The sequence below is a fragment of the Triticum dicoccoides genome, chromosome 3B (assembly GCF_002162155.2).
Source record: "Triticum dicoccoides isolate Atlit2015 ecotype Zavitan chromosome 3B, WEW_v2.0, whole genome shotgun sequence".
NCBI classification, from domain to species: domain Eukaryota; kingdom Viridiplantae; phylum Streptophyta; class Magnoliopsida; order Poales; family Poaceae; genus Triticum; species Triticum dicoccoides.
Window position 1 is genome coordinate 153203962 of NC_041385.1, and position 67083 is coordinate 153271044.

Consider the following 67083-nt stretch of genomic DNA (forward strand, 5'->3'; position numbering starts at 1 on the left):
ATCCAGAGAGGCAGCATCGATCGGCTTCAGTTAGCAGCAGTAGCGAAGGAATCGCTCCATCGGGTTCAGTTAACAGCCATCGATCGATCGCTCGGGTTCAGTAACGCGTAGCCTGCAGTGCAATCGCTCAGGTTCAGTTAGAGCCCAGCGCCTCGCTCGGGTTCAGTTAGAGCTAACGCCTCGCACACACGCGCGTTTGTGTACGAGAGAAACGCGCAGCGCTCGGCCCCCGACCACCCACCGTAACCGGGAACTCCCCGAAATTTTCCTCGCCCTCGCTTCTACCATGGTTTTTTCTGTCATGGACGGCCCAAAGAATGTCATGCAGTTGCGTCTCCGGCCCGCCCAGGATGAAAAACCCATTTTCTGTCATGATTTTTTGTCATAGAAGTAGGAGCCCGCCACATCTATGATGATACCGGGTTTTGTCACAATTATCATCATAGAAGTGTCATATGTATGATAGGAAAAAAATTCGTTCAGCCCAAAATGTCACGAATGTGTCTTTTTTTGTAGTGAAGGCTCATTTTGTGGCACAAGGCTACTCCCAAGTCGAGGGTATCGACTACGGTGAAACATTTGCTCCCGTTGCTCGCCTTGAATCTATATGTTTGTTGATTGCTTATGCTTCTCATCATAATTTCAAGTTGCAACAAATGGATGTGAAGGTGCTTTTCTTAATGGTCCCATTAATGAGTTGGTGTATGTCAAACAACCCCCGGGGTTCGAGGATCCCTATTTCCCTAACCATGTGTAAAAGTGGTATGATAATGGTCTTCTACTCTCGGCCCCCAAAGGAAAGAAAAGAAAATAAGACTATTTACATGGGAAAGCTCCCAACAAGTAAAAGAAGAACGAGAAATCTTTTTGGGTTTTCATTTTAATTTCTACTACAAGCATGGAAATTAAACTAACTAATTTTTTTGGCTTTTCTTAAGGTTTATCAAACACACAAGAAGAAAACTAGAAAAATAACTTAAACTAGCATGGATAATACAATGAAAGAGTATGAGCACCGACGACTAGAATAGTGTGTGAACATGAATGTAAAGTCGGTGAGAAATACGTACTCCCCCAAGCTTAGGCTTTTGGCCTAAGTTGGTCTAATGCCAAGGATAGCCTGGCAGATATCCGCAGTTATAACTGGGGTCATACTGAGATGCAGCAGCAAATGCATCCTGAGCCGCGGCATGTTGGCGAGCCGCCTCCGCTCTCCCCTCGTGTTCAGCTGCCTCCTCCCTGGCAACAACATATATTCGTTTTGCCTGGTAATCAAAAAGGAAAGGAGCAGGGAGAGTAACATGGACAGAGCTACGTCTGTCAAAGATTAGTCGATACTGGAGGAATTGTTCGTTCCTCAAAAGAAAATGATGTTTGACCATCGCGTCATAATCTAAATAAGCAAGAGGCAACTCCATATCCCCCTCTCGTGAGGCTATACCAAGATAATTAGCAACACGGGTCTCATAAATCCCTCCAAATAAATCTCCGGATATACCATTATTATGCAACCTACGTGCAACTATTGCCCCCAAGTTGTAATCTTTATTACCTAACACAGCACTCTTGAGGACATAAAGATCAGGGACACACATGTGACATGCTTCATCTTTACCGTTAATGCATCTACCAATGAAAAGAGCAAAATAATGTATAGTAGGAAAATGAATGCTCCCTATGGTAGCTTGTGCTATATCCCTAGATTCTCCCACAGTAATACTAGCAACAAAGTCTTTATATTCAGATCTGTGGGGGTCATTAACATTGCCCCACTGCGGGAGCTTGCAAGCAGTTGTAAAATCTTCTAAGTCCATGGTATAAGATTTATCATAAATATCAAACAGGACACTCTGAGAATTACGTGAAGATTTATATTTAAACCTTCTTACGAATGAATCAGTCAATTGATAGTACTGAGGACACTTATCTTGTAAGAAGTCCTCAAGATCGGCGTTACACACATATGTATCAAATTCATCCTTAATGCCTGCAGTGACCATAAAATCGTCTGATGGCCACTCACAAGCTCGCACTTCTGCATCCCTTGGTGGTTCATCGTCTTGGTCACGCATAGCACGCCTGGGTCCTTTCTTTGTTGAGGAACCACCTTGGTACATTCTCCTAGACATATTTCTTTTTCTCAAAAAAATCTGAAATTTTAGTAACTTCAAAATAAAAGTGAATAAAACTAAACAAGATTGGTAGCAACTACTCCTACAAGTGCCTAGAGCCTATATCATGCTTTAGAATTACTTGGGACCTCATAAATTTAACGTGCAAGCTCAAGAACAGGGTCACCTATGCAGCAAAAATTTGCAATGAATAAAGCACTAGAACAAAAACTAATTGGACCAATGGAGGAGTCACATACCAAGCAACAATCTCCCAAAGCAGTTTTGTGAATGGAGCTTTGAGCAAGGAGATCGAAAATCGCAGCAAAATAAGCTAGAACTCGTGCTTGAGCTGGATGAGGATTTTTTTGGGAAGAAGGTGGAGTGTGTGGGTGCTAGCATAAGTGGAGGGGGGCCACCAGGGGCCCACGAGACAGGGGGCACGCCCAGGGGGTGTGGGCGCACCCTCCACCCTCGTGGCCAGGTGCTTGCCCCGCCTGCAGTGTTTTTAGTGCCTAAAATCCTCAAATATTCCATAAAAAATTATACTAAATTTGCAGGGCATTTGGAGCACTTTTATTTTCGGGATATTTTTATTGCACGGATAATTCAGAAAACAGATAATACTATTTTTTCTTTATTTAATCTAAATAACAGAAAGTAAAAAGAGGGTACAGAAGGTCGTGCCTTCTAGTTTCATCCATCTCATGATCATCAAAATGAATCCACTAACAAGGTTGATCGAGTCTTGTTAACAAACTCATTCCGAATAACACGGAACCGGAGAAATTTCGAATAACACTAAGTTACCTCAACGGGGATATGAACATCCCCAACAATAAGAATATCAATTTTTTTTTCTTGACAGTAGGAAGAGGAAATGCAAAACCTCCAATAATGATAGTTGGAACTTTTCCAATAGAATTGATGCTATGAACTTGAGATTGTTTCCTCGGAAAGTGTACCTTATGCTCATTACCATTAACATGAAAAGTGGCATTGCCTTTGTTGCAATCAATAACAGCCCCTGCAGTATTCAAAAAGGGTCTACCAAGGATAATCGACATACTATCGTCCTCGGGAATATCAAGAATAACAAAGTCCGTTAAGATAGTGAAATTTGCAACCACAGCAGGCACATCCTCACAAATACCTACAGGTATAGCAGTTGACTTATCGGCCATTTGCAAAGATATTTCAGTAGGTGTCAACTTATTCAATTCAAGTCTACGATATAAAGAGAGAGGCATAACACTAACACCGGCTCCAAGATCACATAAAGCAGTTTTAACATAGTTTCTTTTAATGGAGCATGGTATGGTTGGTACTCCGGGGTCTCCAAGTTTCTTTGGTATTCCACCCTTAAACGTATAATTAGCAAGCATGGTGGAAATTTCAGCTTCCGGTATCTTTCTTTTATTTGTAATGATATCCTTCATATATTTAGCATAAGGATTTAATTTAAGCATATCAGTTAAGTGCATATGTAAGAAGATAGGTCTAATCATTTCAGCAAAGCGCTCAAAATCCTCATCCTTTGTCTTGGATGGTTTAGGAGGAAAGGGCATGGATTTCTGAACCCATGGTTCTCTTTCTCTACCGTGCTTCCTAGCAATAAAATCTCTCTTATCATAACGTCGATTCTTTGATTGTGGGTTATCAAGATCAACGGCAGGTTCAACTTCTACTTCATTATTTTTGTTAGGTTGAGCATCAACATGGACATTATCATTAACATTATCACTAGGTTCATGTTCATCACCTGATTATGTTTCAGCATCAGAAACAGAGATATCATTGGGATTCTCAGGTGTGTCTACAACAGGTTCACTACAAGCATGCAAAGTCCTATCGTTTTTCTTTTTCTTCTTTTTGGAAGAACTAGGTGCCTCTAAATTGTTTCTCTGAGAATCTTGCTCGATTCTCTTAGGGTGGCCTTCAGGATACAAAGGTTCCTGATTCATTCTACCAGTTCTAGTAGCCACTCTAACAGCAAAGTCAGGTTTATTATTTAATTCATTGAGCAAATCATTTTGAGCTTTAAGTACTTGCTCAGCTTGAGTAGCAACCATAGCAGCATATTTGCTAATGAGTTTAAGTTCACCTTTAACTCTAGCCATATAATCACTCAAGCGTCCTATCTCGAAAGCATTGTTCTTTAGATCTCTACCAACATAAGCATTAAAGCTTTCTTGTCTAGCCATAAAGTCATCAAATTCATCTAAGCATGGGCTATGAAATTTAGTAGACGGAATTTCAACTTTATCATATCTATAGAGAGAATTTACCTTTACTACCTGTGTTGGGTTATCAAGACAATGTGGTTCTTCGACATGTGGTATATTAAGACCATGTATTTCTTCAATAGGTGGTAAATTCTTAACATCTTCAGCGTTCATACCTTTTTCTTTCATTGATTTCTTTGCCTCTTGCATATCTTCAGGACTAAGAAATAGAACACCTCTCTTCTTCGGAGTGGGTTTAGGAATAGGCTCACAAGTTGGCTCAATTGGTTCAGGAATTGCCTCAGGAATTGGCTCGGGAATTGGCTCAGGAAGAGTCCAATTATTTTCATTAGTCAACATATTATTCAATAGTAATTCAGCTTCGTCGACTGTTCTTTCCCTGAAAACATAACCAGCACAACTATCCAAGTAGTCATTGGAAGCATCGGTTAGTCCATTATAAAAGATATCAAGTATTTCATTTTTCTTAAGAGGATGATCAGGCAAAGCATTAAGTAATCGGAGAAGCCTCCCCCAAGCTTGTGGGAGACTCTCTTCTTTGATTTGCACAAAATTATATATTTCCCGCAAGGCAGCTTGTTTCTTATGAGCAGGGAAATATTTAGCAGAGAAGTAATAGATCATATCCTGGGGACTACGCACACAACCAGGATCAAGAGAATTAAACCAAGTCTTAGCATCACCCTTTAATGAGAATGGAAATATCTTAAGGATATAATAATAGCGAGACTTCTCATCATTAGTAAATAGGGTGGCTATATCATTTAACTTGGTAAGATGTGCCACAACAGTTTCAGATTCAAGGCCATAAAAAGGATCAGATTCAACCAAAGTAATAATCTCACGATCAATAGAGAATTCATAATCCTTATCAGTAACACAGATGGGTGAAGTAGCAAAAGCAGGGTCAGGTTTCATTCTAGCATTAAGAGACTGCGGCTTCCATTTAGCTAATAACTTTTTAAGATCATATCTATCTTTACAAGCAAAGATAGCTCTAGCAGCTTCCTCTTCCATAACATAACCCTCAGGAACAACAGGTAATTCATAATCAGGGGGAGAACTTTCATCATCACTATCATCAATAATAGCATCTTCAATAATTTCATTCTCTCTAACCCTAGCAAGTTGTTCATCAAGAAATTCACCTAATGGCAAAGTAGTATCTCGCACAGAAGTAGTTTCATCATAAGTATCATGCATAGCAGAAGTGGCATCATCAATAACATGCGACATATCAGAATTCATAGCAGTAGTAGGTTTAGGTGTCGCAAGCTTACTAATAACAGTATGAGAATCTAGTGCAGAGCTAGATGGCAGTTCCTTACCTCCCCTCGTAGTTGAGGACAAAATCATAGTTCTTTCGTCTTTCAAGTTCTTCATAGTGATCAACATATATAAATCCCAAGTGACTCAAAGAATAGAGCTATGCTCCCCGGCAACGGCGCCAGAAATTAGTCTTGATAACCCACAAGTGTAGGGTATCGCAACAGCTTTCGAGGGTAAAGTATTCAACCCAAATTTATTGATTCGACTAAAAGGGGAGCCAAAGAATATTATTGAGTATTAGCAGTTGAGTTGTCAATTCAACCACACCTGGATAACTTAGTATCTACAGCAAAGTATTTAGTAGCAAAGTGGTATGATAATAAAGGTAACGATGGCAAAAGTAAAGATAATAGTTTTGTAGTAATTGTAACAGTAGCAACGGAAAAGTAAACAAGCGAAACACAAGATGTGAAAAGCTCGTAGGCATTGGATCAGGGATGGATAATTATGTCGGATGGGATTCCTCATGTAATAGCTATAACATAGGGTGACACAGAACTAGCTCCAATTCATCGATGTAATGTAGGCATGTATTCTGAATATAGTCATACATGCTTACGGAAAAGAACTTGCATGACATCTTTTGTCCTACCCTCCCGTGGCAGCGGGGTCCTAGCGGAAACTAAAGGATATTAAGCCTCCTTTTAATAGAGAACCGGAACAAAGCATTAGCACATAGTGAATACATGAACTCCTCAAACTATGGTCATCACCGAGAAGTATCCCGATTATTCTCACTTCGGGGTTGTCGGATCATAACACATAATAGGTGACTATAGACTTGCAAGATAGGATCAAGAAAACACATATATTCATGAAAACAAAATAGGTTCAGATCTGAAATCATGGCACTCTGGCCCTAGTGACAAGCATTAAGCATAGCAAACTCATAGCAACATCAATCTCAGAACATAGTGGATACTAGGGATCAAACCCTAACAAAACTAACTTGATTACATGGTAAATCGCATCCAACTCATCACCGTCCGGCAAGCCTACGATGGAATTACTCACGCATGGCAGTGAGCATCATGAAATTGGTGATGGAGGATGGTTGATGATGATGACAGTGACAAATCCCCCTCTCCGGAGCCCCGAACGGACTCCAGATCAGCCCTCCCGAGAGATTAGGGCTTGGCGGCGGCTTTGTATCGTAAAACGCGATGAAACTTTCTCTATGGTTTTTTCATTCCGAGAACTTTTGTTTTCTACACATAAAACAACATCATGGCAGTTCTGCTGAAAACAACGTCAGTCCGGGTTAGTTTCATTCAAATCATGCAAGTTAGAGTCCAAAACAAGGGCAGAAGTGTTTGAAAAACTAGATACGTTGGAGACGTATCATGTACCAACTCAACAAGGCACTCTATGGCCTTAAACAAGCCCCACGTGCATGGTATGAGCACCTTACTGAGTTGTTGCAAGATCGTGGGTTCGAAATTGGGAAAATTGACCCCACTCTTTTTACTAAGATGGTCAAAGGAGAGTTGTTTGCCTGCCAACTATATGTTGATGATATTATCTTTGGTTCCCCTAACAAAGCTTTCAATGAGGAATTTGCCACTCTCATGACCTCAAAGTTCAAGATGTCTATGATGGGAGAGTTGAAGTTCTTTCTCGGATTTGAAATCAAGAAAAGAAGAGAAGGAACCTTCATCAACCAAGCCAAATACACTCAAGACATGCTCAAGAGATTCAAGCTAAGTGATGTCAAGCCGGCTTCTACTCCAATGCCCGTCAAATGCCAACTTGACATAGATCCCAATGGTAAAGCGGTGGATCAAAAGGTATATCGCTCCATGATTGGCTCCCTGCTTTACCTTTGTGCATCTAGACCGGATATCAGTGTGGGAATTTGTGCACGGTTTCAAGCCGCACCTAAGGAAAGCCACTTTGTGGCGGTCAAGAGAATCTTTTGATATTTGGCTCATACCCCAAACTTTGTCCTTTGCTACCCAAGAGGAGCCGACTTCGATCTTTTGGGCTATAGAGACTCAGCTTGGGTGGGAGACAAAGTGGATAGGAAGTCCACCTCCGGAGGGTGCCAATTGCTTAGCTGCTCTTTGGTGAGTTGGTCTTCTAAGATGCAAAGTTGTGTGTCTCTCTCGTCCACCGAAGTGGAGTATGTGGCTGCCGGTAGTTGTTGTGCTCAACTTCTATGGATGAGGCAAACTTTGAAGGATTACAGTATCACTTGTGACGAAGTGCCTCTTTGGTGTGACAATGAAAGTGCCATCAAGATCTCTCTCAACCTGGTGCAACACTTCAAGATGAAGCATATTGAGATTCGGTATCACTTCATCCGGGATCACATTAGGAGAGGGGAGATCAAGCTCAAGTATGTCAACACTCATGATAACCTTGCAGATATTTTCATGAAGCCCTTGGATGAAGCGAGATTTCGCGAGTTAAGGCATGAGCTAAATATCATTGATTCGAGCAATGTAGCTTGAACCCTTGCACACCCCCACCATACTCAACATAATATCTTGTTTAGGTGTAGGCATGGACATAGGGGGAGTGTTGTTCTCTCAGTGAACTCTCCCTCCCCCCATTATGCATAAATTGATCAACTCTTTTACATTAGCCATTTTTATGGTACTTGTGCTTCAAAGACGAGTTTTGGTCATGGGCCCAAGGATAATTCTTCGCGCTGCCATACCAAATGACTCATGCATAGGTGGCTCCGGCCACCGCCCTCTCTTCCTGAGAGTTTTGTTTCGTGCTTTGGTCTTCGTTGTCTTTTGCCTTCTCTTTGTGCCGTGTTTGTGTTATCTCTTGTGCTTGCCTCTTGGTGGGTTCGGTGTCTTGAAGGCTGCATTGCATAGGCCGTTTCCCTCTCAATTTTGTGAAACTTGCACTCTCTTGGTGGTACGGTACTACCATGGCAAGCCACAGTACTACCGCGGGAGTTGATTACTCTGTGCGTGCACAGTTGCATCCTAGGCGCACGGTACTACCGCTTCCATCGCGGCAGTAATTTTTTACTGCTGCTGGAAGAGCGGTACTACCGCCCCGCGAGCGGTACTTCCGCCCGGGCGGTACTACCGCAATGACCCGCAGTACTACCGCACCGTCGCGAGCGGGTGGGGGTTAAGACCGGGGCAGGGGGAGTTCCAACTCCCCCATACCAATTCATCTCTTTTTCCCACCCCGTCTCTCTCTCTCTCCTGCCCAAGAACAGCGCCGATGGACCTCGCCGAATCTCCGTCTCCGGCCGCTCTCCTCACATTCCGTCCGGTGGGATCGTTCCCCACCTCGTCCTCTTCCCATGGACCCAGGTATTTCCCCAAGTCCTTCTCCTTTTGTTCCGTTCTTGTGCTTCTAGGTCTTGGGGAGATGCATGTGTAGTTCATGTGATTTTTGGCTAATCTGTGCAAGAGGGAATTGTAGGCGAGTGGTAGTGCAGCAAGCATGCTATTTGGAATGACACAAACAGTTTAGTTTGATCAACGGTAGTACTGATCTAGTTTTGCAGTTGTTCCTAGATCCAGATCCACGCGTTTGAATCCGTGTAGTACTACCACTCGGGAGGAGCGGTGCTACATCATCCTTGCACGTGATCTGCCTCGCGCGGTACTACCGCTCGGGGCGCGGAAGTAAAAAATTACTTCCGCTCTAGGCGTGGTACTACCGTGCCATCCCGGCACGGTACTACCGCGGCTGGAGCGGATGTAATTTTTTACATTCGTACGCCGGTCCGGTACTACCGTAGATGTGCAAATTATGCTATTTTATCCTTCCAAATCTCGTACTTGCTTGTTTCTTTTGGCTTTGGCCTTGGTCTTTGCATTGATCCTTCTCACTTTTCTTGCGTGTTCTTGTGTTTGTGTCATAGGTGGTGGCTTCGGTTCCAATGTTCGTTGCTCGAATCCTAGCCGTGACACCAGTTTGAAGCGCCTGCGCAACCAAGATGAAGCTCCAGAGGGCTCCAATGCCTCCCAACGCAGAACCAAGCACACTGCCACCAAGCTCAAGGAGCCCACCATGGGCATGGATGAGATACCACTGGCTGATTTCATCATTTGAAGGAAGATCAACCCCTATGTGAATCCTCGTGCCAACCTCAGAGGGAATGATCTGTTCTGGACCAAGCAGCAGAACCTGATCTATCTGGATGTGATCAAGGCCAAGCAGAACATCTACATGGACGTGCACTGGATTTACACGAATCACATGAGGCAGGATAAGCCCCGTGACTATTTTGGTGAGGCTTTGGACCTAGTGGAGCAATTTGGCATTGAGCACATGCTTACCTTTCACCTGGACTTTGACCCAGACATTGTGGCTCAGTTCTTTGCTTCGGTCCACTTCCATTCTGATGAGGCAAGGACCATGACATGGATGACCAATGGTCAACAGATGACTTCTAAGTGGAAGGAATTCATGGTTTTGCTTCATGTTCCAGATGCGGGGCTCGGCACGCCCGTTGGTGTTCGCCCTCATGCCAACCTTGAGTCAGCCAACAAGAACAAGCTTCAGACCTACTTTGTTGAGAAGACACTTCCTAGTAAGAAGAAGGTGTGGGTGCTGAACCCCTTCCTTGACATCATGCATCGGGTCTTCCGCAACTCCCTCTTCCCGCACATCGGTGACAAGGACAAGGTGCATGCCTATCTTGTGGATATGATGCTCCTTTGTGAGGAGGCGCGTTAGGCTCAGACGCAACCGCTTGATGTCTCACATATCATGTGATGTGAGCTTCAGTTTGCAGTGTTCAACCGTAAGGTCCCCATCTATGGGCCTTACATGTTTATCTTGATCACCAAGACTTGGGAGAAGCTCTATCCCGATTATGAGTTTGTTGCCCCTGGCTGGATTTGTCATGAGCCCATCAAGCTCCGCATCAAGAGCAATGGGCTAATACCACCACTGAGGCCGAGGCTGCCAAGATGGATGTGGATGAGGATGAGATTGTGGAGGAGGAAGCGGATGAGGATGGATACACTCCTCCCTCTATTGAGCCCTCTTGGGCTAAGAAGCTGAAGAAGAATATGAAGAAGTTGTTCTACATGCAAACCCAGGGGTAGTACAGGGCCCATGTTGCCTCCAAGGAGAGTCGCCAGCGCGATAAGAGGATATTGAGGACCTTTGGCGAGATTGTGACCAGTGGCTCAGAGGAATCCATCACTCTGGAGGCTGCCTGGATAGCCAAGCAGGGGTATCAGTGGACGGAGTCAGAGGAGGAGCCTATTCCCGCTGCCGAGACCGATGAGGAGTCATTTTCAGCCTGAGCTACCCCTGTGTCATATGTGTCCTCTCTGCCTTTTTGGTGTCTCGATTCCAAAGGGGGAGAGAGTGTAGGATTTGCGCGTCTTGTGTCGTGTTTTTAGCTTTGTCGCTTTGCTTCGGTCTGTTGAACCTCATTTGCTTTGGTTTGGTTTGTGCTCGTAGGACCAAGTTATCCATCATATGGTATAAGACATATGCACTCTAGCGTATCTTATTGTCTTCGTTACTTAGTAGTTAATGAGCCTATGCTATCTTGTGCCCTTCTCTTTATGCTCATATTCATCATCTTGCCTACTTGCTTAGTGTTAGTTATATTGTTGCAAGAGATGCCTTGTCTATAAAATATAGGAGGAGTGGTGATCCTAGTATGTGTGTCGTGCAGTCCAAAGCACTTCTCTAGAGTGCACACATCTAGGGGGAGCCCGTCTTTATTTTATAGATGGTGGGTTTGCCGTTGCTTCATTTTATATCCCTATGTGCAAATTATGTATTGTCATCAGTCCACCAAAAAGGGGGAGATTGTAAGGGCATATTTATCCCTTAGTAGTTTTAGTGATTGATGACAATGCTTTTGCGGACTAATTGTGTGCATTGAGCATTTCAGATATATCATGTCTAAACACAAGATGATTTGGTGCCCCTCGAAGACTATTGAAGACGGTGTTTCACTATGTTTCTTTTTGGTGGATTTGAGTCGTAGGAAAGCCGTACTATCAAGAGGGGGTCCGCGTTGGAAAGGTTTGGGTGGAATCTCAAGTACACGTCTGTTCCTTTTTGCACCACCTTTCCTTTGGCTCTTTGGAGCATCCTTCGTCTCTCCGTGTCTCTGCAAAATGAAGGATTCCTATTGTTGCTAAACTGAGACAGGCGGTAGTACTGCTCTCCAGAGTGGTACTACTGCTGGCACTTGCGGTAGTACCGGGATCCTGCATGGTAGTATCGTAGATGCTCACGGTAGTACCGCTCCTTTTGAACGGTAGTACCGTGGCCTCAGGCCAGGTGCAGTTGCTCAAGCGGTAGTAGGGGCGGATGTAATTTTTACATCCGCGCCCTACGTGGTAGTTGATAACCCACAAGTATAGGGGATCAATTGTATCCTCTTTCGATAAGTAAGAGTGTCAAACCCAACGAGGTGCTAAAAGGTAGAACAAATATTCCCTCAAGTTCTATCGACCACCAATGCAACTCTGCGCACGCTTAGCGTTCACTTTACCTAAAACAAGTATGAAACTAGAAGGACTTTTTAGGTGTGATAGGATAGGTTTGCAAGAATAAAAAGAGCATGTAATAAAAACTAGGGGATGTTTAGATGAAGACACAACTAAATTAGTTTTAGTAGAGAGCTTTTTGTCACGAGAAAGTTATTTGTCCCTAGGCAATTGATAACTAGACCGATAATCACTATTGCAATTTTATTTGAGGGAGAGGCATAAGCTAACATACTTTCTCTTCTTGGATCATATGCACTTATGATTGGAACTCTGGCAACCATCCGCAACTACTAAAGATCATTAAGGTAAAACAAACCATAGCATTAAAGCATCAAGTCCCCTTTATCCCATACGCAACAACCCCCTTACTCGGGTTTATGCTTCTGTCACTGAAGCAACCCACTATAAGCGAATCATGAACGTATTGCAACACCCTACACCGGGAATCCCCCATGCTTGCGCGACACAGAGAGCACCATAGGACAGCACTGATACGTCTCCAACGTATCTATAATATTTGATTGTTCCATGCTATTATATTACCCGTTTTGGATGTTTATGGGCTTTATTATACACTTTTATATTATTTTTGGGACTAACCTATTAACCAGAGGCCCAGCCCATATTGTTGTTTTCTTGCCTATTTTAGTGTTTCGAAGAAAAGGAATATCAAACGGAGTCCAAACGGAATGAAACCTTCAGGAGCGTGATTTTTGGAACGAGCGTGATCCAGGAGACGTGGAGCTGAAGTCAGGGAAGCTTCAAGGAGTCCACGAGGCAGGGGGCGCCCACCCCCCTGGGTACGCCCTCCACCCTCGTGGGCCCCTGATGTCTACTACACAACCTTCTTCTTGTAGACGTGGTTGGGCCTGCAAGTGCACAGATTTGTAGGACAGTAGCAAATTTCCCTCAAGTGGATGACCTAAGGTTTATCAATCTGTGGGAGGCATAGGATGAAGGTGGTCTCTCTCAAACAACCCTGCAACCAAATAACAAAGAGTCTCTTGTGTCCCCAACACACCCAATACAATGGTAAATAGAATAGGTGCACTAGTTCGGCGAAGAGATGGTGATACAAGTGCAATATGGATGGTAGATATAGGTTTTTGTAATCTGAAAATATAAAAAAAGCAAGGTAACTAATGGTAAAAGTGAGCGTAAACGGTATTGCAATGGTAGGAAACAAGGCCTAAGGTTCATACTTTCACTAGTGCAAGTTCTCTCAACAATAATAATATAGATAGATCATATAATAATCCCTCAACATGCAACAAAGAGTCACTCCAAAGCCACTAATAGCGGAGAACAAACATAGAGATTATGGTAGGGTACGAAACCACCTCAAAGTTATTCTTTCGGATCAATCTATTCAAGAGTTCGTACTACAATAACACCTTAAGACACAAATCAACCAAAACCCTAATGTCACCTAGATACTCCATTGTCACCTCAAGTATCTGTGGGCATGATTATACAATATGCATCACACAATCTCAGATTCATCCAACCAACACAAAGTACTTCAAAGAGTGCCCCAAAGTTTCTACCGGAGAGTTAAGAACGTGTGCCAACCCCTATGCATAGGTTCATGGGCGGAACCCGCAAGTTGGTCACCAAAACATACATCAAGTGGCACATGATATCCCATTGTCACCACAGATAAGCACGGCAAGACATACATCAAGTGTTCTCATAAAAGACTCAATCCGATAAGATAACTTCAAAGGGGAAACTCAATTCATCACAAGAGAGTAGAGGGGAAGAAACATCATAAGATCCAACTATAATAGTAAAGCTCGGGATACATCAAGATCGTGCCATAGAGGGAACACAAGAGAGAACACGAGAGAGAGAGAGAGAGAGAGAGAGAGAGAGAGAGAGAGATCAAACACATAGCTACTGGTACATACCCTTAGCCCCGAGGGTGAACTACTCCCTCCTCGTCATGGATAGCGCCGGGATGATGAAGATGGCCACCGGTGATGGATTCCCCCTCCGGCAGGGTGCCGGAACGGGCTCCCGAGAGGTTTTTGGTGGCTACAGAGGCTTGCGGCGGCAGAACTCCCGATCTATCTTGATATTTGATGGTTTTAGGGTACGTAGGCTTATATAGGCGAAAGAAGTCGGTCGGGGGGTGCTCGAGGGGTCCAGGAGACAGGGGGCGCGCCCAGTAGGGGGGCGCCCCCTATCTCTTGGGCTCCTCGAGTATCTTCTGACATGAACTCCAAGTCTCTGGGATCCTATTCTTCCCAAAAATAACGCTGCCGAAGGTTTCATTCCGTTTGGACTCCGTTTGATATTCCTTTTCCTCGAAATACTGAAACAGGCAATAAAACAGCAATATGGGCTGGGCCTCCGGTTAGTAGGTTAGTCCCAAAAGTAATATAAAAGTGTATAATAAAGCCCATAATCATTCAAAACAGATAATAATATAGCATGAATGCAATCATAAATTATAGATACGTTGGAGACGTATCAGCATCCCCAAGCTTAATTCCTACTCGTCCTGGAGTAGGTAAATGATACAGAAAGAATTTATGAAGTGTGAATGCTAGAAGGTGCACAAGTTTGATCAATGATAATTTCAATCACCTTTTCTAGCATGATAATATGTCATAACAGTAGTTCATCTCATAAAACTTCTCACGATAAAGTAACAAGCAATTCACATGTCAAAGCATAGACCATAAACATTCTTGAAAACTAGAAAACTTCATTCTTAGTCATCAAAACAATTGCAATTCATCTTATTTTCAGGAATAGCAAACTCCACATACTCAACTATCATATAGTCTTCTACAATTTCTAACACTCACGCAATACTTGTGGTTATGAAGTTTTAATCAGACACATAGAAAGATTGGGGCTTATAATGTTGCCTCCAAACGTATTCACCTTTGGGTGATGTCAACAATAATAGTTCATGCTAACGTACATCCAATTGGATATATATACCGGGATCACCCTAACACAAAGTGCTTGCCAAAGGATAAAATGAAAAAGGGAAAGGTGAAGATCACCTTGACTCTTGCATAAAAGTAAAAGACATAAAGTAAAAGATAGGCCCTTCGCAGAGGGAAGCAGAGGTTGTCATGCGCTTTTAGGGTTGGATACACAAAATCTTAATGCGAAAGAACGTCACTTTATATTGCCCCTTGTATATGGACCTTTATTATGCAGTCCATCGCTTTTATTGCTTCCATAACAAGTTCGTACAAAGCTTATTTTCTCCACACTAATAAGTCATGCATATTTAGAGAGCAACTTTTATTGCTTGCACCGATGACAACTTACTTGAAGGATCTTACTCAATCCATAGGTAGATATGGTGGACTCTTATGGCAAAACTGGGTTTAAGGATATTTGGAAGCACAAGTAGTATCTCTACTTGGTGCTAGGAATTTTTGGCTAGCATGAAGGAGGAAAGGCAAGCTCAACATGTTTGAATGATCCATGACAATATACTTTAACTGAGATGCGAGAAAACATAACCCATTACGTTGTCTTCCTTGTCCAACATCAACTCTTTAGCATGTCGTACATAATGAGTGCTCACAATTATAAAAGATGTCTATGATAATATATTTATATGTGATATCTCTCTTCCTTCAATATTCTTTCATGAATTGTTCAAATGACTAATACAATGCTTGCTAACCCTCAATAAATTTACAACCTCTACTTCTTAGATGTGAAGTCATTTCTACCCATGGGATAAGCAAATGAGACATATATAATTTCAGATTTATGACATTCAACTCATTCAACCATTTACTCAGAGGATATAAGTGAAGCACACGAGTAAATGACAAAATACTCCAAAAAGATATAAGTGAAGATCAATGAGTAGCTAAATAAATATGTAACTATGTGAAGACTCCCTCTCATTAAAAAAATTAGATCTTGGTATCTTATTCAAACAGCAAGCAAAACAAAATAAAATGACAATCCAAGAAAAATACATATCATGTGGCGAATAAAAATATAGCTCCAAGTAAAGTTACCGATGAATGAAGACGAAGGAGGGGATGCCTTTCGGGGCATCCCCAAACTTAGGCTCTTGGTTGTCCTTATTCCATAGTCCATCAAATCTTTACCCAAAACTTGAAAACTTCAACCACATAAAACTCAAAACAAAACTCGTAAGCTCCGTTAGTATAATAAAACCACCACTTAGGTACTATAATGAACTCATTCTAAATTCATATTGGTGTTAAACCTACTGTATTCCAACTTCTCTATGGTTCATACCTTTGTTGACACCAGATTTTGGCATGGTGAAAAACGTAATTAAGAAGGCTTCAAATGGAAAAGTGCTCAAAGTGAGAAAGTTCCATATCGTCAAAAGGAAAAATTTTCATATTTGGGCCGTAGCCATCCGATCTAATCTCTAAGGCCGAAGTTGTGTTTGAAGTACTGAGATTTTGCATTCAGAACACTATTCGGCTGATTATGCCCCAAGATGGACTCATATGGGAAAAGTTTCTACACGGATTGTCTTCGTCTTGTCGAAACGATCGATTTTGATATAAGAAACATCTAAATCAGAGCTTGTATGCAAAAGTTAGAGCCAAAATGGTGTGCTGCATAAGTATGCCCCGGAAGTTCCGGGCAAAACTTCCGGGGAGGTTCCGGGATAAACCGAAAGTTTGCACGCGGCGCGCCCCGAAACTGGAATCTTAACATTATTTGCAGATTTGCGGGGCCAATTTCAACATCAAGATGACCTTGGATGAAAAAGTGATCAACTAAGGAATTTTTCTGCATTGCAAGATCTACAACTTTGCTTTTGGGACCATCGCGATCCGAAGCCATATGAGACCTCCAGGAGCTGTGCAAGAGGGATACTTGATGTAATTTTAGCCCGGAAGTTCCGGGCTGACCGGAAGTTCCGGCCCTCATAGTTCAAGTTAGGTTATGTTTTGATGTTTTGGACGTGATTTGAGTCCTTTTCTTGTACGGGAAGTCCAGCCGCCTCATATATATGTAAGGGGTGACGGCCGATTGAACAACACACAATCAAACAATCAATCTATCATCTTTTACCTTTACCTTTACCTCTCTCCCTTGTTCTTCTTCTTCCTCGTTCTTCTTGTTGCAGGGCGGCAAACCTCGAGGCCCTAGGGGCGATCAGGTCGACCTAGGGCAGCCCATAGCTGTCGCGCGCCCTGACGGGGTCCCTCCCAGGCGTGTGGGGTTTCGGGTCTACAAAAGCGCCCGCTGGATTGTCCTGCGTACCGCGCTTCCGGCGGGTCTCCTTCAACATGAGCTGCGGTGCATCACCCTCGGCGTCGAGGTACACGGTGACGTGTTCGTGTGCGAACACACTTTTTGGCGACTCCGCTGGGGACGAAGCTTTGAACGGTCTCCAGCCCGTTCTTGCTACGAAGAGATCGTCATCTAGGGTTTGCAATCTACAAAGGTAACATGAATACCCAATTCACTTATGTGGATGCAAATAATGCATATGTTGTTGCTAGATCGTTTAATGAGCATAATGTGTTGGCTAGCCCTAGCTTTATCAATCATGCATCTAATTATGTGCAAGAGCCGATGCAACAAAATCTCCATGCTTCTACCTCATATAATTTTAGCAACATGGAACATATGTATACGAACTTCCATGCATCGGCAGCCCCACAAATCCATATTCCGATGAACAACATGATGAGTTTCGTTAATCAAGTTGAAACACTTCACATAGGAACTTCTGATAGTATGCAACAAAGTGCTTCACCTTTTTATTCATCGGCAACTAGCTTGCAATATGTTAATCAAAACATGCCGGTGGATACGGGAATTGGCCATGCCACTACTAGTTATCCGGCCAATTACCCTCAATCATCATATGCTACACCTCATGCTACTAATTGTTTGGCACCATATGCAACTATGGGTATTCATAATTCGGCTTCGCACCTTCATGCTAATAGCCGAATAAGTGAAAATTCTATAGGATCACATGTGTCTTCACCTAGTATCATAACATACAATGTTTCCCCTGCAGAATTACAGAATTTTGGTGACATCTCGTTACCAAAAGAGTATAAAAGTGTTGGGGGGCAATTCTATCCAGATTGGGTCATTAAGAAAAATCTTACCTCTTTTTGGGACGAATGCAATGTTGTTCTACATGAATTAATAAAAGAGGGAAAGCCTATTAAATCTGCTGCAATTCAAGCTAGATTATGTCAAAAAGAGAAAGCATTGGGTGTGGATAGAATTATCAAAAAAGATGGTGATTCAGATAACAATGTTAATTCGGCTATTGAAAAGACCGAATCAGATATTACACATGCCGAATCTATTCTAGAAAAACAGGATGACAAGGTGTTGGGGAGCTATTCGAAAGAGGAACAACCTATCATTCAAGTAACACAACCATCATGCTCTCCCAACGTGTTTGAAAAGGTATGTCTAGCAAGTGATTTACCTATCTTCCGATTTGGTCGCAACTTTATTGTTGATGCTTCTATAAGAGAAATTCTCATAAGTAATTTTAAAAGACCAATGACGAAGGGAAATTTACTTGTTAGCAATAAAACTGTTATAGAACATATCGGTCAATCTATTGTGCCATTTATAAAGACCGATAGTGACCTATTATTGCAGGCAAAGTTTTCCCCATAGCTTTATCAAAATTTCATATCTAATTGGGTAGCTTTGCTTGTTTCTTACTTGGCTTGCACTTGGTCTCAATTGAGACATGTGTATTCTAACTATTTTCGTTTCAGAAATTTAAAGCCAAGGTCAAATTCTTTTGAGAAATCCGATGCTAATTTTATATTGTATCCAAAGACATAGGAGATAGAGTGCAAAACACAATGCATAGCCGAATGGAGAGATTCTAAATCTGAACCATTCGTTTGCTTACCTCCAAAGCCGTTCGCACACCAAGATCGGCTAGAAAACAAAAGGTATACCTTCGATTCAAACATGTGTGATCAAATCTTTGATTTGTTGTTAAAAATAATTATATTAGAATTCTTGATCACCATGCCAAGCCATCTATCCAAGGACGAATGTATTGTAAGTTGCATGATTCGTTCAAGCATAGTATTAAGGATTGCAACATGTTTCGTCAAATAGTTAAGTCGGCCATTGGTAAAGGACGATTGAAATTTGTTGAGACACCAAGAGATGACGAGTCTATTCCAATTGGTCCCGATGGCAAAAGGCTTTTGCATCGGCTGCTTCAAGCCGATCGATTTAAAGAGAAGGTAAAAACTACAAGTGATGGGATCAAGGTTTCAAGTAAATTAGTTGCTCAAGAGCACAATGAAAATATTCTTTAAGGCATGAGTTCTATCGAAGATACAATGAAGGCGCCAAGGACTGGGGGGCAACAAGAAAATCCAAAGATCGATGCAAGTCAAGACAAAGTAGATAAAGGCCGCAATAAGCACAAGTGCGAGAAATCCAAGGTCACTTTTGCACAATTATTAGATAAATATCAAAAGAAGAGTGAAGAGAAGAATGCTTATCGGCCAAATCATGCAAAGAAACCAAGATCACCCCCAAGGCGCAAATATGAGGATTGGTATTGGCAAAGTGATAATTTTAATGCAACATATTCATATCCTTATTTTGGGCCGCCGATGCCAATGCCGTGGATGCCTCCCTATGCTCATATAGATACATATTCATCATGGGACAGGTATGATACAAGGGCACATTCTCCATCTTATTCTAGACCATCTCACCAATACTATGCAGCTCCAAGAAGATCAACATTTGAATAATCACGTGTCAAAGACCGTTTCAATCATAAGGAATCGGTCCAAAGCTCAAGGAAGAATAAAGAGGTGGTAAAGCAAGTTTACCGCATGAAAACAGATGGTCGTAAGTGTGCTACTTCAAATTTGATCTCAAATAACAAAGAGTCAATTAAAGTGTTGACATTGGCTACAAAAGGCAAAGAAGTGAAGCAATCAATTGATAAAAATCAGAGTGCCAAATCTGAAGAAAAGAAGTTGATAGTGAACAAGGTAAAAAAAGAATTGCCACTGCTTCAAACAAAATCACAGTCGGGGGCTTATCATATTAGCAAAAGAAGAAATTATAAAAACTTAGTGCACAAGAACTTGAAGATAGGAACATGGCATGGGTTCCCAAAGGAAGTGCTCAAAATAAGAATTATGTGCAAGCTTCCATTACAATAAGTGCGGCAAATGTGAAGAATGAAAGGAGTAAAAACTATGAAGGACCAAGCCGAAGGTTTCAGCATCTTCGGTCCACACATTATTCATATTCTTCGACTATGCCATTAACGTTTATGCCATGGAATTCATCATCAGGTATGATTGGTAACCCTCATTGGGCTTATTTTAATCCATGGATGCAATATAATTTCTTACATCATGAAAGGGTACTACCAAGTCAATATACATTTGGTTAGCTACAAGTTTGTTGCTGATCCAAAGGGCCGAAATACTTGATTTGATATTTTGTTTGTTTGTTTCGGCTATATGTGCTTAGAACGAAGTTTACAAGCAATGGCCGATATATACTTATCGTCCTAAGAACATGCAAAATGGCCGATGGAGTGTTGACATCGTCCTTAGAACAAGCTATGCGGAAGTTATTTTTCAGCACACAAGCTTTGTCGAAAAACAGGGGGGCATGTGTTGACACCAGATTTTGGCATGGTGAAAAACGTAATTAAGAAGGCTTCAAATGGAAAAGTGTTCAAAGTGATAAAGTTATGTATCGTCAAAAGGAGAAATTTTGATATTTGGGCCGTAGCCATCCGATCTAATCTCTAAGGCCGAAGTTGTGTTTGAAGTACTGAGATTTTGCATTCAGAACACTATTCGGCTGATTATGCCCCCAAGATGGACTCATATGGGAAAAGTTTCTACACGGATTGTCTTCGTCTCGTCGAAACGATTGATTTTGATATAAGAAACGTCTAAATCGGAGCTTGTATGCAAAAGTTAGAGCCAAAATGGTGTGCTACATAAGTCTGCCCCGGAAGTTCCGGGCAAAACTTCCGGGGAGGTTCCGGGATAAACCGAAAGTTTGCACGCGGTGCGCCCCGAAACTGGAATTTTAGCATTATTTGTAGATTTGCAGGGCCGATTTCAACATCAAGATGACCTTGGATGAAAAAGTGATCAGCTAAGGAATTTTTCTGCATTGCAAGATCTACAACTTTGCTTTTGGGACCATCGTGATCCGAAGCCATATGCGACCTCTAGGAGCTGTGCAAAAGGGCTACTTGAAGTAATTTTAGCCCGGAAGTTCTGGGCTGACCGGAACTTCCGGCCCTCGTAGTCTGAGTTAGGTTATGTTTTGATGTTTTGGACGTGATTTGAGTCCTTTTCTTGTACGAAAAGTCCAGCTGCCTCATATATATGTAAGGGGTGACGGCCAATTGAACAACACACAATTGAACAATCAGTTTATCATCTTTTACCTTTACCTTTATCTCTCTCCCTTGTTCTTCTTCTTCTTCCTCGTTCTTCGTTCGTTCTTCTAGTTGCAGGGTGGCGAACCTCGAGGCCCTAGGGGCAATCAGGTCGACCTAGGGCAGCCCATAGCTGCTGCGCGCCCTGACGGGGTCCCTCCCGGGCGTGTGGGGTTTCGGGTCTACAAAACCCCACCGGATTGTCCTGCGTACCGCGCTTCCGGCGGGTCTCCTTGGACGTGAGCTGCGGTGCATCATCCTCGGTGTCGGCGGTACACGGTGACGTGTTCGTGTGCGAACAACCTTCCAATGCTACTCATAGATTCATCAAAATAAGCAAAGAACACAATGAAAACAGAATATGTCAAAAATAGAACAGTCTGTAGTAATCTGTATCAAAAGTATACTTCTGTAACTAAACAAATTCTGAAATAAATTTCTGGCCCTGAGGAATTTGTCTATTAATCATCTGCAAAAAGAATCAACCTAAAAGCACTCTTCAGTAAAAAAATGGCAGCTATTCTCGTGAGCGCTAAAGTTTCTATTTTTTACAGAAAGATCACATAAACTTCACCCAAGTCTTCCCAAAGGTCCTACTTGGTACTTTATTGAAACAAAAGCTATAAAACATGATTACTACAGTAGCATAATCATGTGGGCACACAAAAACAGTAAGGGTAAATATTGGGTTGTCTCCCAACAAGCGCTTTTCTTTAATGCCTTTTTAGCTAGGCATGATGATGACAATGATGCTCACATAAAAGATAAGAATTGAAACATAAATAGAGCATCATGAAGCATATGACTAGTACATTTAAGCCTAACCAACTTCCTGTGCATAGGGATTTTGTGAGAAAACAACTTATGGGAACAATAATCAACTAGCATAGGAAGGTAAAACAAGCATAGCTTCAAAAAAATTAACACATAGAGAGGAAACTTGATATTATTGCAATTCCTACAAGCATGTGTTCCTCCCTCATAATAATTTTCAGTAGCATCATGAATTAATTCAACAATATAACCAGAACCTAAAGCATTCTTTTCATGATCTACAAGCATAGAAAATTTACTACTCTCCACATAAGCAAATTTCTTCTCATCAATAGTAGTGGGAACAAACTCAACAAAATAATTATCATGTTAGGCATGATCCAATTGAAAACTAAAATCATGATGACAAGTTTCATGGTTATCATTATTCCTAATAGCATACAAGTCATCACAATAATCATCATAGATAGCAACTTTGTTCTCATAATCAATTGGAACCTCTTCCGAAACAGTGGAATCATCACTAAATAAAGTTGACACTCTTCCAAATCCATTTTCATATTCATCACAATAAGATTCAACATCCTCCAAAATAGTGGGATCACTACTTCCTAAGGTTGACACTCTTCCAAACCCACTTTCATCAATATAATCATCATAAATAGGAGGCATGCTTTCATCATAATAAATATTCTCATCAAAACTTGGGGGACAAAAAATATCATCTTCATCAAACATAGCTTCCCCAAGCGTGTGGCTTTGCATATCATTAGCATCATAGATATTCAAGGAATTAATACTAACAACAGTGCAATCATGCTCATCATTCAAAGATTTAGTGTCAAACATTCAATAAATTTCTTCTTCTAGCACTTGACCACAATTTTCCTTTTCATCATACTCATGAAAGATATTAAAAAGACGAAGCGTACGAGACAAACTTAACTCCATTTTTTTGTAGTTTTCTTTTATAAACTAAACTAGCGATAAAACAAGAAACAAAAAGATATGATTGCAAGATCTAAATATATACCTTCAAGCACTCACCTCCCCGGCAACGGCGCCAGAAAAGAGCTTGATGTCTACTACACAACCTTCTTCTTGTAGACGTGGTTGGGCCTGCAAGTGCACTGGTTTGTAGGACAGTAGCAAATTCCCCTCAAGTGGATGACCTAAGGTTTATCAATCCGTGGGAGGCGTAGGATGAAGATGGTCTCTCTCAAACAACCCTGCAACCAAATAACAAAGAGTCTCTTGTGTCCCCAACACACCCAATACAATGGTAAATTGTATAGATGCACTAGTTCGGCAAAGAGATGGTGATACAAGTGCAATATGGATAGTAGATATAGGTTTTTGTAATCTGAAAATATAAAAACAGCAAGATAACTAATGGTAAAAGTGAGCGTAAACGGTATTGCAATGGTAGGAAACAAGGCCTAAGGTTCATACTTTCACTAGTGCAAGTTCTCTAAACAATAATAATATAGATAGATCATATAACAATCCCTCAACATGCAACAAAGAGTCACTCCAAAGCCACTAATAGCGGAGAACAAATGTAGAGATTATGGTAGGGTATGAAACAACCTCAAAGTTATTCTTTCGGATCAATCTATTCAAGAGTTCGTACTAGAATAACACCTTAAGACACAAATCAACCAAAACCCTAATGTCACCTAGATACTCCATTGTCACCTCAAGTATCCGTGGGCATGATTATACGATATGCATCACACAATCTCAGATTCATCCAACCAACACAAAGTACTTCAAAGAGTGCCCCAAAGTTTCTACCGGAGAGTCAAGAACGTGTGCCAACCCCTATGCATAGGTTCATGGGCGGAACCCGCAAGTTGGTCACCAAAACATACATCAAGTGGCACATGATATCCCATTGTCACCATAGATAAGAACGGCAAGACATACATCAAGTGTTCTCATAAAAGACTCAATCCGATAAGATAACTTCAAAGGGGAAACTCAATTCATCACAAGAGAGTAGAGGGGGAGAAACATCACAAGATCCAACTATAATAGTAAAGCTCGGGATACATCAAGATCGTGCCATAGAGGGAACACAAGAGAGAACAAGAGAGAGAGAGAGAGAGAGAGAGAGAGAGAGAGAGAGAGATCAAACACATAGCTATGGGTACATACCCTCAGCCCCGAGGGTGAACTACTCCCTCCTCGTCATGGATAGCGCCGGGATGATGAAGATGGCCACCGGTGATGGATTACCCCTCCGGCAGGGTGCCGGAACGGGCTCCCGAGAGGTTTTTGGTGGCTACACAGGCTTGCGGCGGCGGAACTCCCGATCTATCTTGATATTCGATGGTTTTAGGGTATGTAGGCTTATATAGGCGAAAGAAGTCGGTCGGGGGGTGCTCGAGGGGTCCACGAGACAGGGGGGCGCGCCAAGTAGGGGGGCGCGCCCCCTATCTCCTGGGCTTCTCGAGTATCTTCTGACGTGAACTCCAAGTCTCCAGGATCCTATTCTTCCCAAAAATAACGCTGCCGAAGGTTTCATTCCGTTTGGACTCCGTTTGATATTCCTTTTCCTCGAAATACTGAAACAGGCAATAAAACAGCAATATGGGTTGGGCCTCTGGTTAATAGGTTAGTCCCAAAAGTAATATAAAAGTGTATAATAAAGCCCATAATCATTCAAAATAGATAATTATATAGCATGAATGCTTCATAAATTATAGATACGTTGGAGACGTATCAGCCCCTAGTGGCTCCCCTGACCGACTTCTTTCATCTATATATCTCCATATACCCTAAAAACATTGGGGAACACAATAGATCGGGAGTTCCGCCACCGTAAGCCTCTGTAGCCACCAAAAAACTCTCGGGAGCCCGTTCCGGCGCCCAGCCAGAGGGGGGATCCCTCACCGGTGGCCATCTTCATCATCCCGGCGCTCTCCGTGACGAGGGGGGAGTAGTTCACCCTCGGGGCTGAGGGTATGTACCGGTAGCTATGTGTTTGATCTCTCTCTCTCTCTCGTGTTCTCTCTATGGCACGATCTTGATGTATCACGAGCTTTGCTATTATAGTTGGATCTTATGATGTTTCTCCCCCTCTACTCTCTTGCAATGGATTGAGTTTTCCCTTTGAAGTTATCTTATCGGATTGAGTCTTTAAGGATTTGAGAACACTTGATGTATGTCTTGTCGTGCTTATCTGTGGTGACAATGGGATATTCACGTGATCCACTTGATGTATGTTTTGGTGATCAACTTGCGGGTTCAATGAATCTATGCATATGGGTTGGCACACGTTTTCGTCTTGACTCTCCGGTAGAAACTTTGGGGCACTCTTTGAAGTACTTTGTGTTGGTTGAATAGATGAATCTGAGATTGTGTGATGCATATCGTATAATCATGCCCACGGATACTTGAGGTGACATTGGAGTATCTAGGTGACATTAGGGTTTTGCTTGATTTGTGTCTTAAGGTGTTATTCTAGTACGAACTCTATGATAGATTGAACGGAAAGAATAGCTTTGTGTTATTTTACTACGGACTCTTGAATAGATCGAGCAGAAAGAATAACTTTGAGGTGGTTTCGTACCCTACCATAATCTCTTCGTTTGTTCTCCGCTATTAGTGGCTTTGGAGTGACTCTTTGTTGCATGTTGAGGAATAGTTATATGATGGAATTATGTTATTATTGTTGAGAGAACTTGCACTAGTGAAAGTATGAACCTTAGGCCTTGTTTCCTATCATTGCAATATCGTTTGTGCTCACGTTTATCATTAGTTACCTTGCTGTTTTTATATTTTCAGATTACAAAAACCTATATCTACCATCCATATTGCACTTGTATCACCATCTCTTTGCCGAACTAGTGCACCTATACAATTTACCATTGTATTGGGTGTGTTGGGGACACAAGAGTTATTTGGTTGCAGGGTTGTTTGAGAGAGACCATCTTCATCCTACGCCTCCCACGGATTGATAAACCTTAGGTCATCCACTTGAGGGAAATTTGCTACTGTCCTACAAACCTCTGCACTTGGAGGCCCAACAACGTCTACAAGAAGAAGGTTGTGTAGTAGACAGCAAGCACCAATAATAAAACATGCAACTCAAACCAATCACGATCATCAATTAACCCATAGGACAAAACGGATCTACTCAAACATCATAAGATAGCCATACATCATTGGGAAACAATATATAGTGTTGAGCACCTTGTTTAAGTAGAGATTACAGTGGGTAAAAGAGAGGTTATACCACTGCATAGAGGGGGGAGAGTTGGTGATGAGGGCGGTGAAGTTGTTGGTGTAGATCGCGGTGATGATGATGGCCCCGGCGGTGTTCCGGCGCCACCGGAAGCGAGGGGGAGAGCCCCCCCCCCCTTCTTCTTCTTCCTTGACCTTCTCCCTAGATGGGAGAAGGGTTTCCCCTCTAATCCATGGTCTCGATGGCGTGGGAGAGGTGAGAGCCCCTCCGAGATTGGATCTGTCTCTCTGTCTCTCTTTGTTTTTCATTCTCGGGTTCTGCCCTTTCACCGTTTCTTATATATCCGGAGATCCGTAACTCCGATTGGACTGAAACCTTCGCCAAGAATTTTTTTCCGAAAATTAGCTTTCTTGCGGCAAAAGAAGAGCAGCAACCGCCTTACGGGGTGCCCACGAGGGTCAGGGGCGCGCCTGCCCCCCTAGGGTGCGCTGCTACGTCTTGAGCTTGCATTGGTTTTCCTTGAAGAGGAAAGGGTAATGCAGCAATAGTAGCATAAGTATTTCCCTCAGTTTTTGAGAACCAAGGTATCAATCCAGTAGGAGGCTCCTCAAAAGTCCCACGCACCTACACAAACAAACAAGAACTCGCAACCAACGCAATAAAAGGGTTGTCAATCCCTTCACAGCCACTTGCGAAAGTGAGATCTGATAGAGATAATATGATTAGATAAATATATTTTTGGTATTTTATAATATAGATAGGAAAAGTAAAGATGCAAATAAAAGTAGATTGAAAGCTTATATGATAAGAGATAGACCCAGGGGCCATAGATTTCACTATTGGCTTCTCTCAAGATAGCATAAGTATTACGGTGGGTGAACAAATTATTGTCGAGCAACTGATAGAAAAGCAAATAATTATGAGATTATCTAGGCATGATCATGTATATAGGAATCACTTCTGTGACAAGTAGATTGACACATGCCTGCATCTACTACTATTACTCCACACATCGACCGCTATCCAGCATGCATCTAGAGTATTAAGTTCATAAAGAACAGAGTAACGCATTAAGAAAGATGACATGATGTAGAGGGATAAACTCATGCAATATGATATAAACCCCATCTTTTTATCCTCGATGGCAACAATACAATACGTGCCTTGCTGCCCCTGCTGTCACTCGGAAAGGACACCGCAAGATTGAACCCAAAGCTAAGCACTTCTCCCATTGCAAGAAAGATCAATCTAGTAGGCCAAACCAAACTGATAATTCGAAGAGACTTGCAAAGATAACTTAATCACACATAAAAGAATTTAGAGGAGATTCAAATATTTCTCATAGATAAACTTGATCATAAACCCACAATTCATCGGATCTCGACAAACACACCGCAAAAAGAGTTACATCAAATAGATCTCCAAGAAGATCAAGGAGAACATGGTATTGAGATTCAAAGAGAGAGAATAAGCCATCTAGCTAGTAACTATGGACCCGAAGGTCTATGGTAAACTACTCATAACTCATAGGAGAGGCTATGGTGTTGATGTAGAAGCCCTCCGTGGTTGATTCCCCCTCCGGCGGAGCACCGACGAAGGCTCCAAGATGGGATCTCGCGGATACAGAAGGTTACAGTGGTGGAAATAGTTTTTCGTGGTCGCTTCTGATGTTCTCGGGGGTACATGGGTATATATAGGAGGAAGAAGTAGGTCGGTGGACGCCCGAGGGGCCCACGAGACAGGGGGTGCGCCCAGTAGGGGGGGCGCGCCCTCCACCCTCGTGGCTTCCTCGATTGTTTCTTGACTTCCACTCCAAGTCCTCTAGATCATGTTTGTTCCAAAAAGATCGCTCCCGAAGGTTTCATTCCGTTTGGACTCCGTTTGATATTCCTTTTCTTCGAAACACTGAAATAGGCAAAAAAACAGCAATACGGGCTGGGCCTCCGGTTAGTAAGTTAGTCCCAAAATGATATAAAAGTGTAAAGTAAAGTCCATAAACATCCAAAACGGGTAATATAATAGCATGGAACAATCAAAAATTATAGATACGTTGGAGACGTATCAAGCATTCCCCTGCCTCGTGGCCCCCTCGGGCACCGTCTCGCGTTGATTCTTCTTCCCAAATATCATAAATATTCCAAAAATATTCTCTGTCCGTTTTTATCCCGTTTGGACTCCGTTTGATATGGGTTTTCTGCGAAACATAAAATAAGCAACAAACAGGAACTGGCACTGGGCACTGGATCAATATGTTAGTCCCAAAAATAATATAAAAAGTTGCCAAAAGTATATGAAAGTTGTAGAATGTTGGTATGGAACAATCAAAAATTATAGATACGACGGAGACGTATCAGTAGTACCGCGCCTTGGGCGCGGTAGTACCATGAGCTCTGGCCAGGCACAACAGCATGAGTGGAACTAGGGGCGGATGTAATTTTTTACATCCGCACCCTACACGGTAGTACCGCGCCAGACTTGCGGTAGTACCGTGTCGGATTTTTGCATGGACCTAAACTCAGCGGAAGTAGTCACGAATGTAATTTTTTATGTCCGTGCCTTCTCAGCCTTGACTATCCCTGCCTTGCGGTAGTACCACAAGGGGGCGCGGTAGTACCGCGCCAGCGGTTCTACCGCTCCCTATCTTAGCACATCAGGTCTAGTCCTGGCCCTTGTCGTGCCAGCGGTAGTACCATGGTCCGCCGCGGTAGTACCGCTTGTTTGATGCAGTAGTACCGTGTGTAGCAGGCTGAGTTGGTGGATAACGATTGGATTTGTTCTTCCACTATAAAAGGGGGTGTCTTCTTCTCCGAGTTGACTACCTCTTCCACCTCCAAGCTCCATTGATGCTCTAAGCTCCATTTTCGCCCGATCTCTCTCCCTAGCCAATCAAACTTGTTGATTCTCTAGGGATTGGTTGAGAAGGCCTCGATCTACACTTCTACCAAGAGAAATTTGATTCCCCCCACTAATCCCTAGAGGATCTTGTTACTCTTGGGTGTTTGAGCACCCTAGACGGTTGAGGTCACCGCGGAGCCATAGTCCATTGTGGTGAAGCTTCGTGGTGTCGTTGGGGGCCTCCAGTTAAGTTGTGAAGATTGCCCCAACCTTGTTTGTAAAGGTTCGGTCACCGCCTCCAAGGACACCAATAGTGGAATCATGGCATCTCGCATTATGTGAGGGCGTGAGGAGAATACAGTGGCCCTAGTGACTTCTTGGGAAGAATTGTGCCTCCACACCGCTTCAACGGAGACGTACTTCCTCTCAAAGGGAAGGAACTTCGGTAACACATCCTCGTCTCCATCGGTTCCACTCTTTGTTATCTCTTACCTTTACTTGTGCAAGTTATATTGTGTTATATCCTTTGCTTGCTTGTGTGCTTATTATTATTGCATCATATAGGTTGCTCACCTAGTTGCATATCTAGACAACCTACTTTGATGCAAAGTTTAATTTGGTAAAGAAAAGCTAAAAATTGTTAGTTGCCTATTCACCCCCCCCCCTCTAGTCAACTATATCGATCCTTTCAGGAGGGCTAGCCGTTGTGAACCTATGAGACCGAGCCACATCTTTGTTTGTGTTCGATAACAACTAAGCACACAAAATGTAGCAGAAGGACATCACGACAACAACATCACAATGGAGGAGCAACCGAGTCAACGTCGGCACCACCACTCATGTCTAGCATGGAACATGCAATGCCTGTCGGCAACCACCTCATGTATCGCACTGCGACTAGCAACACACCACCACACCGAGTGCCACCACCGTGAGTGGGTCGTTATTCAAGGCGAAAGAGGAAAGTGTCGCCCCCATGTGCTCTTCCTAGGCTTCGGCAGGTGGAGTATCTTGGCGAGGACGAGGGAGAGAGTGGAATGATTGGGGGAGGTACCGCCACTTTTATCTCCCAGCTTATGGAGCAACACAAATTAGTATGTTTCCTAAGTCTAGTTCTTGGTTGGTGTAACCAGCGAAACCTCTCCTTGTTGTCGCTTCCTCATGGGTGACTCAAGGTCCCCTTAAATCCTTGTCATCAATCGCCTCTCCATTGTCCCCCCCATCCCTATCCAACGTCGATCCAACACAGGGTCGTGCACGGGAAACGGGATCCAATGTGATTGAGGGCATTCACTTAGAATGGCAAAAATATCCGACTTCGATTCTATAAGCTTTCCGTTAAAGGATGAGGGGTGCTCTTAGACTTATTCTCTTCAGCTCCGGAACTAGACTTTACTTGGCTCATCCATGAATGAAAACCATGTAAGGTGATCATGCGGCAAATAGATGACCATTACAAGATCTATTAATTAGTGGCCACTTTCTTGTAAACATTAAGAGTTTGAATCTACCAATTCTAGCTAAGGTTGTGAGTCATCGTGGTCAAAAAGGTTGCAACCATAAAGAGTGACGATGTTCTGCAAATATTGGTGTACCATCCGACACATCCAACAAACATGCTAAAGCGAGTAGTACTACACAAAATTCAAAGACAGTTATCCAACTCCTCAATATTTGTTGTCTTGTCTTCTTTCTTTAGTGCTCCACATCGCCCAGGTTCGGTTTAGTATAAGCAATTGTCACTCGCTTATACTTTCATTTACAGTTTACATAATCCAAATTGAAGCATCGAAGAATATATTGGTTTAAGCAAAATCTACGGGAAATACATCAAATCTCTCTCGATTAACAGAAACCAGAGCAAACTGATTAAATGCGACATCAACATGGAATGGTCAATGGTGCACAAGGACAAGGGTGAACACAAAAGATTCATGCATGCGGCGTGTCTAGACCCTCCTGCCGGCCGGGCGACCGGTGGCCGCCTCGGGCTCCAGTGCTCCACTGAGACACTTCACTAGATGGTGCCAGCGGCGACCGGACGTGGCGAACGGCCGGTGTACGAGCCGGCGGCGTAACCGTTGTTGTCCGGCGTGGCGGCGACGCTCTTCTGGGCGCGCAGCTGCTCGTAGAACCTCCTGATGAACTCGTCGGCTTTCCTGTCCACCTGCTGCTCGCCAGGCGTTTCGTTGCCCGGCGCCGAGAACGGCGAGTCGGCGATGCGGAGCTGCCTCGTCCCCGGCTGGTGCCCGGCCCCGGAGGCGGAAGAAGTCCACAGAGCGGGCGACGGCGTCGCGGTAGCCAGCGCCATCACGAGCGCGTCGTCGTCGAAGGGGTGGCCGCCCTCGTTGAGCATCTCGAAAACCTTGGCGATGTCGGCGGCGTCGTAGCTGTAGTAGTATCCGGTGTCCTCGTCGCCACGGTGGTGGCGGCTCCTGGCGGCGGCGGAGAAAGGGGTGTTGCTGCAGCTGAACTCGACCTCCCGGCGGCTGCGCGAGGGCTCGTGCACCGCGAGGGCCGGGTCGAGTGCACGGCACGAGAACGACGACGACCTCGCCGAAGAAAGGCCGCCGAGGCCGCCGAGGGCCTTGCCGGCTTTCTTGCCGCGGCGGAGGAGGAGGCCGAGGTCAATGGCCAGCTTGCGCCCGGACGGCAGCACCCCACGCTGCAGCATGTAGAGCACGGCGCGCACCACGCGCCACAGCCGCCTTGCCACGCTCTTCCGTTGGGTGGTCGCCGTCGGCACGACGTCCTTACCAGCCATTTTAGGTGGAGGGAGAGAGGGAGAGAGGCGGAGGGATCGAGGAGAGGAGAGCGAGAGTGAGGATGCTGAGCAAGGTGGGCTGCTTCCGCTCACTAGCTCGCGCTTGGTGGTTGGAGGAGGGTCGGGGCGCGCACCTATCTAAAAAGGAGGTAGGAGTAGCAGAGTTCCCGTAAAAAAGAAAGAGGTAGGAGCGCCAACCGTCAGATCCTTCCTTGCTTCAAGATTCACGCTGGGGATAATTTGTCTTCATTCGGCATGTGTAAGGCGTGCGGCCAAGGGCGTGCGAAGTTAAAAAAAAACATATTTATAAATTTTTAAAAAATGAAAAAAAAATCATGGAAAAATATATGTATTCCGCAAGAACATGTTAAATTTTGTTTAGAAATGTTGTGAGTTATAGGTTGTACAAAAAGACAAAAAACCGGCCCAATAACAAAATAAAAAGTCCATTTAAATGTGTGTTTGTTATATTATACATGTGTATGTGTGTCCACAAACAAATTCGAAATTTTTCGTGCTGTAGAAATTTGAATTTAAAAACGGAGCTCTCGCGCTTGGTGGTTGGAGGAGGGTCGGGGCGCGCAGCTATCTAAAAAGGAGGTAGGAGTTGCAGAGTTCCCGTAAAAAAGAAAGAGGTAGGAGCGCCAACCGTCAGATCCTTCCTTGCTTCAAGATTCACGCTGGGAGTAATTTGTCTTCATTCGGCCTGTGTAAGGCGTGCGGCCAAGGGCGTGCGAAGTTAAAAAAAACATATTTAAAAGCTTTTAAAAAATGAAAAAAAATCATGGAAAAATATATGTATTCCGCAAGAACATGTTAAATTTTGTTTAGGAATGTTGTGAGTTATAGGTTGTACATAAAGAAAAAAAATCGACCCAATAACAAAATAAAAAGCCCATTTAAATGTGCGTTTGTTATATTATACATGTGTATGTGTGTCCACAAATAAATTTGAAATTTTTGACGCTGTAGAAATTTGAATTTAGAAAAGAAGCTCTCGCGCTTGGTGGTTGGAGGAGGGTTGGGGCGTGCAGCTATCTAAAAAGGAGGTAGGAGTAGCAGAGTTCCCGTAAAAAAGAAAGAGGTAGGAGCGCCAACCGTCAGATCCTTCCTTGCTACAAGATTCATGCTGGGAGTAATTTGTCATCATTCGGCCTGTGTAAGGCGTGCGGCCAAGGGCGTGCGAAGTTTAAAAAAGAACATATTTAAAAGTTTTTAAAAAATGAAAAAAATCATGGAAAAAATATATGTATTCCGCAAGAACATGTTAAATTTTGTTTAGAAATGTTGTGACTTATAGGTTGTACAAAAAGACAAAAAACCGGCCCAATAACAAAATAAAAAGCCCATTTAGCGGTGCGTTTGTTATATTATACATGTGTATGTGTGTCCACAAATAAATTCGAAATTTTTCGCGCTGTAGAAATTTGAATTTAAAAAAGGAGCTCCCTATAGGGATCGATCCCAGGATCTACTATTTGCTGCGTAGCCCTGCTAGCCAATGAGTCACCATCAAGTTCATTTTAAATTACTAGGGCGTGACCTACTTGAAAGAATAAAGCAGTTTTCTCATTGGATTTCAAGGTTTTTCTGTTTTTTCATCAGTTTTTCTTCGTTTCTTTCTCTGTTTTTATTGGGGTTTTTTCTATTTTTAATTTTTCTTTGTTTTTATTTTTTTTCTCGGTTTTCACTAGCCTTTTTCTTTTCTTTTATTTATTTTTTCTTCATTTTTTAGTTTTCTATGTCTCTTTCTCGGTTTCCATTGGCTTTTTTCTTTTCTTTCTGTTTTCTTCATTTTTCCTTTTTCTTCTTGTTTTTCATCAGTTTTCTTTTGTTTTCTCTCGGGTTTTTATTGTTTTTCTATACATATTTTTGGTATATATCTAATACATGTTTAAATTTTCTCAAAACAAGATTAATATTCAGTGAATACATGGTCAACATTTGTGTATACACATTTAAAAAATGAAATAATTGATTACATTTCTAAAATAGTAGATTAATATTTTTTTAATCCATAGTAAACCTTTTTTTATAAACATTAAAAAAATTAAATGATCGATTAACATTTTTCTTATACCAGATTAACTTTTTTAATACATGGTCAACATTTTCTCTATACATATTTAACACCTTTTCACGTGTTTGCTTAACATTATTCTAGTTTAACATTTTTAAATGATTTATTACATTTTTTGGTACCAGATTAGCTTTTTTAATACATGGTAAGCATTTTTTCTACACATATTTAACATTTTTTTACATGCTTGACTAACATTTTTCATATAGAAGTTTAACATTCTTTGAATACATGGTCAACACTGTTTCTATACACATTTAACATTTTTTAAATGCTTTATTAACATTTTTCAAATACATGTTTAACCTTTTTTCAAATGCTTTGATAAATTTTTTTTAAATACAGATTAAAGTTTTTTCACGCATATTGTATATTTTTTCTATACATTTTTGTATACATGAGAAACATTTTTCAAATGCTTGTTTAACATATTTTTGAAAGGTTTTATGTAAAGTGTTTTTCGTAATGTATTTATTTAGAATATTTGGAAATATAAATAAAATTAAATAAATAAATAAAAACAAAACCATGAAAAATTATAACAAACAAAAAAAGAGGTTGTGGCCTCCTGCGCAGCCGGATTGGTCCATCTCCTCTCGTGCTCTGCTTGACGGTAGGGTTCACTAATTATCACTATAAGCGAGGCATAGGGGCACCCGTTTTCGTTGTCTTTTTTTACTGCGATTTTTTACACTTAGAGAGAGGGGGGTGGAGGGCAAGCGGCGAAATCACCAGTTAAATTGTAAAGGTCAACGTACCTTCTCAGATGCTGACAAGTGGCGCCAGTCACTTGTCATAACCTGGGTGTCCAAATCTAGAACCGTCTTCACTGTTGGATTCTCGTATCAAGATCTTCAAAACTAGATTACATGTTAATAGGTTTTGACGAACTTATTATTTTTTTTAAACGTAAAACCTTTAAAACAAAAAAAAACAGAAACAAAAATGGATACCAAAAAAAATGGTTCGCGCAAAATAAAAACAAATACAAAAAAGGAAGAAAAAAGCAGAGCTAGAAAGCAATAGCACGGCTGTGGTTTTTCTTTCTTTTTTTGGAGCATAGGGCGTGCTTTTTTTCGGGAGAAGCACAATTATGCTTCTCGCGAAAGCAAAATAGTGCTTCATTTTTTGCCTTTTTCAAGAAGAACAATTTTGCTTCTTGGAAACACATACTTCTTTTTATGTGCTTCTGAAGCAAATTTGTACTTACATGAGAAGCAAATCTATGCTTCTCATTGAAGTACTGGTTTTCCCCTTTCCCGAGAAGCTCAATTGTGCTTCTCGTGAAAGCACATTTTTTTTCATGCAAAAAAGTTTCAAAAATCTAAGGAAAACAAAGTGAAAACCGTAAAGCCAAAAAATTAAAAAAAAAACATCTGAAACCTGAAAAAGGGTATAGAAAAAATAAAAGATCCAGAGAAAATGCCAACACGTGACATGTGACGGCGGCTAGACGACCACTGGGTGTGCTGTGAGGCCACCAAAAGTAATCCTTGGAGGTTCCCGGGAGAGGGTAACCTCCAGTCAGTTGCTCCCATGAAGCGGTCACAACTCATTGCTCATGACTCTTAGGTGTCCGGGGGCCCTTCCTCCTCAAACCCATTCTCATTTTCATGTTGCTGATTGTCTATGTCTATTTTATTATTATATGAAATCTCTTTTCCAAAAAAACTATTTTTGCTTTCCTTTTCAAATTTTTTGTGATTTGGTTTTTTTTAATAGGGATGTATTTTATTGTGCAAATGTGCCACTCAACTGCATATCTATCTTTGACATACAATTGTATGTACACCACATCGTATATGTAATTGTAAAGGGCACGACATGCTTGCAACTAGGGGGTGTAGGTTGGATCCATGGGCGACTCAACATCCTATATGTAAATTTCACATACAATGTGCCACCCAACTCAGCTTGCTCCGTAGAAGTATGAACTTCTTCATGCCTCCTCTCTTCCCCTCGTGGTTATTGCTTCCAGTGTCATCTTGTGGATATACTCTGTTGTCACTGGTACAAGACGGTCTTGGTGGCGGTCGCCGCAACTTCACGGCTCCAACCATCGACACCCATGACAGCTAGTGCTGGTGTTCTTCTGTTGTTGTCGTCCCCACTCGCCCTAAGCGAGAAAACTCCAATGGAGTTGAGCGGCGCATGAGATCGAGGTAAATTTGCATTTATCCTGCTTAATCTGCTTCAAATCATCCTTGTGATACTGCATGAACATTACTGAGAACAATATATCAAAGCCATATAGAATAAAAGACACAACAAAAGTTGCTTAGAACAAAGTTTACCTTGTGGTACTGCATGAACATTGCTGAGACCAGAAAATTGTTTCAAAATACTATGCGAAACTAGATAAATTGACCATATGAAATAAGAAAAAAAATGTAATATCAATTAGTTAAAATTAAGTATAATACATAGTACCAGGTTTTTTATGATACATGTTGATTTACTTGCCCTCTCAAGCAAACATCTAGTTGACCTTCTTTCAGTGCAACGCATGCATGATTGGTTTAACCACAAGAAGACTTTATCTGTAAATTCAATATCCTCTCTCACTATATCATCCTTCTTGATATTCCACTCATGGATTCTTTTAGCATGCATCGGCTTATATTCTTGAGTTACAAAATGTCTCACCTTTAAACATAGTACATACTCTAATGTAAATAAATTCTAATTGGAACTTCTAAACTATAAAAATGAAAATTACCATTTGTGGATAAGTATCTCTTACGTGACCACTGAACTTTCCATCCAAAATGCATTGTGGAATTGTTGTACGTAAGCAAAGCTCTACATTCTTTGCAACAACTTCTGAATTTTTCATATTTTCATTGTTTTTAAACGAAGCTGCCCCATACATTGTGCTTTCTGTGCAAACATTGTGGTTTAAAACTTTTCACATTTTAAGTCACTTTCAGTGTTGATGACAGGACAATTGTTTTTACAAAAATGCAATTACTAGAATAACTTTCCACTTCAATCAGTATAATTGCACATAAGCTTTGTTCTAATATTATTACTTATGAAGTTTAACAGATAAATGAATTAAAACAGCAAATTAGTTAAGTCTCATTACCATTTTCTTGTCAGTTCAATTCTATAACACTAAGTTTCAGACCGAACAAGTTAGTTCAACACTTTTTACTTAAATAAAGGCAGTGCCACTGTTTTTCTTCGCACTATAGTATTCCAAATCATAATATTACATACTACACAACCTTAATATATCCAATAGCAGACCTCGCCGACAAAAATAAGCTAGTGCAACAACACATAGGTGCCAAGATAAACATGAACTATATGATTCTAGTAGTATTAGAGTTATAATTAGAATCAATGGGAGGAATTGCACAGCAGAATCATTATGATATGATTAATTATAAAGTTCAGCTAGTAAATAAATAAAAACGACCAACAAATTAACTTTCATTAACAGCAACTTGGTTGTTTAGCTTCATAACATCAAGTTTTGGCCATGTAACTTATTTCAACCCCTTCTACGTACATAAAGGTAGTGCCACTATTTTCATTTGCATTGTAAGATTCGTGATCATAGTATTTCATATTACACAGACTCAATATATCGAACAACAAAGTTATTCGGCGATCATCATCCAATACAATATGAAAAAGGAAGCAACATAAACATCAACGATGAGATTCAGCAACTATTCCAGACATTAAAGTACAAGAAGACAAACCTTTTCGGGAAAAACTTTAGGTTTTTTCCAGCAAATATACTGCTCTGTTTGTTGATATTCCCTTCGTCCGAAAATATTTGTCATCAAAATGAACAAAAAGGGATGTATCTAGAACTAAAATACATCTATATACATCCTCTTTTATTCATTTTGATGACAAGTATTTCCGGACGGAGGGAGTATCTTCGAAGGCCTTCGGTCGTTAAAAAAGAGCAGATGAGCCCTTTCCTTTCTTCACCGGAAATGTTGGTCAAAGATGGATGTTCTGGATTGAAACAGAAAGATAGGAACCAAGAACAAAAATGAGCATAATGTATCGTGTTTGCTCATGTATATTATATCTGTATATTCGATTCTGCATTCCAATGTTAATCGATCCCACAGAACAAGTACTCTATCTGACCCCACACAATCAGGTATACCGCCATAGTATGCAAATGTATTACACACAGAAATGAACAGCGAACAGTTTATACATAAATCATTTTCTGAATATCGACCAAGATCGTTGGTACAGGATCCGCGTGGCCTCATCCTTACGTGCTCACGGCGCCGGCAAGCCACCACCGAGGGAAGCTCGGAGTGAGTGACTGATGAGAGTATGCATATATGTCTGTCCATTCTTCAGTAGCGGTCAAAACGAAAGAAAATGGCAAGAAATGACCAGTTTGCTCACTTGGTCGCGCCAAAAATGGCATCTGAGATAGGATAACCATCCCAATTGCACAATACGGCCACACACTCACCGTCACGCATGACGAATCGAAGTGCTACGTAGGAGTATATCTGAACAACCACATGATTCGTCGCACCAGATCCACCAGACCAGACCAACCATTAAAAAACCCCACCATACACACCCGCGAGGCTCAATCATCGCACCGCTCGATCGGCAGGCACAGCAGCAATGGCGGAAGCCACCGGAGGCGGCGGCAGCAGCACGGAGGAGGGGCTGACGCTGCTGGGGTTCTGGACGAGCCCGTTCGCGCTGCGGGCGCGGTTCGCGCTGAACCTCAAGGGCGTCCCCTACGAGTACGTGGAGGAGGACCTGTTCGGCGAGCGGGGCAAGAGCCAGCTCCTGCTCGCCTCCAACCCGGCCCACGGCGGGAAGGTGCCCGTGCTCATCCACGGCGGCCGCCCCGTCGCCGAGTCGCTGGTCATCGTGGAGTACATCGACGAGGCGTTCCTGGAGCGCCTCCCGCGCCTCCTGCCCCCACCCGACGACCCGCACGGCCGCGCCGCCGCCCGGTTCTGGGCGGCCTACGTCGACCAGAAGCTGCTCCCCACGTGGTCCCCGCTCTACGGCGGGAGCACGGCCGATGAGCGGGCGGGGGCGGCGAGGGAGGTCATCGCCGTGCTGGAGGCGTTCGAGGGGGAGCTCGGGGACAGGGACTTCTTCGGCGGGGGCGGCGTGGGGCTGGTGGACGTGGCGCTCGGCGGGTTCATCGGGTGGCTGCGCGCGTCCGAGGCCATGTGCGGCGTGCGGACCATCGACCCGGCCAGGACGCCGCGGCTGGCGGCGTGGGCGGAGCGGTTCGGGGCGCTGGACGGCGTGAGGGAGATCGTGCCGGAGGCGGCGCCGCTGGTGGAGTACAACCTCATGAAGCGGGCTCGCCGCGGCCTGCCGTATCTGCCGCCGCACCAGACGCGGTAAAAAACCGGTAGTAAATTCCAAGGCGTGTAGCTGGATCCATCGCGCGCAGAGGAGGAACTGAACTGAATTTGAATCTGATCCCTTAAGCCGGTGGATTCTTTAGTTATCCTACTGCAGTATAGAGTAATAAGTCTTTGTTCTTGTTTGGAACTCTGAATTTGGGCGATGGATCGAACCACGTATTCCAGAAATGTAGCCAGAGAACTGCCTTCTCCAATGGAGTAGTACCATCTTGTACACGGTGGTGTTGGTTGGTTCGGGGTGTACGTTGTCCAACAGTACAGAGGAAGAAAAAAACAGGAAAATATGGGGCATTCCGAGAATTGAACTCGGGACCTCTCGCACCCTAAGCGAGAATCATACCACTAGACCAAATGCCCTTGTGTGATTTAAATTCAGTCAATACCATATTTGAGCAGTTGAAGTTCTGTATTTGACAAAGTAAATAAGCCTTTCGCCCACACGTTGCATCATAAAACAGGTTCAAAAGCAAATCCAAATGATAATGTCCACACCTATGGCACGAAACAATTCTGTTCACATGTCTTTTTGATGGCAATTTAGTTGTGAAGTATGACAACCTTTTGTTTGGATGATAAGTTTCAGTTTTTTTTTAGATTTGTTTTTTTATAACAACTTTAGTGTAAAAAACGTGTGGGCGGTGTTACTACATGTCACACGTGTGACAATTATCGGCTCCAAAGCAAATGGGCAACATCACAATGAAAGGCCGAATGAATACAACCAAGATCAAGTGACAGGCGGAGGGGAGAGTCGAAGAGCCAAATCCCCCAACCGAAACGGTGAAACCTTGATGACGACTATCCAGCTTTTTACTAAGGACCCGCCACTAGTGCAACAAACTGTCCAATTTATAAATGGCGTCAGTAGGGCATCGGCAATGAATAGTATCCATCCTACTGAATGGTGTTCCAGGCAACTGGATTGAATGCAAGAATGGCCTTAGGCAAGGTGACCCGACTTCTCCCTACTATTTTCTCATCGTAGCCGACCTACTCCAGCAGCTCATCCTCCAGAACTCAGATGTTGCGATCCACCACCCCATCTTCTCTCACTTACTTCCTACCGTACTACAGTACGCCGATGATACGCTCATCATTGCTGCCGCCTCCCCTGTCGCCGCCGCAGCTCTCAAAGTAATCCTAAACAACTTTGCTCAAGCTACAGGCCTGGCCATCAACTTCTCCAAAACCACTCTAGCCACACTCCACACAGATGACACCATGGCCTCTGCCATTGCCCTTGCCATGGGCTGCACCCACACCCCCTGCCCTCAAACTTACATCGGCCTACCTCTTGCCCCCACCAAACCTCCATCCAATGTGTTCGCTCCCTTGTTAGAACACTCTCGTAAATTAATGACTGGTTGGCGTGCCAAACTGCTAGACAAAGGAGACCGTCTCATCCTCATCTCCGCGGTTTTAGATTTCCTCCTTACCTATTTCATGTCGGTCTTTCACATCCCTAAAAAGGTCCTCAAAACCATTGACTCCCTCTGTAGGGCCTTCTCTTGGGCGGGAGAGGATTCTTGTTCAGGAGCTCAATGCCTTATTGCATGGAAAAATGTGTGTACACCCAAAATGTATGGTGGTTTAGGGCTCCCTCCAGAAAATCTCCTTCATATTAACAAACAATGGTTCACACACAGACTTTTGGCTCGACACTTGGTTGACCCCAAGACCTCTAGCTACCACCTTCCCCCACCTCTTCTCACACTCCACCCTAGAGCTAGTAAAAGTAGCTAATATTCTGCATTACGGTATAAATGCTAACATCCGTAATCGTCTCTCCCTTGTGGTAGAACAAGAGCTTGTTTCACTTTTGGCTATTTTGCAGGACTTCGACGGAGGAAGACCAAAGGTTCCTACATCAAGGTTATGACTTCTCCACCAAGCACACGTACTACGCTCTCATGTGTCGGCCTGACAAAGATCCCCTTGCCCCTCTCATATGGTGTTCCAAGGCTCCACGCAAGATCAAAATTTTTGCTTGGCTCCTCTTCAAAGACCGTCTCAACACTAGGGTCAACCTCGCGCACAAGCATATCATCTCCACCGACATATTCCCTCGATGTGCTCTGTTACCCGAGGACTCCATGCACCTCTTCGTCACCTGTCCACTCACCAACCGGATATGGCAGCGCATTGGTATTTTGCCCCAGATCACCGACATCTCTGAGTTATGGGATACACCACTGCCCCATCAGCTTTCCCGTAAAGCATGGTCATTGGTTCTCATGTCACTACTATGGAAGATTTGGGCAGCGCGTAATGATATGATGTTTAGAAGTGTTGATCAATATTCTGTAATAATCCTCAGGTCCCTTATTTCTGACTTGGATCTATGGTCACACCGTCTCATGGAGACAAGTGACAAGGAGGACGTCTTCTCGTGGCATTTCTACCTCTCTGCACGTTGCGTCGTGCATATGTAATTCTGTACTTGCTGCCTCAACAGCCTTTTGAGTAATATATTCAGGTGGGGAGCTTCCCAGTGATTCTAAAAAAAACAAGGACAAGCTTGGTGTGAATGGGCCAAAGTGTCCAAGCAACAACATCAAAGACAACCTAAAGGTGGTGACGAGTGTTGCCTGAGCTAGCCCAAATTATCTTGTAAAGATCCAAAAAGTTCATAGGATACCCCTGTATCCTACAACCTTAGGAAAGCAACACCAAAGAAACTGGGCGGTCACACAAGTGAAAAGTAAGTGATTGTTCTCTTCTAGGACATCACACAACGGACATATGCCATCGCCGGGGTTGTTCTGCTTCAAGACCTACACCCCTGTAGACAGGCGACCACGAACTAATTGGTAGAGGAAAATCTTGATTTTGAGGGGCAACTTAATCGACCAAATGTCAGTTAGCTCTTAAGGACCAGATTCCTCCATAAATAGTTACATATATAGATCTAGCGAAGAAGCATCCAAAGGATTATAGTCACCAGGAAACTAAATCATGATGCATCATTGACATGAATCCCTCCAAGTCCGAGACCAATCTGTGCAAGGCAACAACCTCCACCGGTCCAAAAGGCCGCCGAAACATGATATCACTAATACTCCCTCCGTTCGAAAATATTTGTCCTCGAAATGGATAAAATAGGTGTATCTATAACTAAAATAAGTCTAGATATATCCATTTCTAGGACAAGTATTTCTGGACGGAGGGAGTATCAGCGAGGGTTACTGCCATTGAAACATTTTGATTCCCATAAATGTAAAATAGCTCAGGGGATCTTACCGTTAAGGGAACCGATCACGCCAAAGTAGGGTCAACGATCCGACTAGACCGATACCTTGGTATCGAGGCGAAAAAGGTGCAACAAGGAACTGACACCTAAAGTAGTGTGAGGTGCAGAGCCCGACGGCAGCTAACCGGGGATTGGTTGAATCCACTAATCCTCATTGAACCTCCAGGCATGTCGTTGCTCAGTCCACACATTTCAAAACCCAACGATCAGTCCGCCTGCCCACGTAACATCGTATACTATACATAAGGGTCGAGCGTTCTCCGCTGTGTAATTGGAGTTTGTTGGGATTTCATAATTTTTGTTTGTTATTTGATGTGGCGCGTGGGAAGACGGTGTATTTTTAATAATTGGGTGTTTAGGTGGAGTTTCTTGACGGTGTGATTATGTGTTATTTGATAATCAACTTCAATTGGAGACCTCAATTTATTGTGAGGAATTAAAATTTTAGGGAGCTTAGTATTGTTGACCAGGTCAAAATCGAGTTGAATTAATTGTAATTGCAGACATCAATTAATTGTGAGACCTCAAAAATTAAGGAGCATAGTGTGTAGTATAACAAAACTAATGGGAAAGCTTTGAGAAATTGTTTACCCGGTCAAAATCGGGTGGTCCAATCTTAGTTGGAGACCTCAATTGAACGTAGGCGCTTTAAAGCTAGGGAGCTTAGAGCAACATCAACAAACGCGCTAAACAAGCGCCGCGCTGAAAAATTAGTCCTTTTTGCGCGTGCGCTACCGCTTCGGGTGCTCGAGCGGAGGCGCAAAAACCGCATGCGCGGCATAAATAGTTTAGCGTGCGGGTGAAAACGCCATCGCGCGTCGTTTATTTGCTGCACCCGCTCCCGCGTGCTGGACACTCGAGCGCCCGCTCGCAACTCCACCTACCCCATGCCGCCGCGGCGCCGCTGCCGCTCGCGCCACCCATTTCTTCCGGCGACCATTCCAGCGCTTCCCTGGCCTATCCCCCGCACCGCCGCTGCTCCCTCCGTCTCTCTCTAGTCGCCGTCGCCCCTCGCGTGCGGCAGTCGTTCAACGAACAGCGCCCGGCCGCCCACTGCCGCTCGGGGCCCGCAAGGTGTTCGACAAAATGCCCACAAGGTATTGTTGGGGAACGCGGTAATCTATCTATGTGATGCATAGCAACAAGAGAGGAGAGTGTGTCCACGTACCCTCGTAGACAAAAAGCGGAAGCGTTTAGTTAACGCGGTTGATGTAGTCGAACGTCTTTGCGATCCAACTGATCCAAGCACCGAACGTACGGCACCTCCGCATTCAGCACACGTTCAGCTCGGGGACGTCCCTCGTACTCTTGATCCAGTTGAGGCCGAGGGAGAGTTTCGTTAGCATGACGGTGTGGTGACGGTGATGATGAAGTTACCAGCGCAGGGCTTCGCCTAAGCACTACGACAATATGACCGAGGTGTGTAACTGTAGAGGGGGCACCGCACACGACTAAACAATGTCAACTTGTGTGTCTATGGGGTGCCCCCCTCCCCCGTATATAAAGGAGTGGAGGAGGGCGGAGGGCCGGCCCTCTATGGCGCGCCCTGGAGGAGTTCTCCTCCCACCGGGAGTAGGATTCCCCCCCTCCCCTTCCCTAGTTGGACTAGGAGAGAAGGAAGGGGGAGAGAAGGAGGAAGGAAAGGGGGGTTGGCCCCCACCCAATTCAGATTGGGCTTGGGGGGCGCGCCCTCCACCTGGCCGCCGCCTCATCTCTCCCACTATGCCCCAATAAGGCCCATACACTCCCCGGGGGGTTCCGGTAACCCCCGGTACTCCGGTAAATGCCCGAACTCATCCGGAACCATTCCAATGTCCAAACATAGCCGTCCAATATATCAATCTTCATGTCTCAACCATTTTGAGACTCCTCCTCATGTCAGTGATTACATCCAAAACTCCGAACTATCTTCGGTACATCAAAACACATAAACTCATAATACTAATCGTCATCGAACGTTAAGCGTGCGGACCCTACGGGTTCGAGAACTATGTAGACATGACCGAGACACGTCTCCGGTCAATAACCAATAGTGGAACCTAGATGCTCATATTGGTTCCTACATATTCTATGAAGATCTTTATCGGTCAAACCGCATAACAATATACGTAGTTCCCTTTGTCATCGGTATGTTACTTGCCCGAGATTCAATCGTCGGTATCTCAATACCTAGTGCAATCTCGTTACCGGCAAGTCTCTTTACTCATTCTGTAATACTACATCCCGCAACTAACTCATTCGTTACAATGCTCGCAAGGCTTATAGTGATGAGTATTACCGAGAGGGCCCAGAGATACCTCTCCGAAACACGGAGTGACAAATCCTAATCTCGATCTATGCCAACCCAACAAACACCTTCAGAGACACCTGTAGAGCACCTTTATAATCTCCCAATTACGTTGTGACGTTTGGTAGCACACAAAGTGTTCCTCCGGTATTCGGAAGTTGCATAATCTCATAGTCTGAGGAACTTGTATAAGTCATGAAGAAAGCAGTAGCAATGAAACCAATACGATCATAATGCTAAGCTAACGGATGGGTCATGTCCATCGCATCATTCTCCTAATGATGTGATCTCGTTCATCAAATTATAACACATGTCTATGGTTAGGAAACATAACCATCTTTGATTAACGAGCTAGTCAAGTAGAGGCATACTAGGGACTATATATTTTGTCTATGTATTCACACATGTACTAAGATTCCGTTTAATACAATTCTAGCATGAATAATAAATATTTATCATGAATTAAGGAAATAAATAATAACTTTATTATTGCCTCTAGGGCATATTTCTTTCAGTCTCCCACTTGCACTAGAGTCAATAATCTAGATTCCATAGTAATGATTCTAACACCCACGGAGCTTTGGTGTTAATCATGTTTTGCTCGTGAGAGAGGCTTAGTCAACGAGTCTGCAACATTCAAATCCGTGTGTATCTTCCAAATCTCTATGTCCCCTTCCGATACTTGATGATGGATGGAATTGAAGCGTCTCTTGATGTGCTTGGTTCTCTTGTGAAATCTGGATTCTTTTGCCAAGGCAATTACACCAGTATTGTCACAAAAGATTTTCATTGGACCCGATGCACTAGGTATGACAGCTAGATCGGATTTGAACTCCTCCATCCAAACTCCTTCATTTGCTGCTTTCGAAGCAGCAATGTACTCCGCTTCACACATAGATCCCGTCAAGACGCTCTGCTTGGAACTGCACCAACTGACAGCTCCTCCATTCAATAAAAATATGTATCTGGTTTGCGACTTAGAGTCATCCGAATCAGTGTCAAAGCTTGCATCGACGTAACCATTTAAGGCGAGCTCTTTTTCACCTCCATAAACGAGAAACATATCCTTAGTCCTTTTTCAGGTATTTCAGGATGTTCTTGACCGTTGTCCAGTGCTCCACTCCGGGATTACTTTGGTTGAAGCATAGGGAATGACTTTTATTTTCTCTCTATCTTCTGCGGTCGTCGGGATTTGAGTCTGACTCAACTTCACACCTTGTAACACAGGCAAGAACCCTTTCTTTGACTGATCCATTTTGAACTTCTTCAAAACTTTATCAAGGTATGTGCTTTGTGCAAGTCCAATTAAGCATCTTGATCTATCTCTATAGATCCAATATGTAAGCAGCTTCTCCAAGGTCTTTCAAAAAAAACTCTTATTCAGGTATCCCTTTATGATATCCAGAAATTCTACATCATTTCCAATCAACAATATGTCATCTACATATAAGATTAGAAATGCTACAGAGCTCCCACTCACTTTCTTGTAAATACAGGCTTCTCCAAAAGTCTGTATAAAACCATATGCTTTGATCACACTATCAAAACATTTATTCCAACTCCGAGAGGCTTGCACCAGTCCATAAATGGATCATTGGAGCTTGCACACTTCGTTAGCACCCTTTGGATCGACAAAACCTTCCGGTTGCATCATATACAACTATTCTTTCATAAATCCATTCAGGAATGCAGTTTTGACATCCATTTGCCAAATTTCATAATCATAAAATATAGCAATTGCTAACATGATTCAGACAGACTTAAGCATCGCTACGGGTGAGAAAGTCTCATCTTAGTCAACTCCTTGAACTTGTCAAAAACCTTTCGCAACAAGTCGAGCTTTGTAAACAGTAACATTACCGTCTGCGTCGGTCTTCTTCTTAAAGATCCATTTATTTTATATGGCTTGCCGATCATCGGGCAAGTCCACCAAAGTCCACACTTTGTTCTAATACATGGATCTCATCTCAGATTTCATGGCTTCAAGCCATTTCACGGAATCTGGGCTCATCATCGCTTCCTCATAATTCGTAGGTTCATCATGGTCTAGTAACATGACTTCCAGAATAGGATTACCGTACCACTCTAGTGCGGATCTTACTCTGGAAGACCTACAAGGTTCGGTAGTAACTTGATCTAAAGCGTCATGATCATCACATTAGCTTCCTCACTAATTGGTGTAGGAATCACGGGAACTAATTTTTGTGATGAACTACTTTCCAATAAGGGAGAAGGTACAGTTACCTCATCAAGTTCTACTTTCCTCCACTCACTACTTTCGAGAGAAACTCCTTCTCTAGAAAGGATCCATTCTTAGCAACAAAGATTTTGCCTTCGGATCTGTGATAAAAGGTGTACCCAACAGTTTCCTTTGGGTATCCTATGAAGATGCGCTTCTCCGATTGGGGTTTGAGCTTATCAGGTTGAAGCTTTTTCACATAAGCATCACAGCCCCAAACTTTAAGAAACAACAACTTTGGTTTCTTGCCAAACCACAGTTCATAAGGCGCCGTCTCAATGGATTTTGATGGTGCCCTATTTAAAGTGAATGCAGTCGTCTCTAGAGCATAACCCCAAAACGTTAGCGGTAAATCAGTAAGAGACATCATAGATCGCACCATATCTAATAAAGTACGGTTACGACGTTCAGACACACCATTTCACTTTGGTGTTCCAGGTGGCGGTAATTGTGAAACTATCCCATGTTGTTTCAAATGAAGACCAAACACGTAACTCAAATATTCTCCTCCGCGATCAGATCGTAGAAACTTTATTTTCTTGTTACGATGATTTTCCACTTCACTCTGAAATTCTTTGAACTTTTCAAATGTTTCAGACTTATGCTTCATTAAGTAGATATAACCATATCTGCTCAAATCATCCGTGAAGGTAAGAAAATAACGATATCCACCACGAGCATCAACACTCATTAGACCGCATACATCAGTATGTATTATTTCCAACAAGTCAGTAGCTCGTTCCATTGTTCCGGAGAACGGAGTTTTAGTCATCTTGCCCATAAAGCACGGTTCGCAAGCACCAAGTGATTCATAATCAAGTGATTCCAAAAGTCCATTAGTATGGAGTTTCTTCATGTGCTTTACACCGATATGACCTAAACGGTAGTGCCACAAATAAGTTGCACTATCATTATTAAACTTCAATCTTTTGGCTTCAACACTATGAATATGTGTATCACTACTATCGAGATTCAACAAAAATAGACCACTCAGCAGTGGTGCATGACCATAAAAGATATTACTCATATAAATAGAACAACCATTATTCTCTGATTTAAATGAATAACTATCTCACATTAAACAAGATCCAGATATAATGTTCATGCTCAACGCTGGCACCAAATAACAATTATTTAGGTCTAAAACTAATCTCGATGGTAGATGTAGAGGTAGCGTGCCGACCGCGATCACATCTACTTTGGAACCATTTCCCACGTGCATCGTCACCTCGTTCTTATCCAATCTTCGCTTAATCCGTAGCCCCTATTTCAAGTTGCAAATATGAGCAACAAAACCAATATCAAATACCCAGGCGCTACTGCGAGCATTAGTTAAGTGCACATCTATAACATGTATATCAAATATACCTTTCACTTTGCCATCCTTCTTATCTGCCAAATACTTGGGGCAGTTCCGCTTCCAGTGACCAGTCCCTTTGCAGTAGAAGCACTCAGTTTGAGGCTTAGGTCCAGACTTGGGTTTCTTCTCTTGAGAAACAACCTTTTTGCGTTCTTCTTGAAGTTCCCTTTCTTGCCTTTGCCCTTTTTCTTGAAACTAGTGGTCTTATTGACCATCAACACTTGATGCTCCTTTTTGATTTCTACCTCCGCGGCCTTTAGCATTGCGAAGAGCTCGGGAATAGTCTTGTTCATCCCTTGCATATTATAGTTCATCACGAAGCTTTTGTAGCTTGGTGGCAGTGATTGAAGAACTCTGTCAATGACACTATCATCAGGAAGATTAACTCCCAGTTGAGTCAAGTGGTTGTGGTACCCAGACATTTTGAGTATGTGTTCACTGACAAAACTATTCTCCTTCATTTTACAGCTGTAGAACTTATTGGAGCCTTCATATCTCTCAATCCGGGCATTTGCTTGAAATATTAACCTCAACTCTTGGAACATCTCATATCCTCCATGACGTTCAAAACATCGTTGAAGTTCCGGTTCTAAGCCGTAGAGCATGGCACACTGAACTATTGAGTAGTCATCAACACGCGTCTGCCAGGCATTCACAATGTCTGCAGTTGCGGGCGCGGGTAGTACACCTAATGATGCTTCCAAGACGTAATTCTTCTGTGTAGCAATGAGGATAATCCTCAAGTTGCGGACCCAGTCCGTGTAGTTGCTGCCATCATCTTTCAACTTAGCTTTCTCTAGAAACGCATTAAAATTCAAAGGAACTATAGCATGGGCCATTGATCTACAACAACATAGACATGCAAAATACAATCAGGTACTAAGTTCATGATAAATTAAAGTTCAATTAATCATATTACTTAAGAACTCCCACTTAGATAGACATCCCTCTAATCATCTAAGTGATCACGTGATCCAAATCAACTAAACCATGTCCGATCATCACGTGAGATGGAGTAGTTTTCAATGGTGAACATCACTATGTTGATCATATCTACTATATGATTCACGCTAGACCTTTCGGTCTCAGTGTTCCGAGGCCATATTTGCATGTGCTAGGCTCGTCAAGTTTAACCCGAGTATTCTGCGTGTGCAAAACTGGCTTGCACCCATTGTATGTGAACGTAGAGCTTATCACACCCGATCATCATGTGGTGTCTCGGCACGACGAACTTTCGCAATGGTGCATACTCAGGGAGAACACTTGTACCTTGAAATTTAGTAAGGGATCAACTTATAATGCTACCGACGTTCTGAGCAAAATAAGATGCATAAAGGATAAACATCACATGCAGTCAAAATATGTGGCATGATATGGCCATTATCATCTTGTGTTCATGATCTCCATCACCGAAGCATCGTCATGATCTCCAACGTCACCAGCGCGACACCTTGATCTCCATCATAGCATCGTTGTCGTCTCGCCAACTATTGTTAGTACGACTATCGCTACCGCTTAGTGATAAAGTAAAACAATTACATGGTGATTGCATTGCATACAATAAAGCGACAACCATATGGCTCCTGCCAGTTGCCGATAACTGTGTTACAAAACATGATCATCTCATACAACAATTTATATCACATCATGCTTGACCATATCACATCACAACAAGCCCTGCAAAAACAAGTTAGACGTCTTCTACTTTGTTGTTGCAAGTTTTACATGGCTGCTGCGGGCTTCTATCAAGAACCGTTCTTACCTACGCATCAAAACCACAACAATTTTTCGTCAAGTGTGCTGTTTTAACCTTCAACAAGGACCGAGCGTAGCCACACTCGATTCAACTAAAGTTGGAGAAACGGACACTCACCAGCCACCTATGTGCAAAGCATATCGGTAGAACCAGTCTCGCGTAAGCGTACGCATAATGTCGGTCTGAGCCGCTTCATCCAACAATACCGCCGAATCAAAGTATGACATGCTGGTAAGCAGTATGACTATTATCGCCCACAACACTTTGTGTTCTACTCGTGCATATAACATCTACGCATAGACCTGGTCGGATACCACTGTTGGGGAACGCGGTAATTTCTAAAAATTTCCTACGATCACGCAAGATCAATCTATGTGATGCATAGCAACGAGAGGGGAGAGTGTGTCCACGTATCCTCGTAGACCGAAAGTGGAAGCGTTTAGTTAACACGGTTGATGTAGTCGAACGTCTTCACGATCCAACCGATCCAAGCACCAAACGTACGGCACCTCCGTGTTCAGAACACGTTCAGCTCAGGGATGTCCCTCGTACTCTTGATCCAGTTGAGGCCGAGGGAGAGTTTCGTAAGCACGACGGCGTGGTGACGGTGATGATGAAGTTACCCGGTGCAGGGCTTCGCCTAAGCACTACGATGATATGACCGAGGTGTGTAACTGTGGAGGGGGGCACCGCACACGGCTACACAATGTCAACTTGTGTGTCTATGGGGTTCCCCCCTCCCCCGTATATAAAGGAGTGGAGGAGGGGGAGGGCCGTCCCTCTATGGCGTGCCCTGGAGGAGTCCTACTCCCACCGGGAGTAGGATTCCCCCCTTCCCTAGTTGGACTAGGAAAGAAGGAAGGGGGAGAGACGGAGGAAGGAAAGGGGGGGCTCCCAATTTGGATTGGGCTTGGGGGGGGGGGCGCCCTCCACCTACCGCCGCCTCCTCTCTCCCACTATGGCCCAATAAGTACACTCCCCGGGGGGTTCCGGTAACCCCCCATTACTCCGGTAAATGCCCGAACTCATCCGGAACCATTCCGATATCCAAACATAGTCGTCCAATATATCAATCTTCATGTCTCGACCATTTCGAGACTCCTCGTCATGTCCGTGATCACATCCGGAACTACGAACTATCTTCGGTACATCAAAACACATAAACTCATAATACTAATCGTCATCGAACGTTAAGCGTGCGGACCCTACGGGTTCGAGAACTATGTAGATATGACCGAGACACGTCTCCGGTCAATAACCAATAGCGGAACCTGGATGCTCATATTGGTTCCTACATATTCTACGAAGATCTTTATCGGTCAAACCGCATAACAACATACGTTGTTCCCTTTGGTATCGGTATGTTACTTGCCCGAGATTCGATCGTCGATATCTCAATACCTAGTTCAATCTTGTTACCGGCAAGTATCTTTACTTGTTCTGTAATACTACATCCCGCAACTAACTCATTAGTTACAATGCTTGCAAGGCTTATAGTGATGAGTATTACCGAGAGGGCCCAGAGATACCTCTCTGAAACACAGAGTGACAAATCCTAATCTCGATCTATGCCAACCCAACAAACACCTTAGGAGACACCTGTAGAGCACCTTTATAATCACCCAATTACTGTGTGACGTTTGGTAGCACACAAAGTGTTCCTCCGGTATTCGGAAGTTGCGTAATCTCATAGTCTGAGGAATTTGTATAAGTCATGAAGAAAGCAGTAGCAATGAAACTAACACGATCATAATGCTAAGCTAACGGATGGGTCATGTCCATCACATCATTCTCCTAATGATGTGATCTCGTTCATCAAATGACAACACATGTCTATGGTTAGGAAACATAACCATCTTTGATTAACGAGCTAGTCAAGCAGAGGCATAATGGGGACTATATATTTTGTCTATGTATTCACACATGTACTAAGTTTCCATTTAATACAATTCTAGCATGAATAATAAACATTTATCATGAATTAAGGAAATAAATAATAACTTTATTATTGCTTCTAGGGCATATTTCCTTCAGGTATGTATTGCTTCAACTTCACATTTTATACAAGAATTTGGTGCATGTTGTTTGTAGTTTTTATAGCTTAGTTTAAATTGAACATTGTAGATGAGTTTGTCATATGATTCTTTCGAAGAAGAATTTGATATGGAAGAGGAGGAGGATCTTGCAATGATCCTACTATGCACATCAATAAAAAACCGAAGCACGGTGGTTCGGTTATGGGTCGGCAGAAAATTTGGAAGTATAGGATCGATGCCCACAACATATTGATCAGGCACTATTTTGCGGATAATGCCGTGTACCCCGAGTTGTCCTTTCGGCGCTGTTTAGGATGAGCACCGAGTTGTTCAGGCGCATTGCAGAGAAACTAGCGAGCCATGATCGGTTTTTTCAGCAATGGAGGAATGCCACCGGAGAGCTCGAGCATAACACCTTTCAGAAGGTGACAGCCGCTTTGCATATGTTGGCATACGATATCCCCGCTGATTTAGTTGATGATCACTTGGCCATGGGTGATAGTCAAGCCATCATGTGTATCAAGCGCTTCGCAGTCGAAATTGTGCAAGTGTTTGGCCAGGCGTATTTGAGATCTCCCAATGCTAAAGACGCCGCAAGGCTATTGGAGATGAACAAAGCTCCTGGCTTCCCAAGTATGCTTGGCTCAATGGATTGCATGCATTGGAGTTGGAAGAATTGTCCTAAGGCATGGCATGGGCAATTCCACGGCCAAAAAAGGGTTCCACTATAATCCTTGAAGCGGTGACCGATCAAGAGACTTGGATTTAGCATGCTTTTTTTGGAATGCCTGGATCTTTGAATGACATCAACGTTGTCAACCGATCACCACTGATGAATAAGATTGCAAATGGTGAACTGCCACCGATGCAGTTTATAGCAAATGGCCGTACATACAACTATGGCTACTATCTTGCAGATGACATCTACCCAAAGTGGCAAACTTTTGTGAAGCCGTTGAAAAAACCGGAAGGTAAGAAAAATCTTGATTTTCACAGTGCTCAGGCAGCAGCTAGAAAAGATATGGAGAGAGCTTTTGGGATTTTGCAAGCCCAATTTGCTATTGTGAGAGAACCGACTAGATTTTGGGATCAAAAGATACTTTGGTACATCATGCATGCTTGTGTGATCATGCACAACATGATCATCGAGAATGAGCGTGGCCAAGATTTAGACTACTCTCACTATGAGCTCTTGGGACATCCCGTGCGAGTGCGGCGGAGGGCTGAAAGGGTGGCCCATTTTGTTGTCTCCTATCATGTCATTCGGCGTCCTGAAACGCATAATGATCTTCAGAAGGATCTCATTGAGGAGTGGTGGAAATGGAATGACTGACAAAGAGCATAATGATTTGTGCGTTTGATGTTGTATTGTCGAACTATTTGTTGTATTGAAAGATAAGTTATTTGTTTGAGTTGTAATAACGAAATTGAACTATTTTTGTTGATTTATTTTGTTTGTGTTTGATCTTTTTGCTTGTGTTTTGAGCGCATATGTTGTTTGAGCGATAGCACGCGCATTGCATTTTAGCGCGCCTGCTGGAGCTACGCGCGCGTGCTGCATTTTATAGCGGCCACTGGAGCCAGCGCTGGCCGCCGCGCCAAAACAGGCGAATGGCGCGCCGCAAACTGATTTTTAGCGCGCCGCGTGTTGGGCGGCTGTTGGAGATGCTCTTAGTGTTATAGAGGATTGGTGCTACAGTGCCATATGCGACACTTCTTTTTCTAGGTGGTGAGAAGATGGGCGAGACTGATGTGTTTTGTAAGTTTGGTTGTTGCCGATTAATTTGAGAAATAATTGACTCAGTATGCTTGTGTGATCATGCACAACATGATCATCGAGAATGAGCGTGGCCAAGATTTAGACTACTCTCACTATGAGCTCTTGGGACATCCCGTGCGAGTGCGGCGAAGGGCTGAAAGGGTGGCCCATTTTGTTGTCTCCTATCATGCCATTCGGCGTCCCGAAACGCATAATGATCTTCAGAAGGATCTCATTGAGGAGTGGTGGAAATGGAATGACTGACAAAGAGCATAATGATTTGTGCGTTTGATGTTGTATTGTCGAACTATTTGTTGTATTGAAAGATAAGTTATTTGTTTGAGTTGTAATAACGAAATTGAACTATTTTTGTTGATTTATTTTGTTTGTGTTTGATCTTTTTGCTTGTGTTTTGAGCGCATATGTTGTTTGAGCGATAGCACGCGCGTTGCATTTTAGCGCGCCTGCTGGAGCTACGCGCGCGCGCTGCATTTTATAGCGGCCATTGGAGCCAGCGCTGGCCGCCGCGCCAAAACAGGCGAATGGCGCGCCGCAAACTGATTTTTAGCGCGCCGCGTGTTGGGCGGCTGTTGGAGATGCTCTTAGTGTTATAGAGGATTGGTGCTGCAGTGCCATATGCGACGCTTCTTTTTCTAGGTGGTGAGAAGATGGGCGAGACTGATGTGTTTTGTAAGTTTGGTTGTTGCGATTAATTTGAGAAATAATTGACTCAGTCAAAATCCTAAATCAAATCAAAAATTGATTGCTTAAATGAACGAATGAGCTTCTTGATAAATTGTTGATCTAATCAAAATCGTGAACCGAATCCAGCTGTAACACCTGAAGTAAACAGAAAGACTCTAAAATTAGGGAGCATTATGTCTTAGATGATTTGGTTGAATCACTTAAATAAATCTGTGGTATGTGGTTTTCACTCGCTTGGGCATCTGAATTTCTACTCTGGGTCAATCTTCCAGTGATCTTGCTTCTTTGAGAATGCTAAGGTGGATCATCTACACAATGTCTTGGTTTTAGAGTATATATGTTGTCCAACAGTACAGAGGGGGAAAATCAGAAAAAAAAATGGGGCATTCCGAGAATTGAACTCGGGACCTCTCGCACCCTAAGCGAGAATCATACCACTAGACCAAATGCCCTTATTTGATTTGATTTAATCTATTCACTTTAAGATATGGCCTCTGGCCTTAGCTTTAGTTTGATTAACAACACAATATTACCGTCAGCGTATCTGAAGCAGATGATCATGGAACAAACATTAGCCTTGGCTCACACAGCATAGAGTGAAAGGAAAACACGCAAAGATACTTTTGCACCAGGCACGTATTCTACTCTGGATCAAACTTCCAGTGAACCAGTGATCTTGCTTCTTCGAGAAATGCTAATACTACAACAGATCAGTTGCATCATCTACACAGTGTGTTGGTTTCAGAGTGTACGTTGTCCAACAGTACGAGGAAAAAAACACAGGAAAAATTAATGGGGCAATCCGAGAATTGAACTCGGGACCTCTCGCACCCTAAGCGAGAATCATACCACTAGACCAATTGCCCTTATGTGTTCATAATTAATGTACGACACTTGTTGTTTCCTTAGCTTCAGCTGGATATAACACCACAATATTGTCGTCAGCATATCTAAAGCAGATGATCATGAAACAAACATTAGCCTTGGCTCACACAGCAGAGAGTGAAAGGAAAACATGCAAACAAAAGATACTTGGACACCAGCACGTATGCTGCTCACCACTTAATTGGTAGCGTGTTATTATTACAAGCATGGCATACGGAATTGCATGTACCATCAGTTGAACCTGGAGCACTTTCTCCTGATCTCGCCCTGCCTGCCGGTCTTGACGGCGACGCCGCCCAGGCTGACCATGGCCTTGGGGAACTCGTAGGTGAAGCGCAGCCCGAAGAGCCCCCGGATGTTGCCGGCGTACTTCTGCACCACCCCCTGCGTCGCGTCGTCGCCCCACAGCCGCTGGTCCGACTCCAGCGCGGCGTTGCCGTCCCTCACGTTCTTGAAGAAGGCCGCGTCGAACGACCCCGCGCCGTCCCTGTCCAGCGCCACCCGCCGCGCCGGGTCGCCGTTCGGCGGGCACAGCGATCGCAGCTGCGGCAGGAATGCCGGGCTGATCGACGGGTCCGCGTTCCCTGTCGCCGTGAAGTTGTACAGCCGGTACCGGATGAACGCGCAGTCCGTCTTCCCGATCGTGTGCGCGCCTGCAGACCATCGCCGAGATATCGACAGGGCAGCAGATGTTACACCGGACGATTGACTTAACATTATGTGCCATGCATCTGTATGGAGGATGGAGGAAGATTTACCGACTAGTGTGACGAGATCGTGGTCGGACATGCCCTGGTCTGCGAACTTCTGGCGCTGGACGGACACAGGGTCGGCCGGAGACGGCAGGGCCTTGGCGTCTGCAGCTGATGAGATCCTCCCATCTCTTCGTCCCAGAGGCACTGACCAGCTTGGCCCGCCGGTCTTGGCATCGTTACAGTTACAGAACGTAACAAACAAACAGTTCAGACATCGGGCTCTCAGTCAAACAGTTCTTAGCAGGAGTTCAGTCAGAAACAAAACTTGCCTACCAGATCAACGGAATCACGTGCAGCGAGGGCCAGTATGTCGGCGCAGGATACCACCCCAGGGCACGTTGATTCCAGCTGGGACTTGGCGTCGTCTATCACCTCGAATCCCCTGAGACCGAAATTCTGCGGTGCACTCCTCTCGGATGATGCTCCAGAAATCAAAACAGAGGCATCACAACCCTACAAAGTAGCATGTCAGACAGCAAAGCCTAACTGCCCTAGGTCATTTACTTACTTCCCTTTACATATGCATTTTGCTGTCTACTGCGAAATGAAAAGGAACAATATGACATGTGATTCAGAGTAAATTTATGAAAATGACAGAACTGCATACTGTAGAGGACAGAATTACTGAACTTACTTGGACAAAGCAGTCATGGAAGTGCAGCCTGAGCAAGCCTGGGGCAATGGTGGCACCGTTGTTGTAGTACTTCTCGACAGTAGACCTCACGACGTCCTCCGCATCAGGGCAGCTGGAGTCGTAGAATCCTCTCTGCAGCCCTTGGCTTTGGACCAAAGAGCCTCTCAGCACAGCATTGAACAGAAAGAAAATGGTTGCTATTTCTGACGCTACCATGGCATGAGCAGGGGCTATCAACAACAATTCTACTTGTGCCAATCATGTAATCGTATCGTTCGTTATATAGAGTCTCTCGGCTTGTAATATCTTCCAATTGCCACAATCTTGTCGCAATTTTGGTCAGTCGTCAGTGGTGTTATGCAGAGGCCGGATGATACTCTTAATGCTTTGTATCACTTTGATGCTACATTTTGAGATAATAAAAGCGCCCTTTATCGAAAAGAAAAAAGTCGTCAGTGGTGTAGCAAGTGGATCATGCACTACTGAATTGTGTGGATTACAGCTAGAATATCAACCTGCATATTTTATAATTGATATATCCCTCATCAAATTGTGTTCTGTTGTGGAAGATAGCAGCAGCCACTCAGGCCGCAGTTTGTAAGTGCTAGATTGCCATACTGCACCCACATGACCAAGCCATGGCAAATTTGTAGTACATTAACTAACAATCAGATGTGGAACATATGTTTCTGATTAGTGGCTAGAGATCAGTAGCATTTGATGGTTACGGAAAGCTGGTAATGTTATTGAGCTAATCTTTTAACATGGAAAAACACCGTTATGACAACCATTTCAAGGCAAGGTGATTAACGTTTTTAAGCTCCTTGGTCTAGAGAGAGTAGAGTGAAAAGAGAGGCAGCCCACTAAATTTTGAGCAATTTGGTCACAATCACCTCGAAAATAAAAGTCAGATGTTCAGATAGATGCATAATTCAGGGAACGAATTAGTGAACTCCATCCACATGACCAACTCCCATTTTTACCAACAGATAGCCCACAAGTAGTACTACCTCCATCCCAGCGTCCCAAAATTGAACAGCAAAAACGTCCTATATTTTTAGACGGAGGTAGTGCTTCAATTGTAACTTGTGGCTCAGGGAGAAAATGGGAATGGGGAGGTCTACAGTCAGAAAAGGCTTGCTAGTATATGTACACTCGTGATGAACATGGGAAACAAAGTGCTAGTGGAAGGGTTTCTCACAGGTGGGCTTTGACATGTTTGGGCTCCCACCATACTCATTTTGCAATTCACGCAGACCAAACACAAAGCGTTGCACATGCTTCTTGCAAACTGATAAGAAAGGCATCAGTGTCCTAGCACTACTGACTGATGATCACAGATTCACAGTCCAACACCAACAGATAGACTGTACCTACTTTTTTGGTGTCATCTTCAGAGCACCAACGGTTGTGTCGCTCTGGAGAATATTACTTTTGGGTCAAGTACGGGCACTTCATTGATTAAATGCATCATTACATAGCCCTCACGTGTGGCTCCCGCAGGTCTAAACGTGGACCGAAAGTGGACTGCAGTTTAATTGCGTCAGCCGGGTCTTAAACTCAAGACCTCTTCGCTCCGATACCATGTAAAAGTGCATGCTCTAACCAATGCAATCAAAATACTGATCTTATGGAAGAGAGTAGGCAATTCTAAGAAAATAGGCAATTTTTCGACTAATTTAATCCATAAGTAGATAACTAGCATGGCATTGACAGAACTAACAACATACTGGTACAGATCTAAACAAGCACGTACTACGCAAATAGTAAACAAATCTACACATGATGCTAGCACTGCTAATACAAAAATTATCAGGAGAGGGATAAACGCGGTATACCCTCCAGTAGGCCATGCAGAAGCCACCGCCATGGTGGCAGCAGCGGAAGCGTCCTCGGCGGCCTTCTTGCCGGCCTCGGTCTTCTCGACGGCGGCGCGTTCGGCGGCGCTGGACATGGTGATGACGCGGACGTAGAGGAAGTAGTGGATCGGAGGCGAGCAGTCGCGTAGTCGCTTCCCAAAAACCTATTCGTCTCTCTCCCATACAGGTACGGAGTTTCGGAGACCTGCTCTCCCGTCGACCGTGAACGCGGCGGACGGGATGGAGTCACCGGCGGCAGCAGCAGCAAAGGAACGACGGTGGGCGGTTCGCGTGGAGAAGATGTGATCTGATCGTGGCGGCTAGGGTTAGGGGACATTGCACACTTGTATAGACGCGGCCGCGTGGAGAGACGTGGGCTTGACCCACGTCCGAGTCCGTGACAGCCCACGATCCGACGTCTCAGATCGTGGCCCTGCTGTCAGAACCTCTCAACCCGCGCCGAGGCGAGGCGGGCGGCGGAGGAGGAGCGCGCAAGGGCCTCTTCTCTTCTCAAGCTCCAATAGCATGTAGAAGAGCCACCCTTATAAACCACTCCAACTTTCCTTCCACTAGCATGGTGGGACTAAACTTCCCATCACCTTGTCATGCCACCTACATGGGCCCTTAAAGATCAAATTTGAAATTGTCATATGGGCTCTAGGCCCATCTCACATTTCAACAGGCAATAAATTTATACGTCAACAAGAAACATATCTCTATTTTCTTAATGTCGCAGTCCAGGATGCCAACCTTGGAGGGGTCTTGAACAGTCTACTGAATCCGTTGAACGATAGAGAGGCGATCGGGAGCCACAATAACCTTCTTGAAAACCTTCTTCATGAGCAAGGGTGACAACATGGTGAGTCGACATATCTTCTGCAATTTCAGACGAAATAACGGTTCATGTTGGAGATTTCTGAGGAGAGCTCACCATACCAAAATCACCATATGCTATTTGTTTTGTGGGACCTGTATAATGCATTCGTTAACACGACTACCATAAGAAGGTGATCATCAATTTTATCTTTAGAAGCAAGATTCGACCAAGTAATATTTACGCTTTCTCTTAGTCGAGTAGTAACCGGATCATAAATGCACCACTTTGTGAACAAGTTTTGACGCAGGACTTTGTCAAATATTGAATGAAGATGAGTATGAGAGAATTTAAAGCGGTGACAAGATGGGAAGACATGTCCGTTGTCACAAAACCGGGGGAATCATTTATATGTAAACTGAAACGAGGATGTTTCCTCGAGCGTCGCTCCGTGTTCTGTCCATTGTCGGGTCTGATCGTGCTCCCCTCATTCTAGACGACGGGCTTCATTTCGTTTCTTTTCCCCGCTTCCAATTCGATGCCTCTTGGCTGCTAGTAGATGGCTTCAGTGACTTGATCTCGACCAAAATTACTTCCTTCTTGACTGCTGATCGGCGCTCCTTCGGCCCAATGGATGATTGGCACCAATGTTCTTATGTCCTGCGCAAATTCTTGGGTGGTTGGGCTCGTAACCGCGCTGCGGACATGCGTAGAGATAAGATGCGCCTTACGGATCAAATTGGCTCTCTCGATACGCGGGTTGATGGCCCTGGCCTCTCTGACCACGAATGGCACGTGTGTTATTCTTTGGAAGAGGCCTTGATGCAGTTGCATCGTCAGGCTGAGGTGTATTGGAGGCAGAGGGGCACCATTAACTGGACCCTGAAAGGCGACTCTCCCACGGCTTACTTCTTCGCCATTGCTAACGGTAGACGTAGACGTTGCCTGATTGATAGTCTGTTGATCGATAATGCTAGGGTCTCTGACCAGAATCTGATCATGGCTCATGTTGTGGATTTCTTCTCCTCCCTCCCGTCTACTATCCAGAGATTGGGTTTAGGCTTGCTCACTCCTTCTGGGCAAACCATGAGAAGGTTTACCTTGAGGATAATGAGGCTTTGCTGATTCCCCTGTCAGATGAGGAGATCTTTGAAACCATTCGTACCGCGAACACCAACTCGGCATCGGGCCTTGACGTCTTCTCCATCCCTTTCTTCAGACAGTTTTGGCCCCAGCTTCGTGACCTCGTTCTCGCGGTCATACAGGGTTTCTGCTTGGGGGTTGTTCACATCTCTCGGCTGAACTACGTTGTTCTTACCCTCATTCCTAAAGTCAAGGGTGCTGACAAGATTACGGTACAGACCGATCGCCCTCATTAACAACTTTGCTAAATTCCCGGCTAAAGGCTTTGCCACTCGTCTTTCCCCAATCGCTCGTCGAACCCTCAAGTCCTTTCCAGTCTGCCTTTGTTAAAATCCGGTTCATTCTAGATGGTATCATGTGTCTTCACGAGGTTGTTCATGACATCCGCTCACAGGGCACTAAGGCGGTTATTCTCAAGTTAGATTTCGAGAAGGCTTATGACTCGGTTAGTTGGAAGTTCTTACGTCAGGTACTGTTAGCCAAGGGCTTTGATGGGGTCGTGGTTCATAGGCTCATGCAGTTGGTCACGGGCGGCCACACTACGGTTTTCGGTCAATGGGAGAATCAGTAATTTCTTCACCAATGGTAGGGGCCTGAGGCAGGGCGATCCGTCCTCCCCTCTGTTATTCAACTTCGTCGCTGATGCCCTGTCTCACATACTATCGCAGGCGGCGGCGGCTAGCACTGTTGGGGAACGTTGCAGAAAATTAAAAATTTTCCTACAGTTTCACCAAGATCCATCTATGAGTTCATCTAAGCAACGAGTCTAGGGAGAGAGTTTGCATCTACATACCACTTGTAGATCGCGTGCGGAAGCTTGCAAGGTGATGATGTAGTCGTACTCGACGTGATCCAAATCACCGATGACCAGCGCCAAACGGACGGCACCTCCGCGTTCAACACACGTACGGAACAGCCACGTCTCCTCCTTCTTGATCCAGCAAGGAAGGGAGGAGAGGTTGAGGGATATGGCACCAGCAGCAGCACGACTGCGTGGTGTTGATGGAGCTGCAGTACTCCGGCAGAGCTTCGCTAAGCACTATGGAGGTGGAGGACGTGTTGGGGAGGGAGAAGGAGGCAACCAAAGGCCAGGGCGTTCCGGTATGAAGTCCCTCCTCTCCCCCACTATATATAGGGGTGCCAAGGGGGGGGTGGCCAGCCCTAGGAGATCCAATCTCCTAGGGGGTGCGGCGGCCAAGGGGGGTTTTCCCTCCCCCCAAGGCACCTAGGAGGTGCCTTACCCTCCTAGGACTCTTGCCCCCTTAAACCCTAGGCGCATGGGCCTATGTGGGGCTGGTGCCCTTGGCCCATTAGGCCAAGGCGCACCCCCCTACAGCCCATGTGGCCCCCCGGGACAGGTGGACCCACCCGGTGGACCCCCGGGACCCTTCCGGTGGTCCCGGTACAATACCGATAACCCCGAAACTTGTCCCGATGCCCGAAACAGGACTTCCCATATATAAATCTTTACCTCCGGACCATTCCGGAACTCCTCGTGACGTCCGGGATCTCATCCGGGACTCCGAACAACATTCGGGTTACTGCATATACATATCCCTATAACCCTAGCGTAACTGAACCTTAAGTGTGTAGACCCTACGGGTTCGGGAGACATGCAGACATGACCGAGACTCTCTCAGTCAATAACCATCAGCGGGATCTGGATACCCATGATGGCTCCCACATGCTCCTCAATGTTGTCATCGGATGAACCACTATGTCGAGGATTCGATCAAACCCTGTATGCAATTCCCTTTGTCAATCGGTACGTTACTTGCCCGAGACTCGATCGTCGGTATCCCAATACCTTGTTCAGTCTCGTTACCGGCAAGTCACTTTACTCGTACCGTAATGCATGATCCCGTGTCCAACACCTTGGTCACATTGAGCTCAATATGATGATGCATTACCGAGTGGGCCCAGAGATACCTCTCCGTCATACGGAGTGACAAATCCCAGTCTCGATCCGTGTCAACCCAACAGCTACTTTCGGAGATACCTGTAATGCACCTTTATAGTCACCCAGTTACGTTGTGACGTTTGATACACCCAAGGCACTCTTACGGTATCCGGGAGTTACACGATCTCATGGTCGAAGGAAGAGATACTTGACACTTGCAAAGCTCTAGCAAAACGAACTACACGATCTTTTATGCTATGCTTAGGATTGGGTCTTGTCCATCACATCATTCTCCTAATGATGTGATCCCGTTATCAACGACATCCAATGTCCATAGTAAGGAAACCATGACTATCTGTTGATCACAACGAGCTGGTCAACTAGAGGCTTACCAGGGACATAGTGTGGTCTAAGTATTCACACGTGTATTACGATTTCCGGATAATACAGTTATAGCATGAATAAAAGACAATTATCACGAACAATGAAATATAATAATACTTTTATTATTGCCTCTAGGGCATATTTCCAACAGTCCCCCCATGCAGGTGGGCCCCACTCCGGAACCTTCTAGAACCTTCCCGGTACAATACCGAAAAATCCCGAACATTTTCCGGTGGCCAAAATAGGACTTCCCATATATAAATCTTTACCTCCGGACCATTCCGGAACTCCTCGTGACATCCGGGATCTCATCCGGGACTCCGAACAACATTCGGTAACCACATACAAACTTCCTTTATAACCCTAGCGTCATCGAACCTTAAGTGTGTAGACCCTACGGGTTCGGGAGACATGTAGACATGACCGAGACGTTCTCCGGTCAATAACCAACAGCGGGATCTGGATACCCATGATGGCTCCCACATGTTCCACGATGATCTCATCGGATGAACCACGATGTCAAGGACTTAATCAATCCCGTATTCAATTCCCTTTGTCTATCGGTATGTTACTTGCCCGAGATTCGATCGTCGATATCCAATACCTTGTTCAATCTCGTTACCGGCAAGTCACTTTACTCGTTCCGTAACACATCATCCCGTGATCAACTCCTTGGTCACATTGCGCATATGATGATGTCCTACCGAGTGGGCCCAGAGATACCTCTCCGTTTACACGGAGTGACAAATCCCAGTCTCGATCCGCATAAAACAATAGATACTTTCGGAGATACCCGTAGTGCACCTTTATAGTCACCCAGTTATGTTGTGACGTTTGATACACCCAAAGCACTCCTACGGTATCCAGGAGTTACACGATCTCATGGTCAAAGGAAGAGATACTTGACATTGGCAAAGCTCTAGCAAACGAACTACACGATCTTTGTGCTATGCTTAGGATTGGGTCTTGTCCATCACATCATTCTCCTAATGATGTGATCCCGTTATCAACGACATCCAATGTCCATAGTCAGGAAACCATGACTATCCGTTGATCACAACGAGCTAGTCAACTAGAGGCACACTAGGGACATATTGTGGTCTATGTATTCATACGTGTATTACGATTTCCGGATAATACAGTTATAGCATGAATAAAAGACAATTATCATGAACAAGGAAATATAATAATAACACTTTTATTATTGCCTCTAGGTCATATTTCCAACACAATTATATAGTTGTGACATGATATGGCCAATATCATATAGCTCCATTGATCTTCATCTTCGGGGCTCCATGATCATCTTGTCACCGGCTTGACACCATGATCTCCATCATCGTGTCTTCATGAAGTTGTCACGCCAACGACTACTTCTACTTCTATGACTAACATTTAGCAATAAAGTAAAGTAGTTTACATGGCGTTATTCAATGACACGCAGGTCATACAAAAAATAAAGACAACTCCTATGGCTCCTGCCGGTTGTCATACTCATCGACATGCAAGTCGTGAATCCTATTACAAAGAACATGATCTCATACATCACAATTCATCATTCATCACAACTTCTGGCCATATCACATCACATGATCAATCGCTGCAAAAACAAGTTAGACGTCCTCTAATTGTTGTTGCATCTTTTACGTGGCTGCAATTGGGTTCTAGCAAGAACGTTTTCTTACCTATGAATCACCACAACGTGATTTTGTCAACTTCTATTTACCCTTCATAAGGGCCCTGTTCATCGATTCCGCTCCAACTAAGGTGGGAGAGACAGACACCCGCCAGCCACCTTATGCAACTTGTGCATGTCAGTCGGTGGAACCGGTCTCACGTAAGAGTACGTGTAAGGTTGGTCCGGGCCGCTTCATCCCACAATACCGTTGAGCAAGAAAAGACTAGTAGAGGCAAGTAAGATGACAAAATCCACGCCCACAACAAAGTTGTGTTCTACTCGTGCAAAGAGAACTACGCATAAACCTGGCTCTGATACCACTGTTGGGGAACGTTGCAGAAAATTAAAATTTTTCCTACGGTTTCACCAAGATCCATCTATGAGTTCATCTAAGCAACGAGTCTAGGGAGAGAGTTTGCATCTACATACCACTTGTAGATCGCGTGCGGAAGCTTGCAAGGTGATGATGTAGTCGTACTCGACGTGATCCAAATCACCGATGACCAGCGCCAAACGGACGGCACCTTCGCGTTCAACACACGTACGGAACAGCCACGTCTCCTCCTTCTTGATCCAGCAAGGAAGGGAGGAGAGGTTGAGGGAGATGGCACCAGCAGCAGCACGACGGCGTGGTGTTGATGGAGCTGCAGTACTCCGGCAGAGCTTCGCTAAGCACTATGGAGGTGGAGGAGGTGTTGGGGAGGGAGAAGGAGGCAACCAAAGGCCAGGGCGTTCAGGTATGAAGTCCCTCCTCTCCCCCACTATATATAGGGGTGCCAAGGGGGGGTGGCCGGCCCTAGGAGATCCAATCTCCTAGGGGGTGCGGCGGCCAAGGGGGGTTTTCCCTCCCCCCCAAGGCACCTAGGAGGTGCCTTACCCTCCTAGGACTCTTGCCCCCCTTGAACCCTAGGCGCATGGGCCTATGTGGGGCTGGTGCCCTTGGCCCATTAGGCCAAGGCGCACCCCCTTACAGCCCATGTGGCCCCCCGGGACAGGTGGACCCACCCGGTGGACCCCCGGGACCCTTCCGGTGGTCCCGGTACAATACCGATAACCCCGAAACTTGTCCCGATGCCCGAAACAGGACTTCCCATATATAAATCTTTACCTCCGGACCATTCCGGAACTCCTCGTGACGTCCGGGATCTCATCCGGGACTCCGAACAACATTCGGGTTACTGCATATACATATCCCTATAACCCTAGCGTAACTGAACCTTAAGTGTGTAGACCCTACGGGTTCGGGAGACATGCAGACATGACCGAGACGCTCTTAGTCAATAACCATCAGCGGGATCTGGATACCCATGATGGCTCCCACATGCTCCTCGATGTTGTCATCGGATGAACCACTATGTCGAGGATTCGATCAAACCCTGTATGCAATTCCCTTTGTCAATCGGTACGTTACTTGCCCGAGACTCGATCGTCGGTATCCCAATACCTTGTTCAGTCTCGTTACCGGCAAGTCACTTTACTCGTACCGTAATGCATGATCCCGTGTCCAACACCTTGGTCACATTGAGCTCATTATGATGATGCATTACCGAGTGGGCCCAGAGATACCTCTCCGTCATACGGAGTGACAAATCCCAGTCTCGATCCGTGTCAACCCAACAGCTACTTTCGGAGATACCTGTAATGCACCTTTATAGTCACCCAGTTATGTTGTGACGTTTGGTACACCCAAGGCACTCTTACGGTATCCGGGAGTTACACGATCTCATGGTCGAAGGAAGAGATACTTGACACTTGCAAAGCTCTAGCAAAACGAACTACACGATCTTTTATGCTATGCTTAGGATTGGGTCTTGTCCATCACATCATTCTCCTAATGATGTGATCCCGTTATCAACGACATCCAATGTCCATAGTCAGGAAACCATGACTATCTGTTGATCATAACGAGCTGGTCAACTAGAGGCTTACCAGGGACATAGTGTGGTCTAAGTATTCACACGTGTATTACGATTTCCGGATAATACAGTTATAGCATGAATAAAAGACAATTATCATGAACAATGAAATATAATAATACTTTTATTATTGCCTCTAGGGCATATTTC

General features: G+C 44.0%; 3 protein-coding genes and 3 non-coding genes across 6 annotated transcripts; 1 reads left to right on the top strand and 5 right to left on the bottom strand.

Moving 5' to 3' along the window:
* Positions 1 to 31130: 31130 nt before the first annotated feature.
* LOC119281019 lies at positions 31131 to 32196 on the bottom strand. The gene has a single exon (XM_037561671.1). It carries the CDS (start codon positions 32101 to 32103, stop codon positions 31357 to 31359), a length of 747 nt encoding a protein of 248 aa, XP_037417568.1. The 5' UTR covers positions 32104 to 32196; the 3' UTR covers positions 31131 to 31356.
* A 6458-nt stretch (positions 32197 to 38654) lies between these two features.
* Positions 38655 to 40015, top strand: LOC119275285 (probable glutathione S-transferase GSTU6). Its single transcript, XM_037556100.1, has one exon. The coding sequence runs from the start codon at positions 38804 to 38806 to the stop codon at positions 39548 to 39550; it is 747 nt and encodes a 248-aa protein (XP_037411997.1). The 5' UTR covers positions 38655 to 38803; the 3' UTR covers positions 39551 to 40015.
* On the bottom strand, positions 39859 to 39930 carry TRNAP-AGG. Its single transcript has one exon. It is a non-coding gene; the product is annotated as a tRNA-Pro (tRNA).
* Positions 40016 to 55345: 15330 nt separating the features above from the next.
* TRNAP-AGG lies at positions 55346 to 55417 on the bottom strand. Its single transcript has one exon. It is a non-coding gene; the product is annotated as a tRNA-Pro (tRNA).
* Positions 55418 to 55759: 342 nt separating this feature from the next.
* Positions 55760 to 55831, bottom strand: TRNAP-AGG. Its single transcript has one exon. It is a non-coding gene; the product is annotated as a tRNA-Pro (tRNA).
* A 94-nt stretch (positions 55832 to 55925) lies between these two features.
* On the bottom strand, positions 55926 to 57502 carry LOC119275286 (peroxidase 25-like). Its single transcript, XM_037556101.1, has 4 exons — positions 57240 to 57502; positions 56879 to 57058; positions 56609 to 56771; positions 55926 to 56503 (listed from the first exon to the last, which is right to left on the bottom strand). Exons 1-4 carry the CDS (start codon positions 57453 to 57455, stop codon positions 56082 to 56084), a joined length of 981 nt encoding a protein of 326 aa, XP_037411998.1. The 5' UTR covers positions 57456 to 57502; the 3' UTR covers positions 55926 to 56081.
* Between the last annotated feature and the right edge of the window lie 9581 nt (positions 57503 to 67083).

What these genes read in the sequence shown, in the direction of transcription:
- LOC119281019 (XM_037561671.1), bottom strand. Translation starts at nt 32,103, where the DNA reads ATGGCTGGTAAGGACGTCGTGCCGACGGCGACCACCCAACGGAAGAGC.
- LOC119275286 (XM_037556101.1), bottom strand. Translation starts at nt 57,455, where the DNA reads ATGGTAGCGTCAGAAATAGCAACCATTTTCTTTCTGTTCAATGCTGTG. An exon ending in TCCATGACTGCTTTGTCCAA is followed by an intron (nt 57,059 to 57,239) that starts GTAAGTTCAGTA and finishes GCTACTTTGTAG; the next exon opens with GGTTGTGATGCCTCTGTTTT. An exon ending in CGATCTCGTCACACTAGTCG is followed by an intron (nt 56,504 to 56,608) that starts GTAAATCTTCCT and finishes GATGGTCTGCAG; the next exon opens with GCGCGCACACGATCGGGAAG.
- LOC119275285 (XM_037556100.1), top strand. Translation starts at nt 38,804, where the DNA reads ATGGCGGAAGCCACCGGAGGCGGCGGCAGCAGCACGGAGGAGGGGCTG.